This window comes from Pseudonaja textilis, chromosome 15 (genome assembly GCF_049901715.1).
Source record: "Pseudonaja textilis isolate UNSWEBS1 chromosome 15, rPseTex1.2, whole genome shotgun sequence".
Classification (NCBI taxonomy): Eukaryota; Metazoa; Chordata; class Lepidosauria; order Squamata; family Elapidae; genus Pseudonaja; species Pseudonaja textilis.
The window spans coordinates 6,718,166-6,775,066 of NC_142004.1; the positions used below are offsets into that span (position 1 = coordinate 6,718,166).

General features: G+C 42.7%; 2 protein-coding genes across 2 annotated transcripts; one reads left to right on the top strand and one right to left on the bottom strand.

Moving 5' to 3' along the window:
* Window positions 1-765: 765 nt before the first annotated feature.
* Window positions 766-3,200, bottom strand: CLDN5 (claudin 5). Its single transcript, XM_026716248.2, has one exon. It carries the CDS (start codon window positions 2,893-2,895, stop codon window positions 2,224-2,226), a length of 672 nt encoding a protein of 223 aa, XP_026572033.1. The 5' UTR covers window positions 2,896-3,200; the 3' UTR covers window positions 766-2,223.
* An 11,219-nt stretch (window positions 3,201-14,419) lies between these two features.
* LOC113446481 (septin-2) lies at window positions 14,420-53,823 on the top strand. The gene is made up of 13 exons (XM_026716167.2): window positions 14,420-14,552; window positions 23,713-23,766; window positions 25,557-25,656; window positions 27,146-27,232; window positions 28,298-28,421; window positions 31,755-31,889; window positions 32,592-32,709; window positions 35,771-35,872; window positions 37,541-37,686; window positions 38,603-38,686; window positions 41,129-41,186; window positions 45,380-45,471; window positions 52,824-53,823. The coding sequence occupies exons 2-12, from the start codon at window positions 23,740-23,742 to the stop codon at window positions 45,446-45,448; spliced, it is 1,050 nt and encodes a 349-aa protein (XP_026571952.1). The 5' UTR covers window positions 14,420-14,552; window positions 23,713-23,739; the 3' UTR covers window positions 45,449-45,471; window positions 52,824-53,823.
* The last annotated feature ends 3,078 nt before the right edge of the window (window positions 53,824-56,901 follow it).

The following is a 56,901-nucleotide window of genomic DNA, read 5'->3' on the forward strand; positions in this document are numbered from 1 at the left end:
TCCACGGGGAAGCCAGATTCACTTAACGACCGTGTGACTAGTCAACGGCAGTGGTTCACTTAACCACCAAGGCAAGGAAGGTCGTAAAGGGCAAAATTCACTTCGCAAATGTCTCATTTAACAACTGAAATGTTGGGCTCCATTGTGGAAGTACGTCAAAGACTACCAGCAATCTTTAAGGTGCTCGGATGTGATAATATTTTGCTGTAATAGGCTGTCTAATTAAAAGAAGGGAACTGCAAGACCCAGAGAGGAATAGAGAGCAGAAATGCACAAGAACAATTATTTCTGCAAAGGAAGAACTAATATGTTTCCCGTAGTTATTCAAAGCTAAATGTTAATCCTACGCTTTTTCCTCACTGGTTTGAGCTTATGGCTTTGTGCAACCATGCAAACTTGGAAACCAAACCAATACTTTTAGCTCCAGGCTGGAAACATCTGGAAAGAGACATTGGTGGGTTAAGAAAATATCTCCCACTCCCCTCACTATCTGGCAATTCACAGCTGTGTCTTTAGCCAATCTCTTCTTCCCCAGTTAATCATGCTAAATGTCTTAGTCTTTACAGTGATGGAAGGCTTTTAAAAAGAATAAATTAAGTCATTTAAAAAAAAGTTCAGCAAATAACATTGAAAATACATACTTCAAAAACAGGAAGAGACTTGAGGAAAAAATATTGTTCACTTTTTCTTTTTCTTTTTTGCTATCTGAACAAGTCATGTTCTTTACGGATAACCACACTAAACACATAAAAAAGAGGCATGTCATCATTTCATATACTGTATATTATAAATATGCAGTTATATAGAATATATACCAAGATCTTTGATTTGAGAACACTGTTGATGAAGAGGAATTTCCTTAAGTTACAGTGTGAAACAATAATAATAATAATTAAAAAAAATACAGTACCAGAATGATCCCTGCTCTGAATCCACCAAAGGGAACTAAAAAATGATGGTTTTACAAAGGGAAAGAGAAGTGAGGCAAATTCTGAATCAAAAACTTTGACAAACAGAACGTTCTCTGCTGGGTTTTAAAATCCCGCTGTGGATTTTTATTTGGCGCATAAAAAATAAAAAGTCAATACTGACACGGTTATTTGGAAACAAAACATCCAGTCCAAATTTCATCAGGTTATCTATCCCATAAATTAAGGATGATAATTACATCATTTCAAAACAAGGCAGTGCATTGGAACACAGACAGATGGCAAACCCCTTAAACTTTGAAATTGACCTGGTGAAGACCAACCAAAAAGACAGATATTTTTTTTCTTTCTTTCTTGGAATAAAACCTGCTTCAGAGGAGAAACCGTAAAAGAAACGGCCGTCTAATGACGGCCACGAAGTAAGAAATTGCTATTTAAAATAGGCAGCTCTGAATGCCAAGTCATTTCTAATTTTGTTCAAGGGTTGTTTCACCCGGTGAGAGAAGAGAAGGAGAGAAGGAAGAAAATAACAATAAAAGTCGCGATAGGGAAAGAAGAGGAGTTTAGAAACAGAAGAGAACATCCCCACCCCGATAAAATCCCATAAAAAAACTGGGGCGGGCTGACGACTCCCTGAAGAAGTACCCACCTCTCACACCTTCACATTACTCAAAAAACACAACTCCCTCTGATCATCTCGGCAGAATACACCCCAAACTGAAAAAAAAAAAACCCAACATCACATCTACTATTTACAAGATAAGTATCCCCCCCTTTCCCCCTCCATCCCAGACAAGCAACGTCCTCTGATTTTTGGATCCCCCCCAACCCCTGAAAAAAAATACTTAGGAATAATCTAAAAACTAACTTTTACAAAGGGAGAGGTGGAATAATACCCCAGGAGCTTCCCAGCTGAAGAGAGCCAAGCAAGGGACTCCGCAGGGACTCAATGAGGGCTAGTACAATTCGAAGTCCACGCGAAGAAGAATTGTCAAGGCCAAAGGGACAGTCTTGGGTGGGAATTTTCCTTGGTCGTTGTTGCTGTTGTTGTTCCCCCAGATAGTTTCCAACCCACCCACCCCCCCAAAGTCACAAAAGCGAGGAAGAAGGTCTTTCATCCGAGGACCAACCATTCCCTCTCCTCCAACTCTTCTCCCGGCTGCGACTTCGGACGTTTCCCCAGCCGTCCCCTCGGCCCCGGGACGGGTGGATGGTGGTCTTTAAAAATATATATATATATAATAATAACCCTTAAAGCGGACCGATCCCTGGCGCTGCCGGGGGCCGCCTGTCCTCAGACGTAGTTCTTCTTGTCGTACTCTCCTCCTCCTCCTCCGTTGGAGACCGGGGCGGCGGAGCGTCGTGGGGCCGAATACTTGACCGGGAAGCTGCCGCTCTCGTCCTTCCAAGCCGAGGCCCCGCAGATGAGCGCGCCGCCCAGCAGGAGAAGCGTGGCGGCCGCCCAGCCCAGGTAGAGCGCGGCGCCCATCTCTCGCTTCTTGGACGGCTCCACGTTGGGGTCGTAGAAGTTGCTGATGATGGTGTTGGCGAACCAGGAGGGAGGCACCAGCACCAGCAAGCCGCAGACGAGGAAGAGGGCGCCTCCGATGCCCGCGATCCAGTCCTTGACTTTAGCCCCGCGCAAGCAGGTGGTGCACTGAGCTCCGGCCACCGTCACCAGCAAAGCCACCAGTCCCAGCACCGCCCCGATGACCATCAGAGTCCGGCCGGCTTGGATCTGCGGGCTGAGCGCCAGGATGGAGTCGAAGACTTTGCACTGCATCTGCCCCGTGCTTTGCACCACGCAGGCCATCCAGAGGCCTTCCCAGGTGGTCTGCGCCACCACCAGGTGACCCTCGATGAACGCCGAGACTTGCCACATGGGCAGGGCGGCCACCAGGATCGCCCCTGCCCAGCCCAGCACGGACAGGGTCAAGCCCAGCAGCTGGACCCCCGTAGACGCCATCCAGGTCCAAGAAACGCCTTTCGGTGCGTAGCGCTGCGTGTATGTGTGTGTGTGTGCGCGTGTGTGTTTGTTTGCCTTGCACTCTCGCCTGGCTGGCTGGCTGGCTTGCTTTCTCGCTTGTCGATCTCCCCTTTCGGAGCAGCGCCTTGCAACCTTTTCTCCGCCCGTCGGGGAATCTCCGCTTCACACGTTCTCCGGTCTTGGCTGATGCTCAAGGATGCCCGGCTCGCCTTTATATAGGCGCGATGCGCCGCACGGTTGGGCGCGCTCTGCCCTCCCCGTCGAAGGGAAGGAGAGAGAGAGAGAGAGACGCCCCCCCCCCCTTTCTCTTTCTTCACCCAGCCAATAGGAAAAAAGGAACGGCTTGCCCGCAGCCAATCGGGAGGCTCGGAGACAGAAAAAGTAGCATTACAGTCTCCAAAAAAAAGGAGGTGGGGGGAATATCAAAGGATAAGGCGGATGACTCAGGATGTGGGCGCTGGCGGGGTGTGGGGGGAAAACGGGAGAAAGTGTCTTTGCGGGGGGGGGGGGAGGTTCTCCGGTCTGACACACCGCTGGCCCTTCTTCCCCTTTGTGAGGCCGGGAGACGATGGAGAAGGCGAGCGGTACTTCCCAGATTTGCAAAAAGAAAAAGCACCGGGGTGGGCAGGCGAGACCAATGCCTTCGTGTGCGACGTGGGTCAGGCAGGGCGGACGGGGAAGGATCCGCGTCTTGCAAAACCCCGTCTCTTTCTGCCCTTGATGCCCCTTATGAAAGAGAGTCAGACAGACAGAGGGAGGGAGGGGGACAGACGGACAGACAGAGCGAGAGAAAGAGAGAGAGAGAGACGGAGAAAGAGAGAGATGGAGAAAGAGAGAGAGAGAGAGAGAGAGAGAGAAAGAAAGAATAAGAAACAAATTCAGAGAGAGGGAGAGAGAGAGGTATGGAGGGACACAGAGACAGCCAGAGGGAGAGAGAAAGAGAGGCGGAGAAAGAGAGCAAGAGATGGAGAAAGAGAGAGAGAGAAAAAGAACGAGAGACAAATTCAGAGAGAGATGGAGACAGAGAGAAGGAGAAAGAGGGAGACAAAGAATGAGAGACAAATTCAGAGAGAGAGAGAGAGAGAGAGAGAGAGAGAGAGAGAGAGAGGTATGGAGAGAGACAGAGACAGCCAGAGAGAGAGAGAAAGAGAGGCGGAGAAAGAGAGAAAGAGATGGAGAAAGAGAGAAGGAGAAAGAGAGAGAGAAAGACAAAGAATGGGAGACAAATTCAGAGATGGGGGGGGAGAGATGGATAAAGAGAGACAGAGACACCCAGAGAGAAAGAGAGAGAGAGACTGAGAAAGAGAGAGAGATGGAGAAAGAGAAGGAGAAAGAGAGAGAGAAAGAACGATGGAGGAAGAGACAGACAGAAAGAGAGAGACAGAAAGGAAGGAAGGAAGGAAGGAAGGAAGGAAGGAAGGAAGGAAGGAAGGAAGGAAGGAAGGAAGAGTCAAAATCAGCTGATTCTATTTTTATTTTTACAATATTATTTTCCAGTGGTGGTTTTTTAAGTGGGAATTTTTGCTACCAAAAGGAAAGGAAAAAAAAAATCTCTAGCCAACCGGTGGTTTGCCGCATTTCATTGAAATTTCCACAGCTTTGCTTTGCGCTACCCGCTCAATAATCAGGACACATTTATTTCTCTAAAAGAAGCACAAGGTTGCTACCATCTGCATAAGCTTTGCCTTCAAAGGGTTACTAGTATTTCTTGTGGTTAGGCCACAGTTTTGAGTGGGTTTTTTTTATTTTATGGATTGTACTTTTATTGCTCAAGGATGGAAATCAAGGTCTGTCTCAGAGGTGGGCATTCAGCAGGTTCTAACCAGTTCTGGAGAACCAGTAGCAGAAATTTTGAGTAGTCCGGAGAACCAGCAAATGAGATTTTGCAGTGTCCTTCCCCTGCCACGCCCACCGAGCCACGCCCACAGAACCGGCAGCAAAAAATTTTTTGAATCCCATCACTGGTTTGTCTCTAGCATGGGCCTAGATAAATGGTACTTATATGATAAAAGGGTGGGGAAAAACCCCTTTATACAGTCCTCAACTTACAAGAGTTCATTTAACGGCCGTTCAAAGTTAACCAGCTTTGAAAAAAGGCTACTTGGGACCGTTTCTCACACTTACAACCATTGCGGCATCCCCAATGGTCACATGAACAAAATTCAGGCGCTTGGCGACTGACTCATATTTATGACGGTTGCCATGGAGTCCCCTTTTTGCGACCTTCGGACAAGCCAAGTCCATGGGGAAGCCGGATTCGTTTTAACAACCATGTTACTAACATAGCAACTGCAGTGATTGATTCACTTCACAGCTGTGGCAAGAAGGGGGGGGTTCATAAAATGGGGCAAATCCACTTAACAACTGCCTCACTTAGCAACAGAAATGTTGGGCGTAAGTCGAGGACTACTATTTCAAATGATTTGTTTTGTGTGTGTGTGTGTGTGTGTGTGTGTGTGTGTGTGTGGTTGGAAAGCACCCACTTTCAGAGATGTTTCTTTCAGTTCTGTTTCTTTCCAACTAGGCTTTTGAAGGACGCTTGCTCCTTCCATTTCTGGGAATTAATGTTATTACTATTATTGTTTTTTTAAAAAATAAAAATAAATGATTTATAAGCTTTACAACTCAGCCGGCTCCAAGATTCATATGAAGTTTTGGATTCATATGATTTCAACCTTTCCCAGCGTGCAATTTGTGGAATTAAAGTACAAAAAGGCAGATTTCAGATTAATCTAATTAACGTTAGGGAAAAACTGCTTAAGATTGAGAGAAACTGGGCAGTGGAAAGAGGGAGGTGGGTTTCTTGGCTGGATGTTTTTAAGGGAAAAATATATTTTGGGGATATTTTTTTTTTTTTTTGAGTAGCAGGAATGATTTGACAGCTTCAGTGAAAGATTTTACTCTTCCAACTTTATGATTTAAGGATTCTGAGCCATTATTTATTAAATCAATTGATGTTTGGATAATCCGACATGCCTCTTTAGAGTTCAGTCCAGTTTTGAAAAATCTAGTGTTTATCTGTTGACTTTTTCTACGTTGCCTGCTATCCTCTTCCTTTAGCTGTTTATAATAAAACACACCCACATATACACACACATGCACCCAAAACCAGAAGTACGAAACACAACAACCAAATAGCGGAGAATAGCTTGAATTGTGGAGTCCTTGATAACTGGTTTCTTGGAATGAAATGTCTGCCAGAAAACACCAAGCACCAAGGACTCCACACAATAATGCAGAACAATTTAAACCAACAATTAAACACTTCTTTTCAAGAGTTGTGTTTTGCAAGTTGCCCCAAACTTTAGAATCTAGGTGGGTAAGATTGAAATGGGGAAAAAAAAAAAAAACCACCAAAGACTTTCAAAGTGAGTCAAATCTCTCCAGATCTCAGATAGGGTAGAATTTTTTTTAAAAAAACACCATTTATGCAGACAATCTTGTTGTTGTTGTATTTTTGTTCAAAAGACATCGAGTACAATTGTCGATGTACTTTTACTTCCCCTCCTTTTAACCATGACTCGCTTTCCAACTATAGATCTGACTCAAAATAGAGAAGATAAAAGGATATATATTTTTTTTGAGGAGGAGATGGAATGGACCAATTGCTGGGAATATTAGATTCTCTCGGGGAACATTAAAAGATAGTCAAAATAATGTATTGTAGTAATATTTGCCCAATTTGGAGAAGGGGGGGAAGAATTTTACTGATGGCTGCGCCAGAATCCACTTTCTTTCCATTAGCTTGTTCACAAAGGGATGTAGTAAATATTTATGACCCAGCAACTTGCCATCTTGTTAAATTAAGTTTGCAAGGGGGAGCTTAGGCTACCTCACAGAACAAGCAGCAACTGTTTTGAGAACACCTAATTCCTTTTGGCAAGGAAGGATTGGAATGGGAAATCGGAAGGGAGGCCAATCTTGAAAATCTTGAAAAGTCTTGTTTTTTTTTTTTCTGTTTGTTAGGATAAAGCATCTCTCTCTCTCTCTCTCTCTCTCTCTCGATATATTGGTTTGTTTCAGGACATGTCTGCTCTCAATAAATCTAAATTTCTTGCATCTAAGCCGCTTTAAACCCGCTTGAGGCTCAGGAAAGGAATTTTTGCTTACTAATAATACAATTGCTGGTACAAATACATTCCACTGAGTCTGTCGGTTATATTCCTCAGATTTTTTTTTTTTTAAAGCAGCATCTTTGAACTAAGGAGTGGTCTTAAGTGTCCCTTATTCCTTGATCCCAAATTGTTATTTCTATTTTCTATTATTATTATTATTATTATTATTATTATTATTATTAATTTTTATTGCACATTTTCCAACATTTACACCACATTTTCAATCTTTACAGCGGTTCAGTATCGGTATCACTCATAGTTACATATGAGTATTTTCATTTTCCTTCCTTTCCTCTTATATTCTATTCTTATAATAATATTCTTACATCTATATTTTGCTTTTTCACAAATATCTACATATACTGCATATAATTCCTATCGCTCTTAAGTAACCTTTATCTGTAGTCTTTACATCTATTCTCTAACCACTCATACCATGTGTCCCAAATCATGTCATATTCTGTTTCTCCCTTATCTTTTAATTCCATCGTTAGTCTGTCCATCTCTGCACATTCAAGCACCTTTTTTTATCATCATCCCTTCTGTGGGAATGTTGTCCGGTTTCCAATTTTGTGCAAAGATGAACCTAGCCGCCGTTATTATGTGGAGTATGATATATTGAGTTTTCTTACTTCACTTGCCTTTTATTATGCCTAGTAAAAATAATTCGGGTTTCAGCTCAGTTCTTTGTTTCGTCATTTCCTCAAGCCATTTCTTTACTTTAGTCCAATATTTCCTAGTTTCTGTGCACGTCCACCACATGTGAAAGAATGTTCCTTGTTTATGCTTGCATCTCCAGCGTTCCGCCGATCGGTTTGGATACATTTTCGCTAATCTTGTTGGAGGCACATTTTCATTCCCCACAAGTCTCCGTGGAGATTCTCAATCATCCAGGTCAGGGGTCACCAACCTTTTGGACCTCAGGGACCACCAAACTCATAATTTTAAATCCCATGGACCAGAGACCCTGGGAAGATCCCCCCGAAAAAGCCTGCAGGAAAATTCCCCACCCCGTCTTCCTACCGATCAATCATTCTTTATTTGGGATTGCAGGATACTGTCTCCAGGTTGTGGGGTGGGGGTAGAGAGAGACTTTTGGCTTCATGCAAGGAAAGCAGCAGAAGCAGCAAAAGTCTTTCTTCCTCTCCCCCAAACTCCACCAGAAATGAGCGTTTTATGACGGTTGCAGTGTCCCCGGGATCCCGGGATCTCCTTTTGCGACCTTCTCACAAGCAAAGTCAAGGCGGAAGCCAGATTCACTTAACAACCGTGTTACTAGGTTAATAATGGCAGTGATTCACTTAACAATGGTCACAAGAATGGTCGTAAAATGGGGCAAAACTCAGCTTAACAACTGTCTCACTTACCAATGGAAATATTGGGCTCAGCTGCGGTTGTAAGTCAAGGACTACTTGCACCGCAAGAAGGCAGTGACAAACCACTTCAGTACAGTTGCCAAGAAAACTACAGGGATGTCCAGGTAGTCCTCGCCTTACAACTACAATTGAACCCAACATTTCTGTTGTTAAGTGAGACATTTGTTAAGTGTCCCATTGTACTACCTTTCTGGCCTCCGTTGTTAAATGAATCCCTGCCGTTGATATGTTAGTAACCCGGTTGTTAAGTGAATCTGGGCTTCCTCATTGATTTTGGTTATCAGAAGGTCGCATGCAACCGTCATAAATATGAGCCAGTTCCCAAGCATCTGAATTTTGATCACATGATGCTGAAATGGTCATAAGTGTGAAAAATGGTCCTACATCCCATTTTTTCCAGTGCCATTATAACTTTGAATGGTCACTAAATGGACTGTTGTAAGTCGAGGATGGCCTGTAAGCCAAGGAAAGGACCATCCTTTAAATCAGCACAATTTAACCCTGAATTTTAAGGCTAAACAGATCAACAGCGGGACTCTACATTGATGCATGTCATTTATTTTGCATCCAATATTTTTGTTTTGTATCCAGTACTCTTGTGCTTGGCATCGAACCGTTTTGTGGCCAACGTTTTGCCTTTGCAGCCAATATCTTTTGTTATCGAAGGCTTCCGTTTGGAATCAAACACTTCCCTTTTGCAATAATTGCCTTGATAGCTTCAAAATCAAACAAGCAATTAAATGGGCCTGGTTTTTGAAACCCAGTCCAGCATCTGAATTTCTATCCCACGACCACGGGGATGCTGCAATCAATGGTCATAAATGTGAAAAACGGTCCCAAGTCACTTTTTTTTTTGTCAAGTGCCATTGTAACTTTGAAATGTGACTAACAGTTGTAAGTCAAGGACTACCTGCAGTTGAGAGGAACTTAATTTTTTTAAAAAGGCAATGCAACCCAAGACTTGATGAGTGAATCAGTTTGGATGACAACCTGAACTGTGTCCCAGAAGGCATGATCTAAGGAAGCCAAACCTGATCATCATATCTTTTGATGTGCAATTCAAAGCCTGGGCCTCCTGATTTCTGCTGCCAGTTCATGTAATGTGCTCAGCTGGTCATGCCTAAAAAGGAAACGCTCCAGAAGGATGTTCAATCCAACCACAAAACTTCATCATTTGTGCACAGAGGGAAGTGACGCAGTGCACACCAATGGGTACATGTGAGCAATGATAAGCAACTGTGTAGAAACAGGATCATAAGGTTGATTTGGCCATCGGAAGTTCCACCTCCAGGTTTTTCTCGGTTCGAAACATCTGCAAATATGGGCGTCTCCTCTTATTATTCTTCCGTTCGTGTATCCCATTGAAGAACACAGCTAGCCCAAAAAGACAGAAGGACTTATTAAGACCAAAAACACCAGCTGGGTAGGGGAAAAAGAAACCCATAATGCACAGACATATAATGAGAAGCTGACTGCAAAAATATTGCAGAAAGATAATATTGTTTTCAGATGTCCATATGGCCAGCAGGATTTGAAACTCCGCTTAAGGGAAATGTTGCATTTTCTACGAATTGAAAAAAAAAGTAGAAAATGTATTTTGTAGAAAGAAGTCTCAAATAACTCACCCTTAAATATTAAATGTGAGAAAATGAGAAATTGTTAAGTGTGGTTATTAAGCAATGATGGTCACAAGCAACTGATATCTAGCATGGACAGTCATATATGTCAGGAAGAACTGATGATTTTATACAATATAGGTAGTCGTAGAGTAGAGTAGAGTAGGAGTAGGAGTAGGAGTAGGAAGGGACCTTGGAGGTCTTCTAGTCCAGCTCAGGCAGAAGACCCTATACCATTTCAGACAAATGGCTGTCCAGTCTCTTCTTTAAAAACTCCAGGGATGGAAGCACCCACAATTTCTGAAGGCAAGTCCTTCCACTGGTTAATTGTTCTCACTGTTAAGAAGTTCCTCCTGAATTCCAGGTTGCTTCTCTGCTTGATTAGCTTCCATCCATTGCTTCTGCTTTCTGGTGCTTTGGAAAATAAATTGACCCCCCTAGCCCAACCCAAATGAGCCACGGTGGTGCAGTGGTCAGAGTGCAGTACTGCAGGCTACTTCTGCTGACTGCCGGCTGCCTGCAATTTTGCAGGTCGAATCTCACCAGGCTCAAGATTGACTCAGCCTTCCATCCTTCCGAGGTAGGTAAAATGAGAACCCCGATTGTTGGGGGCAAGAGGCTGACTCTGTAAAACCGCTTAGAGAGGGCTGTAAAATCACTATAAAGTGCTATTTCTATTACGATAGAGAAGGTTGCAAATGATGATCACATGACCTTGGGATGCTACAACCTTTTCAAATGCATACTGACTGCCAAGTCCTTGAATTTTAATTATGTGACCACGGGGATGCTACTGTGATGCTTGCAAATGTAAGGACTGGTTATACACCGCTTTATTCAGTGCCATTGTAACCATCATTAAATGAATGGTTGTAAGTTAAGGACTACCTGTATATTGTAGCCTTTCTCAAACCAACTTCTCATCCCTATTAAGCTTGAATATAAAACTGAATATATTTGATTAACATGATACAAATAATTGACAAAACTATAAACCATCAGCAGAATCAGTCAATACTCGAAGTTATAGATCAGATTAAAATATAATTCTATAGGTAAGAAAACCCAGATGTCTTATTTATTGATCTTATTTATTTCTTATTATTATGTCCACCTAGATGTGACCACTAGCACAGAAATGAGCATGACACCACAAAATCCTCAATTGCTCAATGTTGTTCCACTAAAAATAGACATCGGTTATACAAAATACTTCCTTTTACCATGTTGTTTCCTAAATTCATAACTTGTGAAATATTGTGCAAAAGGTTCAATCCCCCTAGTCGGTAGAACATGTGAAGAATCCTTTTAAAGGCTCTGGTTCATTATGAAAGAGAAGCAGGAAGTTTCTCCTTAATCCGAGGTTGCTTCTCTCCTTGATTAGTTTCCATCCATTACTTCTTGTTCAGCCCTCTGGTGCTTTGGAAAATAAGTTGACCACCCTCTTCTTTGGGGCAGCCTCTCGACTGGGTGACTGTAGACCAATCATCAGGTGATTGTGAATTCTAGTTCTGTCTTAGGCATGAAAGTTGGCTGGGTGACTTTGTACCAGTCATTCTTTCTCAGCCCAACAATGTCACAGGGTTGTTGTTGTGGGGAAGCTATAGGAACAGGACGTTGTGTTGTACAGGTTTGCCGCCTTAAGTTACTTGTAAAACTAACAAAGGAAGGTTATAAATATAAATAAGTAAGTAAGTAAAATAAGGGATGCGAAGGTGTAGACTTAGCTACTGGCCCATTGCCATCTCTCTGGGTGGAGATAGAATTTAACTCAACGGGACTTCCCACCGACGAAAATTCAGCTCGTGTTGCTAGTTCAGAGAAGCAGTTTAAAAACGTCTATAAGTAGCATATTAATTTTTCAGAATACTGTAAACATCCCATGACCTTCAGCACCACTTATCTAAACACTATTGTACCAAGAATCTGGGGACAGAGATCAAAAGACAATAGTCTACGCAGACACTTTTGCAAAAATTAGATTAGAACTTATCTGCATGCAGCCATGCCGGTCCAGCCTATTTTTTGGTTTTGTTTTGTTTTCTTCCTCTCTTTCTCCAGTTTGCCTAATTTCCCAAGGGAAAAGATGAACTTGAGAAAACCTGAAGGATTTCCATCCTTAGAGAGGCTCTGTCGCCCAGGGCTGGGGTATGAAAGTGAGCCGAGGTGCTCCTCTCTGCCAGAAAACCAGGTTTTATTCTAATTAGGTTGCTCCATACGGGATTCGTGATGGTGAGGGGAATCTTTCCAGTCGGTCCTCGGGGCAGGGCCACAAAAAACTTCCATTGCTAGGCAAGATAGTTGCTTAGTAAGGGTTTGCCCCATTTTACAACTTCCCCCGCCATAGTTGACGAAAGTTGAACCACGGCTGGGTTAAATTAGTAACCTGGTTGTTAAGTGAATCTGGATTCTCTGTTGACTTTGCTCGTCAGAAGGTCCCATAATGGGATCAGGTGGGCTGCTGGGGGTTCGCAGGGGGGAGCCCCTAGCTAAGATTCTGTGCAGTTTGGAGAAACCCCCCAAATCCCACTCCTGGCTGGCCCCGCCCATCCTGCCCCTCCCCTCCCAGGAGTCCCCACCTGGCCCGTTTTGGGTGCAGGTAAGTGCGCCCAGGCTCAGGGAGGATGAAAAACGGGCCTCCCAGAAGTTCAGGGAGGCAAGAAATGGGCCCATTTTCCAGCTTTTGGAGAGAAAACGGGGAGGCCATTTTCACCCTCCCAGAGGCTCGAGGAAAGCCCCCGGAGCCCAGGGAGGGCAAAAACGCCCCCTCTTCCCGCTGTGGTGCAGGAGGCCGACTAGGCCACGCCCACCATGGCCACACCCACCCAGCCACCAGGGCAGAGAACCAACCCCTTGATAAAAATTGGAAGCCCACCCCTGACCGCAACCCTCATATTTCCTGGGTTTTTTTGTCCTTGAAAATTTTTTGTTTCTTATCCAAGAAGCTTCTTCGGGAAAAGCAAAAACAGTCACTCCTAGCGGGACCTTGGAGTCCGAGAGAAAAGAAGGACTAGGGGGGACATGATAACGGTAGTCCAGCATTTGAGGGGGTGGCCCCAAAGAAGAGGGGCTCAGCTTATTTTCCAAAGCACCAGAAAGCAAGACAAGAAGCAATGGATGGAAACTTAACCAAGGAAAGAAGCAACCTGGCATTAAGGAGCCATTTCCTAACAGTGAAGACAATGAACCCGTGGAACAGCTTGCCACCAGAAGTTGTGGGTGCTTCACCGCTGGAGGTTTTTAAGAAGAGACTGGACAGCCATTTGTCTGGAATGGTATTGGGTCTCCTGCTTGAGGTGGACTAGAAGACCTTCAAGATCCCTTCCAGCTCTATTCTGATTGATTGATTGATTGAACTTCTCTTCACTGCATGCTCTTTAAACTGCACAATTCCATGCAACTACAGCAGAGGTGGATATTCAGCAGGTTCTGGCCTGTTCTGGAGAACCAGAAGTAGCAGAAATTTTGAGTCGTTCTGGAGAACCGGCCAATCCCGCCTCTGACCGGCCCCGTCAACCCCACCTATTCTCTGCCTCCCATTGAGTCCCAGATGATTAGCTGGGTCTCCTTTGGTTGCCTTGCCCAGGAGAACAGAGCTGGAAAGCAGGGTAGTGGGATGGGGAGGGAGTGGAAATTTTGCAGTATCCTTCCCCTGCCACACCCACCAAGCCACGCCCACAGCTGATGGCTGGGTCTCCTTTGGTTGCCGTGCCCAGGAGAACAGAGCTGGAAAGCAGGTTAGTGGGGTGGGGAGGGAAGGGGGATTTTGCAGTAACCTTCCTCTGACACACCCACCAAGCCACGCCACACCCACAGAACAAGTAATAAAATTTTTTGAATCCCACCACTGAACTATAACTACTTTGAGATTTACAGCATCACTTCTGGCCCCGCTGAGATTGGGGATTATAAGCATCCTCACCCATAGATTTGAAAGGGCATCTAGTTAGGAAGCTTAAGCTTGGGTATCAACCTCAAAAAGGCTCTATTCACACAACACTTCGAATGCCGGTTATTCTGGCAACTTTCCCTTTTTTGGTGAATTTTACGGGGCGATGTTTTACGTGAACCCAGAAAAGGGCTGAATCCAGCAACTGCATTCCTATGCAAACATTGCACTGGCAAAATTAAGAGGAAAATTAAGTGGCATTGCACTTAAGAGGTCCTTAAATCTGAGAGGACACCAAACTCTGCCAATGCCCCTTCTCGATTCATCCAAATGACATCCTCCTGATTTGCAAAAGCGAGCAAAGGCATCGCCTTCCCAGAGTAAAGATGTCCCCGGTGGCTTCGTTAAGGGAAAAGGACCACAGACAGAACGCCGTTCTAGGCCTTGCTTTTCTATGACCTTTTCTCCCCGAATAGGTTTCATTCATTTCAAAGCCCGGCTGGGATCATAGAGAGGAGAACGCTAGAAGAGCCCGCGGGGGAGGTGGGATAGAAGCGGGGTTGGGAGAGCGAATTCTTCGCCTCCTTCCGCATTTCTGGGCCCAGCTGCAGACGGAGCGACGGCTCGGGACAAGGGCAAGGTAAGGGGATGCTCGCCCCGGCTTTCTCGCTTTTCCCCAGGATGGATAAGGGGCGGATTTGCCGTCAATGCACCAGTGCCTGGCAGGAGCAAAGTTGCCCGGGCTGCAAAATCAATGGATGCGTGTGTGTGTGTGTGCCTACGAGGGTGGGTGTGCACGCCTGTGTGAGTGTGAGAAGCAGATGTTAAGAGGGTGGGCGTGCAAGAATGCAAAGGGGGAAGGTTGCACAAGGTGTCCTCTGTTGCTTTGAGCATCTTTTCAGAATGCTATCGACTTACCGTCTTTGCCAAAGAGAGGAATTCTTAATTAATTTTATTTATTTATTTATTGGTTGGTTGGTTGGTTCGTTTGTTTATTTATTTAAAATTAGGAATGCCCAAAGGTGCTTTTTTTTCAAGAGGCAACTGGACGGTCTGTTTTTTCTTGAAAGCGCTTTTGTTTCTCATCCAAGAAGCTTCTTCAGTGCTGGATGGAATTAATTTGGTAGTTGGATTAGAAAATCTGATTTGGTGAATTAATCTGTTTGTTTTAGAGGAATCACTGAATCCTGCTATCTACTTATACTCACTATTGCTCTGTTTAGGTAATTGTAGCCTTCAAGTGACATCGGCTCATATTGACTTCGTTTTTAAGCTAGTGTAAGCCAACATTATGAGGAATTCTGCCTTAATAGTATATACTATATAGATGGTATAGGGCCTCCTATTTGAACAGGGGGTTGGACTAGAAGACCTCCAAAGTGCCTTCCAACTCTTTTATTCTGTTAATGTCCACAAGTTGCATGGCTGCCCCAATACCAGAAACGTCTAAAGTTAAACCATAAAGCACCTTTGTAAGTTTCCAAATAAACCACAAACAAACAAGCTTGAAACAAGCCATAGTTTTGATTCTGACCTCTTACAGGGGAGCCAGTTTAAAGTTCCTGATTCTTATATCTCAATAAAGAGGGATGTGAAAATATTTACAGACCCCTCACATCCCGGACATAAACTGTTTCAACTTCTACCCTCAAAACGATGCAATAGAGCACTGCACACCAGAACAACTAGACACAAGGACAATTTTCTCCCGAACGCCATCACTCTGCTAAACAAATAATTCCCTCTACACTGTCCAACTATTTATAAAGTCTGCACTACTATTACTGTTAATCTTGTCATCAGTCCTTATCACCCATCCCCTCCCACTTGTGACTGTAGGACTGTAAGTTTGTCGCTTGTATCCTTACGATTATATTGACTGTTTCCTGGTATGATTTGATCGCTTCTTGTACCCTATGACTATCATTAAGTGTTGTACCTTATGGTTTTTGACTCTTGACGAATGTATCTTTTCTTTTTATGTACACTGAGAGCATTTGTACCAAGACAAATTCCTTGTGTGTCCAATCACACTTGGCCAATAAAGAATTCTATTCTGTTCTAATTTGCTGAACTAATGCCATTTGATGTGAAAAACCAAATAAAGGCACTTAAGGATGGGCCTGTCAGAGTACTGGATTACCTCTACCATGGAAACACAAATTACTGATAACCAAAATGCTTTTGATGTATGGCTGTCCAGCTAGCTATTCTGAATTCTTGAACCTTCTTATTCTCCTCTCTCCTTCACTTTTCCTCACCAGCTCCCAATCTCTGCTCCCTTTTGCAATTCCAAAGGCATTTAAGGAATGCCACATCCATTCAGAACTTCCTCCTTCAATCCCCACCCACTTCTAAGCTTTGGGATATGCAGCCTTTAAAGGTTTTTTTCAGCTCTTTGCCAAAGAAGTGAATCTTTGACTTTTGCAGAGGTTCTTGCCGCTATTTGAGAAATAATTTAAAATCAAAAGGCCCCCATTTGGCCGAGGCCTGCCTCTCTCTCTCTCTCTTTTTTTTAAAAAAAAAAACCCGCTGTGAACTTGAACACTTTATATAATATTTCATTTTGCTGCGGTCAGAGAGGGAAATCCTCAGATACCAGCTGGTATATTTATTTATTATTATTATTTTTTTGGTGTCCTGGAGTTACAAAGGAAATGAGTTGGCTTCCTTCCTGCAAGAGGCCACCATTTCATACTGGGATTCTGGCATGACGGCATCTCGGTTGAGCTGTATAAGACAGGCTGCCCTTGGTCTTTGACCGTTCTGTTTTTTTACTCTCCAAACACTCCAAGGGCTGTTCTGCCGAAGTCCGGAAGCCTCTTGGTACAAGACTTACAGTTCAGGAGTCATCTTTGAAGAACGGCAGTGACTAGTCGAGTTACATAAGGCAAAATAGGTCCTTTTCCAATTGTCACGAGACAAGCTATAAACAAACCATGAGCTAATACGTGTGAACCCGAGGGTTGGGCTGCTGGGGGTTCGCAGGGGGCGGGGTCAGGAGAGCCCCCAGCTAAGATTCTGTGCAGTTTGGAGAAACCCCCCCAAATCCCACTTCCGGCTGGCCCCGCCCATCCTGCCCCTCCCCTCCCAGGAGTCCCCACCTGGCCTGTTTTGGGTGCAGGTAGGTGTGCCCAGGCTCAGGGAGGGTGAAAAACGAGCCTCCCGGAAGTTTGGCGAGGCTGGAAATGGGCCCATTTTCCAGCTTCCGGAGAGAAAACGGGGAGGCCATTTTCACCCTCCCGGAGGCTCGAGGAAAACCCCCAGAGCCCAGGGAGGGCAAAAACGCCCCCTCTTCCCGCTGTGGTGCAGGAGGCCGACTAAGCCACGCCCACCATGGCCACGCCCACCCAGCCACCAGGGCAGAGAACCAACCCTTGCTAAAAATTGGAAGCCCACCCCTGACCGCAACCCTCATATTTCCTGGGGTTTTCTGTCCTTGAAAATTTTTTGTTTCTCATCCAAGAAGCTTCTTCAGGAAAAGCAAAAACAGTCACTCCTAGCGGGACCTTGGAGTCCGAGAGAAAAGAAGGACTAGGGGGGACATGATAACGGTAGTCCAGCATTGGAGGGGGTGGCCCCAAAGAAGAGGGGCTCAGCTTATTTTCCAAAGCACCAGAAAGCAAGACAAGAAGCAATGGATGGAAACTTAACCAAGGAAAGAAGCAACCTGGCATTAAGGAGCCATTTCCTAACAGTGAGGACAATGAACCCATGGAACAGCCTGCCACCAGAAGTTGTGGGTGCTTCACCACTGGAGGAAAGTCTCCGGAGTCCAGGGAAAAAACAACCTCCTCCGCTGCGGTGCAGGAGGCCGATTAGGCCACGGCTACCATAGCCACACCCACCCAGCCGCCGGGACAGAGGCCCCCTTGCTAAAATTTTCGAAGCCCACCCCTGCTGAACCCGTGTCTTCCATATCATCCATGCCACTTGATTTTGTTCCATGTATTTCATTTATCTCAGGGGTCCCCAGTCTACAGGCTGCGGTCCGGTACTGGGCCTTGAACCGTTCAGAACCGAGCCACAGAAGTGGTGGCTGAGCACAGGCATACATGCACGCATCCCCACTTGTGTGAACGGCAACTGTGTGTGTGTGTGTGTGTGTGTGTGTGCGCGCACTCATGGGCCATTTGCACGAGCAATGGGCCCACGTGGCGTGGAACCATCCCGTCTCCCTTGTCGGGTTGCAAAACCGAAAGGTTGGGGAACTCTAAATAATAAAGATAAAGTAAATAATAAACTAGCTCACTCAATAAACTAAATAATAAAGATAAACTAAACAATAAAGATAAAGTAAATAATAAACCAAATCAACCAAATAAATAAATAAACTAAACAATAAAGATAAATTAAATAATAAAATAAATACATAAAATAAATAAACTAAATAGTAAAACTCTAAATAATAGAGATAAACTCTAGAATAGTTTATAGTAAAACTCTAAATAATAGAGATAAACTCTAGAATTCATGCGCTATTTTTTATTGCTTTAGAAAAGGCTGGTGATTATTATTTGGCATAAATAAAAAGCTGAGACTATAACATTATTATGTTCCCATAACTTACGTCATTGTTTTGTTTCTTTTTTAAAAAAATTCCTTTCCCTCCTTCCCTCGCTTATGTCCTCTATTTCCTTTCTTTTCCCATTTTCCCATTGTCTTTATTTCTATTTTATATTAATAAACACAGAGAGAGAGAGAGAGACAGAAAGACAGGCATACGACCACAGTTGAGCCCAAAATTTTTTGTTGTAAAGTGAGACATTTGTGAAGTGACTTATGCCCCACTTTACGACCCTTTTCGCCACCGTTGATAAGTGAATCATTGCGGTTGATAAGTTAGTCACACGGTTGTTAAGTGAATCGACTTTGCTTGTCAGACGGTCGCAAAAGGGGATGACATGACCTTGGGACACAACTACCATCGTAAGTGTCTAAATTTTGATCACACGATCACGGGGATGCAGCAAAGGTAGTAATTCTGAAAAGAAGGTCCTAAGTCACTTTTTTCCAGTGCCTTCGTAACTTTGATCAGTCACTAAATGAACTAACGTAAGCCGAGGACTAATTGTAACTTCAAGTAGCTACCGAACGAATGGTTGAGAACTGTCTGTAATTTGGCTTTAAAAGTTTTAAACCCTTTGGTCATTGGAGGGTGAAGAATTTTAGCCGAGTAAGCTTGACCTAATGGATTCCTTCCCATTCTTAATAAATATGACTTAAGTATCAGAGTTAAAAACAAACAAACCCTGTAAATTTCTTGCCGGTCTTTTTGGATCAAAAGATTTCCTTAATTAAATTACAAATATTTTATTACAACTCACAGTGATGTGTGTCAGGAACTTTTGAAGGCAAAGGGCTTCGGGTTGGCTACCATTCAGGGCTTAAGCAAATCTGATTTAACTATCCAGCTGACCTCCGAGAAAAAATATCTGGGAATAAATCCAAAGACTACTGAAAGCTGTGTTTGTTCAGCTGCGGTGCTTTGCTGCGTGTGTGTTTGTATGTGGGTGGTGGTCAGGGATAAGCGACAATTGAAAATGTGTTGCCGCTAAAATAATTGTCTTAATCGATCCAAAGATGCTGGAATGGGCTTGACAAATAAGCCCCATTTAATTGCTTGTTTGGGAGGAAACTTATTTCAAAGCATTTATTACAAAAGAGAAATAGTTGATACAACGAATGGAAGCCTTGGATACAAAAGTATTGGCTGCAAAGCCGAAATGTTGGATACAGCAACGTTTGATACAAAGCGTTCGATGCAAAACCAAAATATTTATGATGATTGCAGCATCCCTGGGGGGGGGGTCACATGATCAAAAGGTTGGTCACGTGATCAGGACCCATGGCAACTGACGGTGGCACTGCCTGGTGTCATGTGATCATCATCATCTTCTCAACTGGCTTCCTGAGGGAAGACCGATTCCCTTGATGTGATTCGCTTAACAACTGTGGCAAAAGAGGTTGTAAAAGGGGGCAAAACTCCCAACTGCCTTGCTTAGCAACGGAAATGTTGGGGCCCCGTCGTGGTTGTAAGCCTAGGACTACCCGTATGATGGGGCTTATTTCCAAGTGAAATTGACCTGCACTTCAGTCTTTTTCCTTGTCACAAGCAGCTAATTACAGAAAACTTCAGTGGACATACCGGTATACAAGCATCGCTCAAAGGGACACTTGTGTGTTTAGAGTTGGGACCGTGGAGGTCTTCTAGTCCAACCCCCTGCTTAGGCAGGAAACCCTAGACAATTTCAGTCAAATGGGTTGTCCAATCTCTTCTTAAAAGTTTCCAGTGTTGGAGAACTCACAACTGATAGAGCAAGTCATCCCACTGGTTAATTGTTCTAACTGTCAAGAAATTTCTTCTTGGATATAGGTTTCTGGAGAGCAGAGTAGAGTAGAATTAGAATAGAGTAGAGTTAGAATAGAGTAGAATTAGAATAGGTAGAGTAGCATAGAGTAGAGAAAATAGAACAGAACAGAGAATAGAGTAGAATAGAATTAGAAGTGAAGTAGAATAGAATAGAATAGAATAGAATAGAATAGAATAGAATAGAATAGAATAGAATAGAATAGGAGTTGGGAGGGACCTTGACCTTGGAGGTCATCTAGCCCAACCCCCTCTGCCCAAGCAGGAAACCTTACACCATTTCTGACAAACAGCAATCCAATCTCTTCTTGAAAGCTTCCAGTGACGAAGCTCCCACATCTTCCAAAAGGCAATTGCTATTCCATGGGTTGATTGTTCTCACTGTCAGAAAATTCCTTCTTATTTCCAGGTTGAATCTCTCCTTGATCAGTTTCCATCCATTGTTCCTTGTCTGGCCTTTGGGTGCCTTGGAAAACAGCTTGACCCCTTCCTCCCCTCTGTGGCAGCCCCTCAAATATTGGTAGGCTGCTCTCCCGTCTCCCCTGGTCCTTCTCTTCAGTAGACTAGCCAGGTCCAATTCCTGCAACCATTCATCATGTGTTTTAGTCTCCAGGCCAATGATAATCTTAGATAGATTCAGATTAACTGAGTTGGAAGGGACCTTGTAGGTCATCTAGTCCAACCCCCCCATCCAAGCAAGAGATCCTATACCATTTCTGATAGATTGCAGTCCAGTCTCTTCTTGAAAGCCTCCAGGGATGAAGCTCCCACAACTTCCAAAGGCAACTTGCGTTCCATGGGTTGACTGTTCTCCCTGTCAGAAAATTTCTCCTTGCTTCCAAGTTGTATCTCCTCTTGATCAGTTGTCACTGTTGATGGTGTGCGCGCTGCTTGGCAATAGGGGAAGCTGGAAAAAATGTGCAAAGCACACGCCACGTATCCATTTTCCTGGAGTGCCAGCATTTCCCTGACCTCTCGGGCCTTCCCCATCCCCCACTCTACAGCTTCGGGTTGCATCCTGCCTCCTTGGAACAGGAAAGCATCTGTGTTGAGCCTCGCAGGTGTCTTTCTATAGGTCACTTCCTCCCTTTCAGGCTGTGTGACCAAAAAAAAAAAAATCCCACAGCGTTGCAATGTCTTGTGCTTTTCCTCTTCAGCGGCTGTAGGTAGTCTAAATAAACAATCCATTTCATATAGAAAAGATGCCCAGGCACGTCCTTAATGCACGTCCACGCATAAACAGTCGACAGCTCACATCCCAAATTAGCATTTGGATACGAGTGCTGTTCCTTTTGTTTGAAAGAGGCGCTTCAATATAGACTAGAATAGCAAGAGTTGGAAGGGACTTTGGAGGTCTTCTAGTCCGACCCCCTGCCTAGGCAGGAAACCCTACACCACTTCAGACAAATGGTTATCCAATCTCTTCTTAAAAACTTCCAGTGTTGGAGCATTCGCAACTTCTAGAGGCAACTTCTGTTCCACTGGTTAATTGTTTTAACTAACGGTCAGGAAATTCCTCCTTAAGTTCTACGTTGCTTCTCTCCTTGGTTAGTTTCCACCCGTTGCTTCTTGTCCTGCCTGCAGGTGCTTTGGAGAATAGCTTGACCCCCTCTTCTTTTTCATGCCTATAATTTGAATTTTTGCAACCCGGAATTCAAAACATGGCAGGTAACTTCACAAGTTACGACTGGCTGCTTAGCGGCCATTCGAAGTTCTGACAGACCTCCCCGTGACTATTTAGAATGTGGATTTGAAGTTCTCACAGTTGGATGTATTTTGCTACAAACTGCCATTGTGGTTTCTGGCAAAAACATACCCATTGTGGACAATGGATGTTCTTAACCGTCTCAGTATGGAACAATTACAGCGTTGATTTAATAAATACCCATTTTTGTTTAACGACTGCCATGAAAAAGGTTGGAAAATCAGGCACCATCACATGGTGACCTGTTTAATGATTAGCACAACGTAACAACCGTAATTCCGGGCTGAATTATGTTAGCAATTTGGCAGGCAGGCAGAAATTCAGTGTACGTCGTGGTGTTTCTTTCTTCCTTCTGAGCAAGGAAGGTCGGGATAGATCCACACCTCAAGCTAAACCACAAACCACGATCTACAAGGTTTTTTAATTTTTTTTAATGATTTTATTGAACAAACACAAACCAAAACCAAAAAAATACATTAAAAACATCGAACATGGTACAATCCTCCTAATCCCCATATTTGTCTTAGATTGCTAACTCACATATAAAAATAATACAAATTTACTTTCTATATATTATTTATATATACACACACACACACTCTTAATCATTTCTTGTTGTTTTGATCTTTCCTCTTTTCTAACCAACCATAAAACTTGTCCCATGTTTTATAATAATCCGATTCGTCCTTATTTTTTAATTCCTTTGTCCATTTGTCCATTTCTGCGCACATCCAAATTTTTCTAATTATTTCTGATTCCTTTGGAGTTTCTTTACCTTCCCATCGTTGTGCATAAACCGTAATTATATGAATTATTAAATATATATTATCCTCACCATATTTCCCCACATTAATCCCTAACAGAAAAAACTCCCGCCTATATTCTATTTTGTACGATCTACAAGTTTTAGTGGTCACGTCTAGCCATAAAGGTAGGCTACAGATTCTTAAAAAACAACCCACATTGTGGCATAATACGTATTTATATGACCTCCCCGTCGGAAAGGCTTGTTAATTGCATTGCTATGCTATAGTCGTTTTAGGAAAAAACTGGACAACCTTCTGTCTGAAATGGTATAGGTCTCCTGCTTGAGCAGCGGGTTGGACTAGAAGATCTCCAAGGCCCCTTCCAGCTCTATTCTGATTGATACATCCAATCTGGAAAGTAGGATGAAAGGTTTTAAAACAAGCTGGAATATGTCAGTGAAACTTGTTATCCTTGCTTTGCTCCTTAAAAATTTGAACCATCAATTTTTAATCAATAAGAAACCAATCTGAATTGTTTTCTCTTGGTTTACTCTTGTGATTGTCTCTTTTATGGCTCATAAAACAGAATTGTATGATTCTGTGCATATGAATCTGCCCAAATGGATTAAATAATTCTCTTTATGTAGCTAGCCTCTGTGGTGTGCCAAAGTGTGTTCAATTTGTACTTCATTGTTACTAAACACAAATATGACTCACTCACTGGAATACACCCTCTTGGGCAGGCTAGGATGAAAAACTTAAAACTATTTGTCATTTAATAATGTGTTTCCATATGACTCACCCCTAAATACGTTGCCTTCTTTTTTGATACCTCACTTTTATTTGAGTTCAGTAAAATACACATTCAGTGTACATGAATATGTTTGTCTCTCTGGATTCCATCATCATAAAATGGAAAGATGAATTAATAGGATTCATATTTAGTGTCTAAATGTTCTGTATTTTTTTCTCTCTCTAGGCTGTAGAAATTTGGTGGTGCAGGAACATGTCCCAGTCAGCTGAAAAAGTAAAGGTGAGTTAGAACTTGGGACGTAGCCCATCAAAACAATTCTTAGCTTTCAGTGTTTTATTTTGGGTTTTAGGGTTTAAAGGCTGTGTTTTTTTCAATCACTTTGGGGCAGGAAGTAGGGAAAAGAACAGCTGGAATAAATTTTAGAGAATTATTGTTGTTTAAATAAATAACCCACTTGAAGTCATCCAGCTTTATTTGTTCTACTCTGCTTATATTCTGTTCAGTGGACTGAAGTAAAAATATATAGAAAATTTCTCCATAAATTGCTGAATCCAAAACAGTGGGTAACAACTGGAGGTCAAGATGAGATAGGAATTTAGTGTAAAATCGACTGAACATCCTAGTTTTCCCCTCTTCTACAGCACAACACTTTCATCATAATTTTTCAGTGTGAGTTTCCAAGCAAAAGGATAGTTAACAAAAGATTTTTCTTGGCTTTCTCCACTGTTCTCTGGCAATGAACGAGTAAAAGAGCGGTATGCTTTGGATGATGGTTGTTGTGCAGCCAATCCAGTTTTGGGTTGAGCAGAAAGCTTCCTGCAGGGTGAAATTAAATGCTTTTCCAAATTCTCAAGAAGCAATAAGACAGGAAGTAGAACTAACCCCTACTTCCTTGCAATGAGAGTCCACAGAGGCCCTGTGTAATTCTTACATTGTCTCCTAAACCATGTTCCTCATCCTTTCCCATTTGCATATCAGGCAGGAAAGGGAAACAGGTATCACATTACTTCTGTTGTAACTCGGTCTGGAGCGTTTCTCAAACCTTGGCGCCTTTAAGAGGTGTGGACTTCAACTCCCAAAATCCCCCAGCCAGCATAGCCACACATGAAGTCCACACCTCTTAAAGTGGCCTTAAAGTGGTTGAGGATCACTGGTCTAAAGCAGAGGTCTTCCAACTTGACAGCTTTAAGACTTGTGGACTTCAACTCCCAGAATTCTTCCTGCAGTCATGTTAGCTTAGGAATTCTGGGAGTTGAAGTCCACAAGTCTTAAAGCTGTCAAGTTTAACGACCCCTGGTCTAAAGGCTTGGCTGAGCTTACTCTCCTTAATTGTCCCTGTATGTGAAAATATCTGTAAAAATATCGACAGACCCTCTTCACATCCTGGACATAAATTGTTTCAACTTCTACCCTCAAAACGATGCTATAGGGCAAGGGTCTTCAAACTTGGCAAATTTTAAGACTTGTGGACTTCAACTCCCAGAATTCCCGAGCTAACATGACAGGAGGAGGAATTCTGGGAGTTGAAGTCTACAAGTCTTAAAGCTGTCAAGTTTAAAGACCCCTGCTGTAGGGTATTGCATGCAGAACAACTAGACACAAGGAGTTTTCCCCGCATGCCATGACTCTGTTAAACAACTAATTCCCATAACACTGTCAAACTATTTACTAAGATTGTATTACTGTTATTCTTCTCATCATTACCTATCTCCTTTTCTACTTATGGCTATAACTTTGTTGCTTGTATCTTTACAATTTTTATTGTTCTCTTTAGTTTCCTAGTACGATTTATGTTGATTCGATCACTAAGTGTTGTGTCTTATGATTTATGATGAATGTATGTTTATGATGACTATGATCATGGTTTATCACTCATAGCTTTTATGTACAATGAGAGCTTATGCACCAAAGACAAATTTGTTGTATGTCCAATCACACTTGGTCTGTTCTACTCTGTTCTGTTCCACTTTTAAGAAGCTGCTCTCCAGCTTGTAACTTTCCAATGTCGGCACATTTTCATGAATTCTGTCTCCCAATTTGCTGCTTTCGTTCTTGGTTTCTCATTCCAGTTTTCTGACTCTGCTGGCTATGTGGGGTTTGCCAATCTCCCCAACCAAGTCCACCGGAAGTCGGTCAAGAAAGGGTTTGAATTCACCCTCATGGTTGTCGGTAGGTGGATTTAATTTTTTCCATACCATGCACGTTTTGAAAATAAAACTGTGGCAGTTTAAACTATCGAATGCAGGTAGTCCTTAGCTTAACTCCCTCTCGCTTGTTCTACCTTTTCCCTGCTCTGCCCAGCTGGACTTAGCTCAACTGTTCTATACCAAAGCTGCTTGCTGCTGTGAAACTGAAACTCCTCTGCTTGTGTTTTGCATTTGGAACAGGTTTCTTTTCAGGTGGGGAGGGGGAGTAGAACTCCTTAGCATCAGAGCGTGTTAATAATAATACTATACGAAATACTAATGCTCTGGTGGTCATTTCAAAAAACCCATTCTCAGTGAGCCCCTAGAAGCCAAGTGGAACGTACGTGCCAAATGTCAAGTTTGTAAACTTGACGGTTCTGGAGATTTTGTGATGATGTGTCAGTGGTAATTCTGGGTCAGAGGAGAAGATGGTGTCGTTCTCTTCTGTTTGGGCTGTTCTCCGGCAAGCTTATTCTCAACAGCGTCTGCTTTTCAGGTAGCGCAAAAAGCTTGTTATAAATATGGCTGTATCTGAGTCAATTTGACAAGAAGGTCCAAAGGAGGCGTTCAGCTTCTGTGCCGAAGAGGGACTTGCTGCATTTGCTCATTCCTTCCTGTTTTAGAGAAATGACTCAAATCTTTCGGGTCAAAAGCAGCGCGTCGAAACGGCAACGTGACAAAAAGAAGCCACGGAGTTTACAGTCCAGTTTTGGCACAGGATTTAGGAAGGAGGGGGGTTTAGAAAAGGGATTTCAGTGGTATGATTCTGACATCACTCTTCCACAGGTTCCATCTACTTTAGGCTGCCATATATATATTTTTTTCCCCATGATGCTTTGAATGGATAAAAGCGGCATTACGTGATTGAAATCATTGTGGCGCAAGGAAGTCCTTGATTTGCAACAGTTCATTTAGCGACCAAAGCTACAACGGCGTTGGGAAAAAAAAAAGTGACTTATGAACGTTTTTCATACTTAACAACTGTTGTGATATCTCCCACGGTCCCATGATCAAAATTGAGATGCTTGGCACCTGACTCAGACTTACGACGGTTGCAGCGTCCCGGGGGTTACGTGACAAGCAATTTCTGAAAAGCAAAAGTCAACGAGGAATCCAGATTTGCTTAACTTTCGCTTTCTTGCTGTGGCAAGAAAGGTCGCTAAATGGGGCAAAACATATTTTACAAATGCCTCGCTTAGCAGTGGAAATTTTGGGCTCAATTGTGGTCGTAAATTGAAGACTACCTGTATTTCCTAGGAATCGGTTGACCAAGTTTAAAATTTGAACAAGGAATGGTAGGCACAGACCTGCTTTTCTAGGTTATTTTTAAAAGACTTTTATAAGACCTTTCGATAATGCTGTCTTGTTCCCCACCCCCAGAAAGGAAATTTGATGATTTGACAAATCTGCCGTTTAACGTGGAAGGGTAGAAAGATTATCCCAGGGATTATATATATTCCTCTTCTTTACAGGAGAATCCGGTTTGGGCAAATCCACTTTAATTAATAGTTTGTTCCTGACGGATTTGTATCCTGAACGTTACATCCCTGGAGCTGGAGGTAATTTGTGTTTTTTTTTTGTTTTTTTGCTTGTTTGTTTTTCTTTTCTAATTCGGCGTTTCTCAATCTCAGCAATTTTGAAGATGTCTCGACTTCATTTCCCAGAAGTATGCGGCTGGGAAATTCTGGGAATTGAAGGCCTCACTTCTTAAAATTGCCAAGATTGAGAAACACAATTTTAATAGAATAGAGTAGAATAGAATAGAAATGGAACAGAGAATAGGATAGAGAATAGAAAATAGAACAGAACATAGAATACGAATAGAATAGAATAGAATAGAATAGAATAGAATAGAATAGAATAGAATAGAATAGAATAGAATAGAATTCTTTATTGGCCAAGAGTGATTGGACACACTAGAATAGAATAGCATAGCATAGCATAGCATAGAATAGAGAATAAAAAATAAAGAAGAGAAGAGAATGAGGAGGAGGAAAAGGAGAAGGAAAGATGGAAGAAGAATAGAATAAAGAATAGAAAATAGAACAGAAGATAGAAAAGAAATAGGAATAGAATAGAATAGAATAGAATAGAATAGAATAGAATAGAATAAAAAATAAAGAAGAGAATGAGGAGGAGGAAAAGGAGAAGGAAAGATGGAAGAAGAATAGAATAAAGAATAGAAAATAGAACAGAAGAAAAGAAATAGGAATAGAATAGAATAGAATAGAATAACAGAGTTGGAAGGGACCTTGGAGGTCTTCTAGTCCAACCCATTCTAAACGATTTCATATGATTCCAGTTTCACCTTCCTTCCTTTAAGCTGAAAGGGCCAACGCTCAACCTTGCGGAGGTCCCAAGTCCCTTTTGGTAGCCTTTCCACCCAGGTTTCCCAACCTTGGCCTCTTCTAGGTGTGGGGCCCTTTTAAATCACCCCAGAATTGTAACTTAAGTACTACGCAGAACTATGGCGTTCTTGGGTTTTAAATATCTACGGAGATTCTCCGTCATCCAGGTCACGGTTGTCCCAGAGGTGCTTTTTCTCAAAAGGCAGCTGGACTTTGGGGGTTAAACATTTCCTCTCTCTCTCTCTCTCTCTCTCTTCCCCCCCTCCCCCCCGATAGAAAAGATCGAAAGGACGGTTCAGATCGAAGCTTCGACCGTCGAAATTGAAGAGCGAGGGGTCAAGCTGCGGTTGACGGTCGTGGACACTCCGGGCTATGGAGATGCCATTAACAGCCAAAACTGGTAAGTGTCACACCGGTTTCAAAGAAAAATACAAATAATAATTATAATAATAATTGACCAATCTCTGGAACTCCTTGTGCCATTCTCCACTCTGTCTCCAATGACGTCGCCTTCTCGTTGCCAGTAAATCTCGCTTGACCCTTTCCTTTGAATCGCTGAGTGGCTGGAGCTGGGCCATTGTGTTGTCAGAAGAATTTCCTGTTGATTGTATTCTGCTGCTTGTGTTTATTCTTTGGAAAGATTCCTTGAAGTTCTGCAGATCTGAATTCTGCTTTTCTTTTTTTCTTTTTTTTGGGGGTCTGGGAGAGAGACGCTAAACTTTGGGTGGGAACAACAAGGCATCCTAAGGCCCGTTGTTATGCCGTGAGGGTTGAACTTGCAACAGAGAATTCAAAGTCTTGTAGAAACAATAATTTTGTTAAAAAACAACAACAACCCTGTCTGCTGGAGTCTTCCTTTTTCTCCCCAATCGATAGGAAGGCGATGTTTCTTTTCTATTTATTTATTTATTGCTTGTGTGGAGTGACCATTCAAAGTTACAATGGCACTGAAAAAAAGTGACTTATGACCCTTTTTCACACTTACGACTGTTGCAGCATCCCCACAGTCACGAGAGGGCAGGCGAGGAGAAGCGCGCCTCAAATGTGAGCGATATTGAGTTGGCCACGCCCAGCCAATAACATAAGCACCAAGCCACGTCCACCCAGTCACGTGACCACCAAGCCACGCCCACCCCCTAAGCTACGCCCACAGAACCGGTTGTTAAAAAATTTGAATCCCGCCCTTGTTTGTAAGCGATTTGACAAATCAAATAAATAAATAATGAATAAAATAAATAAATAAATAAATAAAAGTGTGTTTTTTTTCCTTGTAGCATTGAGGACGGTGCAGGAACCAATCTGGGTCGGTCACCAGCATCAAAAGTTTCGTCTTTCCAGGTTTCGGACTCGTGCTGGAGCCTCGTCCTTAGGGAACAAACTTCTCTCCCGCCGGGATGTGTTGCGAGGATGAGCTCCATCATGAACCCCAAAGTTTGGAAAAATGAAACCTCTTGCTCCCGGCGATCGACCCAGATTGGATCCTGCGACATTATCCTGGGATACGTATATAGGTAGTCCTCGACTTACTACTGCAATTGAGCCGCAGATCTTATGTTGTTAAGTGAGACAATGGTTAGGTTAATTGTGCTCCATTTTACAACCTCCCTCGCTGTAGTCGTTAAGTGAATCACTGCAGTTGTTAGAAATACGGTTGTTTGGTGAATCTAGCTTCCCCATTGATTTTGGTTATCAGAAGGTCACAAAAGGACAGGGCAGCCGTCATAAATATGAGTCAGTTGCCAAGCATCTGAAGGTTAATCCCATGACCATGGGGACGCTACAACGGTTGAAAGTGTGAAAAAATTGTCCCTTTTTTCAGTGCCGTTTGAACCGTCACTAAACAAACTGTTGTAACTCAAGGACAGTGTCAACCCTGAAGTGAGCCTGGCTGAGGTCACCTTGGAGGCTTCAGGGTTGCCACACAGCAGTGGAAGGGGGGGAAATAGCTAGGTGGGGCTCTGTAGCCAAAACGATAAAAGTTTTCCTGTGGGAACCAAGGACATTCTCACAAGCGGCTGGCCAGAGGAGGAGCCAGTAACCCAGCAACCAGCCAGCACCTGGATTGGACAGCCGTGACCAATGACTTGTAGAAGGAAAGGGAAAACTTTTACTTATTAGGCAAAAGCCACGGGAAACCTCAGAGTTGGCTTTCACCGGTTTGTGCCCATATGATGTATCCAATAAGCTTTTTCTTTGAGGAACTAGAGTTTTGTTTTTTTATGGGCGCATAGCTTGGAACGCTAGCAGACAGGCTGCGTTTGCCATCATTCGTTCAGGATGAATTACCCATTCATAAAAACCTCTCTTGCAAAGCGGCTTTGAGCATGAATGATGTGTCCAAACTTCCTTTGGCTATGAAAACTTGATCTATCTCCCTGATGTTAGATGCGTGCCGGTTTTTTTTTTCCCAACTAAAAAAAGAAAGTCAGCTCCCTTTTGCTGTTGTAACGTGGACAACAGGATATATGACCTCCTCTCATGAAGGCTGGTGTCTCATTTAAAAGCAGGTGCTTCCTCAGCCACAGAGCCAGGTACCCTTAAGAGGAACAATGGGAGATTCCTTGAAAATTACCTTCCCCCGAATTTCAGAGCACAAGAGAAGCTTACGGGGAAAAAAAGGGTCATTTGTGTGTCAGTTTCTTTTGTATCTATATTTTATTTTATTCAAAACATTAAAATAAAAAACTCCAAAAAAGGGAGGAAAGAAGAGAAAGCAAAAAAGCTAGGTAAAGCTACACAAAAAAAATGTGCATTTAAAAATACCCAAAACAATATATACATAAATGATCCCCCCTTGAATACTGATAAATATATTTTGAAGATAATAACTCCTCTTCGCCTTGTAAAGGAGGCACCCATTTCTACAATACTATTTACCCAACCTGCTTAGCCTGGCCTCTATCTCCTTCTCCTTCTCTTCCTCCTCCTCCTCCTCCTTCCCCCTCCTCCTCTATATACAGTATATTATATATATTAAAAAATGAAATATCACTCAGGCATCACCACAAAAATCTCCAGAACCGTAAAGCCTACAAACTTGAAATTTGGCACGTGTGTTCCTCTTGGCTTCTAGGTGCTCGCTAAGAAAGGATTTTTCGAAATGACCATCGGAGCATTAGTATTGGTATATTATTATTATTATTAACATGCTCTGATGCTAAGGAGTTCTACTTCCCCTCCCCACCTGAAAAGAAATCTCTTCCAAATGCAAAGTACAAGCAGAGGAGTTTCAGTTTTAGTTTCACAGCACCAAGCAGCTTTAGTCCACAACAGTTGAGCTAAGCCACACCCAGGCTCCTTGCTGTCTCCTTGTTCACAGCAAATACTGTTTCAGTTTCCATGTTTCAGTTTCCAAACAGCCCTCAACTCTTTCACACACTGACAGGATGCTGGTAGGCAGAAGCACAATTTCCCCCCCCTTATTTTCCTCCCCAAAATCTAAGCCCGATCATATAGCTTTGTAACGAAGCACGGGCATAGAGCTAGTCTACTATACGGAAACATAAGTTAACTGTTAAAACCAGCAGCCAAATTAAACTTCAAAGCTCATTGTTAACAGTCTGTGGTTGTATTTCACTCACAGAAAGTCCACAATGGCTTGTGATTACCCTAAGTCACCACAATCACCTTCTGGGTCAGCTTTGAGAGGTAGTTCAGACTAGAAGCACACCCAAAGTACTGGCATTGTAAAAATTCTGTCTTCCCTCTCTCTCTCTCTCTCTTCTTGACCCAGTTTCAAAACCATCATCCATTATATCGACAATCAGTTTGAAAGATACCTTCACGATGAGAGTGGTTTGAATAGACGCCATATTGTAGACAACCGAGTCCATTGCTGCTTTTATTTCATTTCCCCTTTTGGACATGGGTAAGTATTAAGGTTTTTGTTTTTTTGTTTTAATATCCCAGGATAAAAAGTCTCATGCCTAAGCCTCACTGAATAAACTTTCTGCAAGGGCCTTTAGTTGAATAGCCAATTTAATTAAAATCATCTTCAGATATATTTTTCATCTTGGTTTCGCCTCCGTTTCAGAAGGGTACCTCTTAAAATTGTCGCCAAGCAGGAAAAACCATTCCTTAATACAAGAAATTAAACCACTTTATATAGCCCAGGCTTAAAGCATGCAAAGTTTTGTACAAAACGGAACTTTTCTGAGTTCTTCAAGAAATGGTGTTTGTGAAAGAGTTTTAAATTTCGCAGGATCCTTTTCCGTTGAAGTATTAGTTGAGATGTAGTTTCCTCAATGTTAAAATAAGCTTTGAATCTGAGGGGAGATTTTCATGGCTGTTGGGTAGAGTAACCAGAAGAATTAGAACTATTTTTTTTTTCTGAACTTGGCGCAAAGTGTTGGCTTTTCGATTTCTTTTAAACAAGATGAAACTTGTTTTGAGACCCTGTGTAGTTTTAATCGGTTTTCCAGTTCAAGGTGATAGGAAACTTTGCTACCAATGAGCGGCAAAGGCAAAGCAAAGGCATCACCAAAAAGAGGGATGGATGTTAGGTGAAAGCAGCCAGTGCATTGTTTGTTGTCGTTGTATAACTTTTTCTTTTTAATTCATTATTTTCCAGACTGAAGCCTTTGGATGTGGAATTCATGAAGGCAATTCATGGAAAAGTGAATATTGTTCCTGTCATAGCGAAGGCAGATACTTTAACTTTGAAGGAAAGGGAACGGCTGAAGAGAAGGGTAATGCATCCGTTTTTCTGGGGAATTCTGGGAGTTGAAGCCCACCCATCTTAAAACAGGCTGGTTGGGGAATTCTGGGAGTTGAAGTCTGCACAATGTTGCTAAGGTTGATGAAAAACATTGAATTAAGTCTTCTTTTTTACATTTAAAGAAATGGAGAGTTTTAAAACTCTTTCTCTGAGCATCTTGCCCTCCAGAAAACCACAGTTGCTTAGTTGGTTTCCCCTCCTTTTGCCTCGGCGTTACCAGCTTGTAAATCTTCTGTGCTTATTTTTGCATTAAATGTTCACAGATAGTTTAACAAAAGCCCTGGCCCTATATAGAGCAATAAAAGGGCAAATAAACATCCAGCCCATTGTTTGAATTTTGGTCCATTTGAATCAGACTTTAAAAATAATATTCCCTTACAATACTGGCTTTATAAGGCAGAATGTTTCATGTTGATCCAAAACTTTGAAATTTCAGCTACTGTATATTTTTCTTCCTGCAAACATCTCTTTAGTGCAAATTCTCTAATCAAAGCAGGGGATCAAAATTCGCCTTTCTTGGCACAGCTTCGAAGGTTTTGGGGTTGGTTTTTTTTTTTTAGATGTTTCTGCCATTTGGCAATCCATCTAAAGTAAGGATTAAGGTGTTTTTTTAAAAAAATATTGAATAAGCAGAAACCTGAATGGTGGGTCTTTCTGTTAAGGAAGCCCATCCTGAAGGAATTCCTGTTTTGACTTAGTGGAATTGAATCTTCTTTTTCTTCCTTTTTCTTAAAAAATAAAATAAAAATCTGAGCCTCTCAAGCGGGAACCAGTGCGTGCCCGATTCACAAGCCAGACAGCGGCGATTTCTCGAGGAAGTTCACAAAAAGAACGCGCGAAGGGAAAGTTTGCATTTTGACTTCTTTTTCTTCTTTTTCCCTGGGAAGCTAATCTTTAAGAGGCACGGAGCCTCTAGGGACCCATTAACTGATGTCTGAAGAAACAAAATGCAGTTTTATTGTTGGGGAGTATGAAATGCAGTTTGTTTTCCTTGCAATTTCTTCCTTTCTTTCTTTCTTTTTTCCTTTCAGGAAAGCGCTTGGCTGAACAGCTGTGATCTATTATTCAGGCACCCTTGCTGGTTTTCCCGCCATTGTTTCGGTTTTACAGCTTATCACCAAGATCTCTGCCCAGAGAAATTGGGCTTTCTTAATTCCCCATCATTGACAAACAGCAAACCAGCCAATGTTGGCCAGTCCGCTCATGTTAGGCTGTTCCTGGGAGGGTCTTTTGCAACCTATTATTAAAACTACTGTGTGCCATTGCTAATTCTTGAAATCCCGCCTTTGGAAAATAGCCTGCCAGATTTGCAAAATTCGTGTCCGTTTGTGTTTGGATGGATTAGGCCTGGACATTCTGTTCTTTATGATTATTATTATTTTGCCAAGAGTTATATTTTCCTCTAAGAGAATCCGCAGAGCTTGAGTGGAGAGACAGTGATCCTATTTGGAGTGGGGATATGTCTCGTTACAAAACCTGGCAAATGAATCTGGACACCCTACGGTGATGGGAAATTAAGAAGGACTTGTGGTTTGGCTTTAACTAAAAATTGTGTTTTAAATAAATTGTTCTGAGAACCATGGTTTAAGTAAACCAGGAAAGGTGCACAGGGGTCTATCCAACTAGAGAAATGCACTCAAATACTGGAGGCTTTCAAGAAGAGACTGGACTGCCAAATGTCAGAAATAGTGTAGAGTCTCCTGCTTGGGCACGGGGTTGGACTAGATGACCCACAAGGTCCCTTCCAACTCTGTTAATCTAAAGTTCCTTGCTTAATGAGATAATAAGCTTAGATAGCATTGATGAACCAAAACTGTATACCAATTTTTTTTTAATAGTTCGGATGTTGTTTGTAACGGTGCTAATTGTGTATTTTGATCTTGCTTCTGGAACTGAACTGCTAAAGAGCCTTAAAAGTTCTTGAAGTTGAGGGGGTTAAAAAGCCAGTTTTAAGCTGCCAGCAAAGCCCATTTTAACAGGTAAACCCTTTTTGTTTTAGAAAAATATGAACAAAATGGTGATTAGGAAAAGGGGACAAATAGGCCCCGAACAAGGCATCTCTAAACAAACCGGGACTTTGTTTCTTTTTATTTTCTTATAACAATATTAAACATGCCAGTTAAAGAGATCAAAACCCATACCAGCTGGGGAAAAAAAATAAAAGAATACCAAGGAGAGAGAGCGCAGAAAAGAAAACACAGAAAAGAAAAATAGGAAACAAAATATATATTAAAGAAGAAAAAGAAACCCACCATAGAGAAATGATTTTTTGCTTTCCATCACAACTAAACCATTTAAAGTTTAGCCATTGTGCAAATACAGTTAGAGGCTGCGGACACTTTGTCTAGAATGGAAAATGTTGGCTCTCATTTCTTTCTTTCTTATTTTCTTTCTTTCTTTTTCCTTCCTTCTTTCCTTTTCTTTTCTTTCCTTTTCTATCTCTTTTTCTTTCTTTCCTTTCCCTTCCTTTCTTCCTTCCTTTCCTTCCTTTCCTTTCTTTCCTTCCTTCCTTCCTTCCTTTTTCCTTCCTTCCTTTCCTTTTCTTCCTTCTTTCCTTCCTTCCTTCCTTTCTTTCTTTCCTTCCTTCCTTCTTTCTTCCCCTCCTTCCTTTCCTTCTTTCTTCCTTTCTTTCCTTCCTTCCTTTCCTTCCTTCTTTCTTTCCTTCCTTTCCTTTCCTTCCTTCCTTCCTTCCTTCCTTCCTTCCTTCCTTCCTTCCTTCCTTCCTTCCTTTCCTTTCCTTTCCTTTCCTTCCTTCCTTCCTTCCTTCCTTCCTTCCTTCTTCCTTTCCTTTCCTTTCCTTTCCTTTCCTTTCCTTCCTTCCTTCCTTCCTTCCTTCCTTCCTTCCTTCCTTCCTTCCTTCCTTCCTTCCTTCCTTCCTTCCTTTTTCCTTTCCTTTCCTTTCCTTTCCTTTCCTTTCCTTTCCTTTCCTTTCCTTTCCTTTCCTTTCCTTCCTTCCTTCCTTCCTTCCTTCCTTTCCTTCTTTTTCCTTCCTTCCTTCCTTTCCTTCTTTCTTTCTTTTTTGACATTGGCAGGTGTTAGATGAAATATCCGAGCATGGCATCCGGATTTACCAGCTGCCTGATGCCGATTCCGACGAGGACGAAGAGTTCAAAGAACAGACAAGGGTCCTGAAGGTAAACTGATGCAACTGTGTCATTATAGATAGTCCTCAACTTACGATCCAAAGAGGAGGACCAGTCGTAAGTCCCAAAGGTGCTTTTTTTAAAACAAAAAACAAAAAGGCAACTGGGCTGTGTTTCTTCAAAGGCCTTGAAAACCGGAAAATCCAGTTGCCTCTTGAAAAAAAAGGAGCTTTGGGGCAACCGTGACCTGGATGACTGAGAATCTTCATAGACACCAGTCGTAAGTCCTCCCACCATGATAACATAGAAAGGGAGCGGTGCGGTGGCCTAGAGGTGCAGCTCCCGCCTCACAATCAGGAGGCTGTGAGTTCGATCCTAGGTAGAGGCAGATATTTCTCTTTCCGGGCACAATGAGAATATATCTGCTGAATAAAACTCCGCACTGGCAATAGGAAGGATATCCGGCCAGTAAATACTCTGCTACCTCTGTTCAGTTGCCCAGGCTCCAACCTTGCAAAGGATGATGGGAGTTGTTAAAAGAAAGAAGATTCTGGTAACGGAGAAAGGTTGCTAAAACTAATTAATTGTTCAGTGTTACACCCTTTGATTCTTTCTGGATAAAAACCTGCATCTTAAGAACGTTAGTTCCCAGGTGCTTTTCGCCCAAAGGGTGCATTGCTGAAGGCGGAGCAAATTTTTTTGCTGTTTGTGGGGTCAAATCGTGGGCTTCTGGAAGTACGAGTTGTGGGTTTTTCACATGCAGGAAAAAGGGCTTCTAAATCTGCCAGCTTTCACCCTGTGTATTTATGTATGTATGCATATCATTTAGTTGTTAAGTTTATTTGCGGCTTATCTCGCCCTGGGCCTACTCTATATGGCTTACAATATAGACAGTCCTTGACGTACGCTGACAATGGAGCCTGGCATTTTTGTGACTAAGCAAGGCAGTGGTTAAATGATTTTTGCCTCATTTTATGACCTTTCTTGCCCCACCGGGACACTGCAACCGTCGTAAATATGAGCCGGTTGCCGAGCCTCTGAATTTTGATCACGTGACCACAAGGAATGCTGCGACGGTCGTAAGCATAAAAAAACGGTCCTAAGTGGGTTTTTTTCAATGCCATTGAAACTTTGAACGGTCCCTGAGCAAATGTTCGTAATGTCGACTAAAAATACTTCTTTGGTCTTTTTAGTTGCCAGCAGAAAGGGAGTGGGAGAAAGCAGTGCATTCCTTAAATGCTTCAGATAATTGCTAGGCAGCCGAAGCTGTTGGTGCGCAAGATTATTACTGGAGAGCATGATTGATGACTCTTGACTATGGATGTGTCCCAGTGGAGAATATACATCCAGGGGTGTGGGGGGGAAGACCAGGGTCAAAGGTGAAATGAATGATGTGTCTTAGAGTTGGGTGCACCCAGGTAACGCCGACACGGTCACTCCTAATAAATCAAAAATGTTTACTCTGAGAGATGCAGCTAGAGACTTATGATTTGAATAGGGGTGGATTGTCGGAGCCCTGACACGTAAGTTGAGGACTACCTGTGATACAAAGGAAGAAAAGGAAAGGAATGTAAGCAGAACAGAAGTAAAGCAACTGGACAATAAAATAAAGACCAAGGAGCACAGCAAGAAGAATAACATCAACGGGATAACTGATGGTCTCTCAGCTTTCCAATATGGCGCCTGACGTGGGATTCTTCCTCCTCTTGACTCCTCCAGGCCAGCGTTCCTTTCGCTGTGATCGGGTCCAACCAGCTGATCGAAGTGAAGGGGAAAAAGATCCGAGGTCGCCTCTACCCCTGGGGGGTGGTGGAAGTGGAGAACCCCGAACACAACGACTTCCTCAAGTTGCGCACGATGCTGGTGTAAGTGGCGTGCCTTCTTTGGCACGCACCGTGGATTGTGTCAGCTAGCGAAATCCCACGGGTGTCACTGAGACGAGAGAGAGAGAAAGAGGGAAAGGGATCAATAGGGACGGTCGGATGGATGTATAGATACGGATGGATGGGCTGACAGGCTGACAGACAGGGATGGCAGGTCAGATAGATAAAATACGTAAGAGATGAGATACTAGATGGATGGGCGGATGGATGACAGAGATGGATGATAAGCTAGAGAGAGAGGGATGTATAGATATGCATGTATTATAGGTAGGTAGATGATGGATGGATGCATGGATGGATAGAGAGAGAGAGAGATGAGAGAGATAGATAGATAGATAGATAGATAGATAGATAGATAGATAGATAGATAGATAGATAAAAAGATAGAGATAGATAGATAAAAAGATAGAGATAGATAGATAGATAGATAGATAGATAGATAGATAGATAGATAGGCAGGCAGATATGGAGAAATATGAAGAAATAGATATGATAAATAAGGATGGAGGGATGGATGGGTAGGTAGATATAAATATAGATATGGATTGTAGATATAGATGGGTAGAAAGAAAGGAAAAGAAAGAAAAAGAAAGAAATGGATATTCTGATAAATATGAATAGATAGATACGGATGGATGGATACAGAGAGACAGACAGAGTGAGAAATTCCTGGCTGTTTATTCCTAATCCCACTTTGCGTCTTTGGAAAACAAAATAAATTCCAGTCCAAGCGTTCCCTCTACTGGACAATTTTCATGCTACACTTTGAAGATTTTGTCCTGTTTGTTGCTAACCGCGTTGTCCGGTCTGCAGAAAAGCTTTTTAAAGAAGCCATATGGAAGACATACCATTGATTAATGTCTATTCTGACCAGCCCCTGTTGTGTTTCTTGTCTCAGGACACACATGCAAGATCTCCAAGAAGTAACCCAGGATTTGCATTACGAAAACTTCCGGTCGGAGAGATTAAAAAGGACTGGCAAGTAAGTTCTTTCTTTGCGTCTCGTTGCTTTCCTACGTTTGGCTGCAACTTCCAATTTCCCTTGTAAAGTTTCCCAACTAGGCAACCTGCAAAAAAAGGCCATCAATTTCCTTTGAAATGACCCCTTGGGAGGCTTGATTAACAGAAACTAGCTATAGATTCAAGTGACACAACGGCCTAGTGGTGTTCTGACCCAAACCCTTTTCCAATAAAACAAACACGAACCAAAGGGAACATAAGCCTTTTAATGATTCTTACGAATCCCCGGTTAAAAAGGCTGCTGCAAACTAATTAACTTTGATAAGCACAAACCTTGCCAAAACTGTGTGAGGCTGCCAAGAATCACAGATAAGAAATATTTTACAACACAAGAGTCTTCAAATACCAACTTAAGATATAGCAATGTCCACGAGGCTGAGTTTCAAAATGTCTTTGCTTCCTGCAAAGAACGTTCACTTCACAGCTGGCTTTTATCTTCTTGAAGGAGGGGCCATTACCTTGCAGCCTTACTCCCGAGTCGCCCATGCTGCAGCAGCTGCTCTTTCCTGCAAGCAATCCTGCGCGCACACGCACTTGGCACAGGCTCCTCAGGAACCTCATCGCTGCGGCCAGCCCCCACAATCTCTGAAGGCAGCAGTTCACTCCCTAATGGTCCCCGGCCCCTCACCTGAGTCTGTGGGCGTGGCTTGTGGTGGCCATGCAGGGGAAGGATATACTGTAAAATCCCCCTTCCCTCCCCACCCCACTAGCCTGCTTTCCAGCTCCGTTCTCCTGTGCAGGGCAACCAAAGGAGACGCAGCCGATCAGCTGGGACTCTGGAGACGGACAATAGATGGGGTTGGCGGGGCGGCATTGGCCGGTTCTCCAAACGACTCAAAATTTCCGCTACTGGTTCTCCAGAACTGGTCAGAACCAGCTGAATACCACCTCTGATGCTGATCCTCTGACCGTGGTCTAAGGCAGGGGTGTCAAACTGGATTTCTCCGAGGGCCGGCTCGGCATTGTAGTTCTCCGCGGGCCAGGCCGGTGGGGTGGGGGGGAGGAGATGAGGAGGATGGGACGGACGCCTCCTGCAGCACTTTGCCAGCCAAAATGGGGTGTGAGGGGATGTGTGTCACGTGAGGCTCTCCAGCACCCCATTTTGGCCTCCAGAGTGCTGCAGGAGGCTGTCCAGACTGAAAACGGGTTGGAGGGGGCCTCACACAGCCCCCACCACCACGCCCATTTTGGCTTCCAGAGGCACCGCGGGCCGGTCTCATGTTATTTCCAGGCTCGCCCCGTGGGCTGGATTTAAACACCCCGCAGGCCAGATTTGACCCGTGGGGCTTGAGTTTGACATCCCGGGTCTAAGGCTAAGAAAGGGAGATGAGCACTGCCCCCTAGAGGCAGAAATGACTGGACAGGTAAACGCGTTATCTTTTATTTATAGATTCGGCAAAAATAAGGATATTGGGATGGCAGGTGCTCCCCAGAGACCGCGAATCCAGCTAGGAGGGATGCGTGAAATACCATTTAATAAGAGATTGTCCCTATGTGTGAGAACAAAGACCACGACTTGTAAATTCAGAAAGCTGTCATAGAGCAGGCTATTTTCAGAGGTGTAGATGCTTCAGCGTTTTGACAGTCCAGCCCCAATGAATCTCCTGACACTTTAAAAACTGACAAATGTATCCTTGCATAACCTTTTTCTTTTTTCGGCTTATTCAGGATAGGTCTTCAAGACACCACCAAGATTCTAAAATCAGACTGTTTATCCAGCTCATTCTCTCTCCTCCTCCTCTCATATATTTAATTTTACCACCTTGCTTTACAAAGAATTCTGGGGGAAAAAATCTATACCTACGGGCTCTTTTCTAATTTGATCTTACCTGATCAGTATGTGGATGGTGGTTCTTTGATATTTTTTTATTTTGTTTGCATTGCACCTTACTAGTGCCAAACTCCTTTGTTTTCTCTTTTGACACATGTGGAGCATGTACAGAAATATATATTTTAATTACAGGACTGAGCCTGTAGGTGTGAGTGTAGTTCTTGCCTTTGTGCATTAAAAGATACACATGAAAGAGAGAATAGAATAGAAATTAGAATAGAATGGAATGGAATAATTTTATTGTCACTTGTACAGTAATCGGCATACATTAAAAGGAAATTTCATTCCATATGGCTCTTCACCTCCAACTACATAAACATGACTAAATAAATAAATACAAAGTTATGCAAATACCCACATATATTATGTAATACAGCAAAACAACACAGTCTAATGTTGGATGTATACACGTACATGGCGAGAAAAGCGAATCTCGAGTTTTCAATAGTTCTCTTTCCCTGCCAGGTTTTACTAGGAAAAAAAGTCTATGGTACAGGGAGTCTTCAGTTTGGTGCAACTGAGATAATTCTTGTTCTTTGCCTTTAATTCTGTGGTCCATCTTATATTTCACAGGCCTGCGGAAGAAGAAGTCATGGACAAAGATAGGATCCTTCAGCAGAAGGAGGCCGAGGTAAGGACTTAGAAGCCAAGCCGGGGGTATCTGTTGAGTTCAAATTTAATGAGTGTTAACCAACAACAACAGTCTTTTGAAGGACGCACCTTTAACCATGGTTAAAGAGCCAAGCCAAAGAAACCGTCAAGAGGCAGCAGATGCCCTCCAAAACTAGTGATTGAGGTTGTTCTATACCGTATCCCCTTTTATTTATTTACTTATTGGGAATTTTATTTAAGAATTGCAGAGTTCTTCAAGGCTTTTAACAATCCTCTTTTGAAAACCCAGTAGGGGAAAAAGATTACCCAGATCGCTTTCTTGGTTTCTCGTTTGTATTTGCTTTTTTACATTTGAGAACCTGAGCCAGTTTCTTTTGTAGAACCAGCGAAACATCCTTTTCTAAGTCATTCTCGTGGCCTGTCTGACATATATCCATTTTCAGTACCGTCCCTATTTTGTCAAATAAAATTTGTTCCATGTCCTCAATAACATCTTCTCTAGACATAATCTATCCCCAGAAGCAGACCTCTCTACTGAGGTTGTTGATACTGTGGTTTCTTTTTTCTGATTCCATCCTTCCAAAACCACCTTCGGTATTTTTAGTGTCATAACCATCTTGCAAGCCAAGTTTATCTTACCTAAGAAACTGCCTGTCCTCTAAAGCCGTATTTATACTGCTCGAGGAAGATGGAGAGGCAGACACAGGAAATGGGTTTACATTCCTTGGACTTTGTTGGGAGCACAAACATCAATTTCCCTTTTAACGTTTTTACATTCTGAGCAATAAGAGCGCTTGGAAATCTTTTTACAAATCTGGAAAGTTTATATAACCCTCTGAGCGTGTGTGTGTGTGTGTGTGTGTGTGAGAGAGAGAGAGAGAGAGAGAGAGAGACAGACAGAGAGACAGACAGACACAAACCTTGCAGGAGTTCCAGATTCATCAGGATCAAGAGATCAACTCCTGCTCAGTAGTTATTCTGGATTTTATCATCAAAGGATAAAAAACCTTGACTTTCAAATAACCATTAATCTTTTCCATGCTTTGTTCCTGGTCTCTTTCTTCCCGGCCTTCGTTTAGTGTCGTGTCTGCTGGGTTTTTGCTTCCTGAACTGCCTTTAAATATCTCCCTCTTCTTCCAAATATAAAACCTGGCTGCCTATTCAAAAACAAAAGGAATTTTGAAACAGGAAGGTTCTTCAGAAACAAAAGGCATGTTTTGAGTCTCTCAGATCTCAAAAGTCCACCGTTTTTTTTTAATCCGATCACCAAAATGTTAAAAAAGATGCATTCTCCTCCTTTAATTCCACATCCTCCCACAGCTTTCTCGGTTCAAATAGTTCCGATCGGAAAATTCGTTGGGCTGGAAAAAAACACAAGGCGAAAAAAGTAATTTTGCACGTTAGCACCGAGCTTATGCCGATATTGGCTAGAGATAGCCTTTGACTTACGACCACAATGGACCTGAAAAATGTCCGTTTCTAAGCGAGACATTTGTTAAGTGAGTTTTGCCCCATTGTACGACTTCCCTTGCCACTGTTGTTAAGCAAATCACTGCAGTTGTTCGTTTAGCAACACAGTTGTTAAGTGAGTCAGGATTCTCCACTGATTTTGCCTGTTGCAAGAGGGGAATCGCATGACTCTGCGAACACCATCGTAAATAGGAACCAGTTGCCAAGTGTCTGAATTTTGATCATGTGACCATGGCAATGCTGCAACAGGGTGAAAAACGGTCTTAAGTCACCTTTTTTTCAGTGCCATAACTTCGACCGATCACTGAATGAATTGTTGTAAGTCAAAAAACATCTGTAATTTGGTTCCTTATAGTGACATCTCAAATGGTTTGGTTTTTGTTGCGTTTTGTTTGAGGATGGAGATTTAAAAAACAAAAATTTAAAAGCAGAACTATGCAAGAGGAGGAGGAGGAGGAGGAGGAGGAGGAGGAGGAGGTGGAGGAGGAGGAGGAGGAGGAGGAGAAGAAGAAGAAGAAGAAGAAGAAGAAGAAGAAGAAGAAGAAGAAGAAGAAGAAGAAGAAGAAGTTGTTGTTGTTGGAAGGGACCTTGGAGGTCTTCTAGTCCAACCCCCTGCCTAGGCAGGAAACCCTACACCACTTCAGACAAATGGTTATCCATTTTTTTTCTTAAAAACTTCCAGTGTTGGAGCATTTACAGCTTCTGGAGACAAGTTGTTCCACTGATTAATTGTTCTCACTGTCACGAAATTTCTCCTTAGTTCTAGATTGCTTCTCTCCTTGATTAGTTTCCACCCATCACTTCTTGTCCTGCCTTCAGGTGCTTTGGAGAATAGCTTGACTCCCTCTTCTTTGTGGTAACCCCTGAGATATCAAAAGACTGCTATCTAACACTGCTAGATAGTGGTGATAATAATGAATAATCCAGGAAGTAGGAACAAGAATAGAGACATTTAATATGCACTGAATTTACTATTCGTGCTTGGATATAGCAATATCCCTTAGACTTATATACCACTTCACAGTGTTTTACGGCTCTCTCTAAGCAGTTTATAGAGTCAGCATATTGTTCCCAACAATTTGGACCCTCATTTTACAGACTTCAGAAGGATGTCTAATCTGATGAAAAAAAGGACTAGGGGCAGGGGTGGGATTCTATCACTTTGCACCTATTCTCTAGAACCGGTTGTTAACATTCGAAGCAGTTCGGAGAACCGGTTGTTGGAAGAAATTACTGGCCTAATCCTGTAAGGAAGGCAGGAAGGAAACATTCTGGTGTTGCTTATAGAAACTGCCTCTCCATTAATCCTTTTTACATTCTTGGCAGGACTAGACTTCCTGTCTCAGGAACTTCTCTGGAGTTTTTTTCCCCTCCTTTGCTGGTACTTTGCTTGTGTGGAGTGACCATTCAAAGTTACAATGGCACTGGAAAAAGTGACATGACCATTTTTCACACTTACGACTGATGAAGCATCCCCAAAGTCACGAGAGGCCAGGCGAGGAGTTGCATGCCTCGACGTGAGTGATGTTGAGTTGGCCATTTATGAAGCCGCTAGCAAGTAGATTTTTTTTTTAAAAAATGTTTTTATAGTAACACAGACATGCTCTTGGCCGAATTCTTCATCCCCCTTCCTGCCGCGGTTATTTTTATTAAAAAATTCTTCTTAGTCTTTTCTCGTTCAGTTTACCGTAAATGCCAGAATGGACGGGAAAACAGAAAACAAATTGCTGTCCATAAATAGCTTGGAGCGAGCAGTGGGTCATGCTTGAAGAATGTGGCTTCTGCAATACCCAAAGGGGTCCCACGGGAGAAAAGGATTCCCACGGGAGAATTGAAGAAAATAATAATTGCAAGCAGCTTGTGTGTTTTGGCCATATGCCTCCAGATTAGTGGCTAGTTAAAACATACCTTAAATACCAAGTACCCCGTTAACAGCATCGTGGGAATGTCTTCCCGTTATTGGTGGTTTTCTGAATGGAAATTCTTGGGTTCTCCACTCTGTAGAATGCAGAGGTTGTTTTTTTTTAATACAGGTAATCCTCTAGGATCATAATGGAGCCAGGTATTTTGGTTGTAAGTCATTGCAGATGTAAGTTGAGTCACCACATGACAAATTCGATGTTGCAACCGTTTTGATAATAGTCATGAAGCAAGTCACCATTGTGATAAACACTGTAAACTGCTTAGAGAGGGCCGTAAAGCACTGTGAAGCAGTGTATAGGTCTAAGGGCTATTGCTATAAAGCGAATCATATGGTCGTAAGTTGGTTTTATCTCATTTTGGCAGTTTTTGGCCAAAAAACATTGCAAAACATGATCAAGTGACCACAGGGCTGTGGAGGTGATGTGGCAGTTGTAACTTTGAGGACCAGTCGTAAGTAACATTTTTCAAGTCATTTTGTAACAGCCGTTTAAGTCAAGGACTACAATGCATTAAGATCGTTTGCATTGCATCACATACCCTACTTCCTGGTGGTGCAGTGGTTAGACTGCAACACTGTAGGCTGACTCTGCCACTCCGCCAGCAGTTCGATCCTGACTGGCTCAAGGTTGACACAGCCTCCCATCCTTCCGAGGTGGGTAAAATGAGGAGCCAGATTGTCAGGGGCAAGAGGCTGACTCTGTAAAACGCTTAAGAGAGGGCTGGAAAGCATTGTGAAGCGGTATATAAGTCTTAAGTGCTACTGCTATTGCTAACTGGACACCGCATTTTCTCTCTTTTTTTCTCTCTCCCCACACCCAGTTGCGTCGTATGCAGGAGATGATCGCCCAAATGCAAGCCCAGATGAGGATGAAACCTGCAGACGAGTAAGGAGGCATCCTCAGACTTTGACAGTAAGTACGGTTTTAACATCCCTGAGCTTCAGGAATAAACAGGGGCATATTTTCTTGGGAGTTGACGCAGAGCTGAACAGAGCTCAGGTTCTCACCCCTTGAAGGCATGGAGAACAACTGCTGGAGGCTGCAGGTGGCCTAACAACCCCCTGATGAGCAGGAATCAAAGGTCTCATCATCCCTTCACACAGCAGTCCACGAATCTGCTGGGAATCAGAATAAAAATACCCGATGGTACGCAAAGATGCCAAGGCTCTAGAAAGAGCGCAAGAGAAGAGCTACAATAATTGATGGAGGGTGAAAATATAATGCGAAAATACTAGAATGCACGGAGATGGATGGATCAGCATCGAAAATGCCGACAAGGAAGAATCGGAATATTTTTTTTAGCCTGGGATTTGTTTTACCAGTGATTAGATAAAAGGGTTAGAAATTAGAAGATAAAAGATTATTGCTATGCACAAGTAAGTGATGAAAAATTACAACATATACGTAAACCTTATTATATACTTCATTCATCAAACATGAAACTCAAAGGACATTTCTTGCGTTTTCTTTAAAAGGTGGAAATGAAAAAAACACAAGACTTGTAGGATGTTGGATGCGGTTTAAATGGTCCGTTTTAAGCACCGGCTGTGCTTTGCTGGCCTGTTAAAATGTACAACCTTAAGCAATGTGGCTTGTGTGCCTTAAGGCTTTGCAACAGTTTCCACAGTGAACGAAGTTTATTTATTTATTTCTTCTGTTTCTTTTTGCTTTTCTTGTTTGAAGTAAATACGAACCCAAACTATTTATGTGGTTGGGAGAATGTAACTTCAATGTCAAAGCCTTTCCCACAACTTGGAAAGTTATTGTAACAGTTGAAGTTAAAAGCTTAGATTTTCTTCCGATGATTTTACTCCAGTCAATATGGGATTCATGAGCAGAGGATCAAGAGTCCCTGGAACTAGTCACTGGGTTTATACATTTCTCTTAACCGTGTCGCTTTTTAACATAGTTTGCTGACTTAGCCTCCACAATGGTCAATGACCCCAACAGGCTGACTGGAACCTAGAAACATCTCTTGTCATATCTGTTTTTTATTTTTTTTCCATTAAGATCATATATAAATATGATATAAAACATGAATGAAATAGATAGAGGGGGAAATGGGAAAGGAAAAGAAAGAAAGAGAAAAGAAAGAAAGAAAGAAAGAAAGAAAGAAAGAAAGAAAGAAAGAAAGAAAGAAAGAAAGAAAGAAAGAAAGAAAGAAAGAAGTTAGGAAGAAAAGAAAGAAAGAAAGAAAGAAAGAAAGAAAGAAAGAAAGAAAGAAAGAAAGAAAGAAAGAAAGAAAGAAAGAAAGAAGAAAAAGAAAGAAAGAGAAAAGAAAGGAAGGAAGGGAAAAGAGAGAAAGACAGACAAAGAGAAAGGAAGGAAGGAAGGAAGGAAGGAAGGAAAGAAAGAAAGAAAGAAAGAAAGAAAGAAAGAAAGAACAGGAAGTAAGGAAAGAAAGAAAGAAAGAAAGAAAGAAAGAAAGAAAGAAAGAAAGAGAAAAGAAAAGGAAAGAGAAAGAAAGAAAGAAAAAGAAAGAAGAAAAGGAAGGAAGGAAGGAAAGACAGAAAGAAAAAGAGAAGAAGTATAAGATACAAGAAAGAAAGAATTGACTTCTAACTTTTTTCAGCGCAGTAGAATAAAAAATAAAATTATAGCCTCCGCTTTTTTACTTTTACATACTTGATAAATCCTAGCCTTTCTATAACCACAAAGTAATCTAATCAGCAAATCCCAGAGTCAAGAGTTCATTTTTTTTCCTCTGCCTTTGGACACAAAGTCTAGAAATACTTTCCAAACTAAATATATCCTGTAACATGCACTGTTATGTCCAAAGATAATAGGTGAACCTTCACACCGAATAACCAGGCTGGAGGAGACTTTTGGCTTTCGATTGGGAGACTTTTAGCTTCAAAACCAAACTGGGAACAGGTTTTTTTCCCCCGCTTTCTCCACACCCTGGAAGAATAGTAAATTAAAATTTGGGAAAACAAACTCCTCCCACTTACAGCTCTACCCAGGAAGCTGTTGGCGATTGGCTGGCCGTCTATTTCAAACCAACATTGGGCGGAAGCGTCCTGAAGAAGCCATTTAATCTTCATTTGCCTCCAGAAGAAGCCTGTTTTCTAACAGAAAAAAAAAATAAAACCTCTTTTCCAAAAACAGACTTTTAGAAACCGGCTTCATGTAACAGTTCCCAGTCTAGACACAGCAACGAGCCAAAATTCTGTGGGATTCCACATTTTTGGGGAATGAGATATCCCGGTGCACATGGCCTGGGTTTTTTTTTTCTTTCTTGTCTTTTTCTTCCCGGCTCGGCTACTCCTGCAAAAAAAAGAAAAAAAAACCAAGGAAGAAAAGCAAGTTGTACATTTGCTTCTTAAAACTTCAAAACTGGAGCGGTCAGAATGGAAAGTTTTCCTGGGAAAGGAAGTGTCATAACTAAACTTGGCTTGAGTCAGAGTCAAAGAGCCCTGGTTGCAGCCAAGAGGGGTATCTATCTATCTACTGCTGGGAGAGCGAGGGAATTTTGTTGGCTACCAAAATTGAAATAATAATATTTTTTTTAAAAAAGCAGGAGCTTTCAATTATACAACTGAACTGACTGCGTCGATTCTTACTTTTGATTCTAGAACGATCTCTGCTTTATTACAAAGCTACATGGATGAATCTTGCAGGTTTGAAAACTCAGGGGGTCCTCAACTTACGACTCCAATTTCTGTTGCTAAGCGCGATGGTTGTTAAGTGAGTTTCCCCTCCCCTTTTTAGGACCTTTCTTGCCACCGTTGTGAAGCGAATCTCTGCAGCTGTTGGGTTAGTCACACATTGTTAAGCGAATCTGGCTTTCCCCCCCCCGCCCCCGACTTCGCTTGTCAGAAGGTCGCAAAAGGGGATCACGTGACACCCCCCCCAGGACACTACGACCGTCATAAGTATGAATCTGTTGCCAAGCAATCTGAATTTGGATCATGTAACGGTGGGGATACTGCCAGGGTTGTACGTGGGGAAAACGGTCATAAGTCGCTTTTTTCAGTGCTGCTGCAACTTTGAAAGGTCGCTAAAATGTTGTAAGTCGAGGACTACCTGTAGTTTCCCCCCCCCCCCCATCTCTTTTACAACCTGAGAAACTAGGGAGGGGTCCCTTCTGAGCCATTCATTGTCTAGCTGCTCGATAAGCGGTTCCTTATCTGGCCGTTCCCTTGGCGGCGGCGCTTTCCCCTTGTCTCCCAAGGTCTTTCTCACATACCATTATAGCCGCCTCCTTTACAGCCTGAGAAACGAGGGAGGGTCCCTTCCTTCTTGAGTCTCTTTCTCCACCCATTAGGAAATTGAAGGCTATGCTGTCCTTAGGCGGCATCTCTTTCCTCTGACTCCCAAGGTCTTTCCCACATACCATTATAGCAACGGTGGTATTTTACCGGTTCAGCCCAGTTTGGCTGAACCGGTTGCTCTGACCCCTTCAACTTCAGCTGCCATCTGAGGCACAGCTGCAGTTAAAAAAGCAGAAAAAGAGGCCTTTCTGAAAGGCTGCTTCTCTGCACACAGCGTGCTGATGACGATTTACAGGAAGCACATTGTAAATCACTGAACCTCGTAAATGACCGAACTGGTTGTTAACCCTGTCGGATCCCACCCCTGGGAGGGTCCTTTCTGAGTCTCTTTCCCCACCCATTTATGCAGCTGTGAGCTATGCCGGCTCTTATCTAACTGCTCCGTAGGCAGCCTCTCTTCTTTCCTTTTCTACTCCAACTCCCAAGGTCTTTCTCACATACCATTATAGCCACCTCCTTTACAGCCCAAGAAACTAGGGAGGGTTCCTTCTGTGTCTCTTTCCCCACCCATTATGCAGCCGTGGGCTATGCCATCTCCTATCCGACCGCTCCCTAGGCAGCTTCTCTTCTTTCATTTTTCTTCCCCAACTCCCAAGGTCTTTCTCACATATCATTACAGCCCTCTCTTTTACATCCCAAGAAACTAGGGAAGGTCTCTTCTAAGTCTCTTTTCCCGCCCATTATGTAGCCATGGGCTACGCCATCTCTTATCTGACTGGTTCCTTGTCAGTTTGTCTCCCAAGATTATTCCTAACCATGCCATTACATAGCCTTGGAAGTTCTTGCAGGAATTAAATGGGAGGAGGTATATTAATCTGGCCGCGGGGAGAAGAACAGACTAGAAACGGCAACCCAAAAACAACTTTATGCCTAATTTGTCTGTGAGAGCAGATTTTTTTGTAGAGGAGTCTCACATTCTTCCGCACCCTTTTGCTTAAGATTGCAAAAATCTGACCCAAGGTTTGTCTCCCGATGGATCATAGCTTCTGAATCTACCAGGACTGCAGAAATAGTTCCTAAATGATGGGATGTCATTTTTGTTTTTCTTTCTGGAAAGAGGAACGCATGCCATAAATCCTGATTTTTCTCCCCCCCTGGGGTGGGGGTGGGGGGGAGGGAACTCAAAAAGGAAAAGAGAATTTAAAGGGGCCAAGTCCTTTAAATTCCCTTTATCTTCAGTTTGTTACAGGTAACATCTGGAGCAGCTCTGAGCATGAGCAATCATTTTTAAATCCCGCCAGATGCTAATCACGCATTTATTTCACTTAGGATTAAATCACGGAAGGACATTTCAAACAAGGAAAAAGGAGACGGGGAGGAAGCCTCCTTTGACATAATTTTCCTCCGTTATCTTAAATTGCGTTTTTTTTTTTTTGCTAACGCCCCGTTCAAAGCCTGGTTCCTGCCAAGCACATTTTTTTTTTTTTTTGGCAAAAGTTTGAAAAATAACCCTCGGCTCCTTTGCGATAACAGATATGTGGGGTTTTAAAAAAAAGACGAATAGGTCTGGCATCGCCATAGCAACCAGATTTGAGTCATGGTCTGATGCCAGAGGGAGGTGATGAGGGACTTCATCTGGGGGAGAAGGTTGCAGAAGGACCCCAGGTCTTTCAGGTCGGAATGTGAAACTTAGCCAGGAGCTTAGACCTTCTTCGGGGGAACCATCACGTTGAAGTTTCCAGTAACTATGGTTAATGGAGGTTTAGTGAATTGCCCTATTGTTTGAGTGGATCCTGTCTCCTTGTGAGTCATGTTGGCTTGTCACTTTGTCTGTGTGAGCTGAGATCCCTTCTCTTTTCCCTTTTTTCCTTTTCTTACTTTTCCTTTCCCTTCGCTCTTCCTTTCTTTTCCTTTTTCTTCCTTTCTCTCTTCCTTTCCTTTCCTTTCTCTTCCCTCTTTCTTTCCTTTCCTTTCTCTCTTCCTTTCCCTTCTCTCTTCCCTCCTCTCCTTTTTCTTTCTTTCTCTCTTCCTTTCTTCTCTTCCTTCTTTCTTTCCTTTCTCTTCCCTTTTTTCCTTTCCTTTTTCTCTTCCTTTCCTTTCCCTTCCCTCTTCCTCTCCTTTCCTTTTTCTTTCTTTCTCTCTTCCTTTCCTTTCTCTTCCTTCTTTCTTTCCTTTCTCTTCCCTTTTTCCTTTCCTTTTTCTCTTCCTTTCCTTTCCCTTCCCTCTTCCTCTCCTTTCCTTTTTCTTTTCTCTCTCTCTTCCTTTCCTTTCTCTTCCTTCTTTCTTTCTTTTCTCTCTTCCTTTCCATTCCTTCTTTCTTTCCTTTCCTTTCTCTCTTCCTTTCCTTTCCCTTCCTTTCCTTTCTCTTCCTTTCTTTCCTTTCCTTTCTCTCTTCCTTTCCTTCCCCTTCCCTCTTCCTTTCCCTCTTCCTTTCCTTTCCCTACCCCCTTCCTTTCCTTTCCTGTTTCCTTTCCTTTCTCTCTTCCTTTCCTTTTCCTTCCCTTCCTTTCCCCTTTTCTCTCCTCCCCCTCCTTTCTTTTCATTTCTCCTTTCTTTTCTCCCCTCCCCTCTCCCCTTTCTTTTCATTTTTCTTTCCTTTTGACCTCCCCTCTCCTAACTCTGACCCAAAGCGGAGAAGATCATTCACCTGAATTAGACCCAAGATACCTTTTGCTAGGGGAGCCTTCCCTCCCTCGCGGCCTCGTCTGTGGGATAAGTTTCCTGCCTCTGCAAGAAGCGCAAAAATAGATCGGGTGGAACCTCTGCACGTCACTGCTGGATTTTGAGTAGGCCTACGGCGTCTCCTGCCTGAGCAAGGGGGTTGGATGAGAACAGGGGTCGCCAACCAGGGAGTCGGGGACCACCAGTGGTCCATGAGAAAATTTTGATGGTCTGCAGAGAAATGTCACCCCCAAAGCAATTAATCCAGGCTGCGCGGAAACACAAGGCTTGCGTCACTTGCATTGCGAACCACACGAGGTAGTGAGAGGAGGGGGGAAACGGGCAGAGGGGGGGGGAAATTGCCCCACTTGCCGCACGCACCTGGCCTGGCCACCGGGCTGCTTCTTTCTGCTTCTCTCTTCTTCCTTTGGCTGCACGCAAGGAAAGCAGCCAAAGTCTTTCTTTCTCTCCCCCAAACTCCGCCAGAAATGAGTCTTTGGGACCCTGCAAGGCCTCCTGCTCCAAGAGGCTGCGCCTGTGCGACCAGTCTCACAAAGACTCGTTTCTGGCAGAGTTTGGGGGAGAGAAAGAAAGATTTCTGCTGCTTCTGCTGCTTTCCTTGCAGGAAGCCAAACGTTTGCACTTCCTGTCTCAGTTCAAGCAGACTTTCTGAACTCTAAATTCCTCCCCGTCTCTTCCTTCACTCGGCCACTTCCAGTTTTTCTGATCTGGCTGGAAACTCCAAAATTACACACTTTATAAATGGACACTGACAAAAACGCACACAAGACCACAGTAGCTGTCTCTCTCTCTCTCTCTCTCTCTCTCTCTCTCTCATGCCCTCGGTTGAACCGGACTTGCATATGTGCCTGAAGGCAGGCAAACTGTGATACTGGTAAAATCCCCTGCCGTGCACGAAGGCACAACTTAATTTAAAAGCACAGGAATGGTTAGTGTGCCAAAAAAAGAGGGAGATTTACTCCACCAAGTATTTAAAGAGAAGACACGACAACAGCGGTGGCTAAACTTTTGGGGCTCCTGTGCTGAAAATTGCATGCGTGCATGTGCTCACTCTCGTTCTGCCAGCACCCAGATGGCAATGTGCACGGGGCCCCCATGCTCTCTGTGCAGGCGTGCACGTTTCCCCCGCCGCCGCTTTACCTGCACTGGGCATGCGAGTGCCTCCAAGCTGATTTTCGGCCCGTTTTGAGGCGGCCTCCCAGAGGCTCAAGGGAAGCCTCTGCAGCCTTTGCAGGCTGAAAAATGGGGCCATTTAGTCACTTCCAGTATTTCCAGAAATGCAGGTCACTAAACGAACAGGTCATAAGTTGAGGATCACCTGTACACCAGCCGTTCTTCTAAACTCTTGCCTTGTGCTCTTCCTTGCAGCGGGGGACTCGGTGGCTCTTAAAGACTCAGGGGTCATGAACTGAAATTGAATTTCAATGATGACACTAATGGATTTGGAGAGGTTCATGCTTGGACGCCGGAACCAGGATATGACGCAGTGCAGCTAAGAACCCTTGGAAGTTCACATTGGAAAAAAAATTGAACCCACCTGTCCACGTATAAGTATAACCATTGTTTATATCTCCTTTCATGTCTTGCTATGCATGAAATGTAGCATCACGATATGGTACAATATTATTTTTCTCCCTCCTTTTGCATCCTTCGATGTGTCTCTTGCATTGTTTAAAATCCCCAGTGAACATGGCACGTTGCATCTGCTGAGCTTTAGAAGCAGGACTTAATTCCATTGTTCTCTTCTGCCCAGGTGGCTCTGGATACATTTCTACCCTTCTCTCTCTCTCTCTCTCTCTCTCTCTCTCTCTCTCTCTCTCTTTTCTTTCTTTTTTTCTTCATTAAGCAAATCCGTGCATCTTTACTATAAACATGCCCTGTCGGAATTATATTTTAGTTTAAGACTTGCCGAATTCTTCTGAGCCTTGTGAGTTGTAGATACATTTATTTGCCACCTAGCTAGGTGCATTTATAGCATTCTTCTCTCTGCTTTGTAAAAGAAAATGTTTGTAGGTCACATGGGATCAAATTCTTCCTTTCTGGTGCTCCCTTAAAAAAAAAAAAATACGGTACAGAACATATAACTTGCCAAGCACGTGAAAAACTTGGAGACTTTCACCCACAATGCCTTAAAAATCATGGGTAGAACATTACATGCCCATCTTTTCTAAAAGAAATTTCTAAATTTCTTTCTAAAAAAATCAGTCATGGGTTGTTGGGGTTTTTTGGTTGTCACCGTGTTTTCTATCCAATTTAAGCTCTGTTCAGTTGAGAGAACAATGATATAAATCCTCAAAGGTTTTTATAGGCATCATGACACTAATTTTCTGGACCGTTTTTGTAATAAATGGAATCAACCTGACAAAAATGTGTGGGTTTTCCTGTCTGGTTTTTTTTTCGGGGGAGTGTTTGGGCGAGAGAGAACCTATGGGTGAAATCTCTAGAGCTTTGAACAACGATGGGAAGATAAGTAGTTAGCAGTGTCTTTTCTTGAAATCCGATGTATTTTGGAAAAGAAATCAAACAGGGCTGGAGTAGGCCAGGCAGGGATACAGGTAATCTTCAACTTACGAACACAATTGAGATCAGAATAACAGAATTGGAAGGACCCTTAGAGATCATCCAGTCTAACCCCCTATTCAAGCAAATTCGATGGGAGAAAAAATAAGGCATAAAATCAGATGTGGTCACGACTTACCACCAAATGTCCGACTCAATTATGGTCGTAAGTTACCTGGATTTTTTAAGGCTGGCTGGGCACATCTGGAATATCGGGAGCGAACAGATGCTCTTAGAAAAGTGATGCACAAATGGCTTGTTCAGATGTCACGGTGACGGACATAGAAAATCATCCAGTATTCCTGTTTGAGCTGGAAATAATAGCGGTAACTTTTACTTTTTACTTTATTGTCATTGCACCTCGTACAACGAAATTGAATGCCATCTTCAGCGTACATTATACATAAAAAACAAAACACCCCTCCTTCACATTCTATACAACTGAATTGAAAACCCCTGATATAGCATTAATATTGCACCATGCAGTAGCATTCAGTGTAGTTACTGCTCTGGGATATAGAAGCTGTTTAACAAATGGCACATGGATTTATGTGGTGCCTCTTTTAAAGCATGAGATCCAAATATCTTTTTTTTAACAATAATTTTAATTGTTCTTTTTCACCTTTTACACACCTCTTAATTTTAACAATACCATGTCATTATTATACAAATTATTATACAAACCAATCTCATGTAAATATCTATATATACCTTTATATACATTCATATACATTTATCTATAATTTTCTTATCTCCTTTATCCTTATTTCTATTGTTTAACCATTTATACCAATTACCCCAAATTTCGTAATATTCCGACTCTTCTTTATCTTTTAATTTTAATGTCAATTTATCAATTTCAGCACAATCTAGAATTTTTTGAATGACTAATTCCTCCGAGGGCATGTTATTTTGTTTCCAACATTGTGCATGTGCTATCCTTGTTGCTGTCAAAATATATAATAAAATATATTTAATCTTTTTCCTATATTTCCCTTTAATAATTCCCAACAGAAACAACTCCGATTTAAATTCTATTTGATCTTCCACTATTTCTTGTATGCAACTCCATATTTTGGTTCAGTATTTTTGGGCTTCTGGGCATGACCACCACATATGATAGAAGGTACCTTCGGACCCAAATATCTTAAAGCATGGGACCCAAAGACATTATACTTACAAATCAATTCAGTAAAATTCCCTTACTCCCATTGTATTAACGCTCAAACATTCAGTTCAACAAGGCATTTAAATAAATGCCCAAGGATAGGTCTGTTCGTCTAGACAACCATCATAATGAGAGGTGTTACCCTGCAGCTGTCAGCTAAATAAAGAATAGGTGGAATAACACAACCTTATAGTAACCTACTAATCAAATTAAAAACTCCATCACCCAGTCTACTTCTACCCTCCCCAGTGTGCCCTTTTTAATGGATATTTTTATGGACATTGATTCCTACAAAGCTTTGGGTTGTAATTATATATATAAAATAAGGTCAGGTCTTATTTGTTTTTTGAGCCCTGAAAAAATGGCTAGGGTGTCTTTTTGGGGGTGTCTTAATTCCCCCCCCCCTTGCATCTTTGGGTGGGCAGGCGGCGACGGCTTGGATGTTGACCTCAGCGTTGGTGGGGCACTTTGTATCGGGGTCAACGCAGGCAGCATCATATCCAGGTGTGCAACAAAAGTACTTCCTAATGGCAAGCCCCCCCACCATTCCCCCCCCATTTCGCATGTTTTAATATAGGCCTTAATTTGTGGGGAGGGGCTTAATTTCATTTCATGCCTATAAAACATGCTGGGACTTTGTATTGGGGGAGGCCGTATTGTTGGAGAAACAGGGTGTATCTCTCTATCTATCTATCTATCTATCTATCTATCTATCTATCTACACCCTGTTTCTCTCTCTATATATATATGCGAAATGCCACTCACGCATCATCACAAAATCTCCAGAACCGTAAAGCCTACAAACTTGAAATTTGGCGTGTATGTTCCTCTTGGCTTCTAGATGCTCACTTTTCAAAATGACCATCAGAGCTATTAGTATTTTGTTATATTATTATTATTATTAACATGCCCTGATGCTAAGGAGTTCTACTCCCCCTCCCCACCAGAAAAGAAATCTCTTCCAAATGCAAAACACAAGCAGAGGAGAGGAGTTTCAGTTTCCGAGCACCAAGCAGCTTTAGTACAGAACAGTTGAGCTAAGCCACGCCCAGGCTCCTTGCTGTCTCTTTGCTCACACAGCGAATACTAGTTCAGTTTCCAAACAGCCCTCAACTCTCACACGCGGACAGGACACTAGCCAAATGAATACCGATGGATGCTGGCAGGCAGAGGCACAATTTTTCCCCCTTATTTTCCTCCCCAAAAACTAAGCCCAATCACATAGTTTCGTAGCGAAGCACGGGTATCGAGCTAGTTGTCCGTAATGGTTATTTCTTAAAGGGGGCTTGATGGACCTCCAAGGGAGAGGATACCTTGGGGGGGTGTGGGAGACAGGGACCTCGCCTTGTATTATGCCAGTTTCCTGGCACTCATATAGCCACATGTGCCAGAGAGCAATTGCCAGCAGGCAGGACCTGGCCAAGGTTTACTTGCTTCCAGCACACCGGCGGAAGTTTTAACAAGGAGAGAATATTTCTAGCTCAGGGTTCCCTTGGTGCTCTCTGAGCATGCTGAAGTTTCATGACCCAACTAGGTAACATCATCAGTGCTCGGGAGAGTAAGGTGTGCAGAGGAGGAGAAGCGAGGAGGAGGACTGTGGGGTCCTCGGTCCTCTCCGAGCCCGGTGGTTTTCTCGCAGACCTTTCATGACCCAACTCGGTAACAACATCAGTGCTAAAACAATGCACAGTCCCAGGGAATTTTAGGCGTGGGAAAAAC

Coding starts and splice junctions, on each gene's coding strand:
- CLDN5 (XM_026716248.2), bottom strand. CDS start 2,895: ATGGCGTCTACGGGGGTCCAGCTGCTGGGCTTGACCCTGTCCGTGCTG.
- LOC113446481 (XM_026716167.2), top strand. CDS start 23,740: ATGTCCCAGTCAGCTGAAAAAGTAAAG. Junction 27,233..28,297: donor TTACATCCCTGGAGCTGGAG/GTAATTTGTGTT, acceptor CCCCCCCGATAG/AAAAGATCGAAAGGACGGTT. Junction 31,890..32,591: donor ATTTCCCCTTTTGGACATGG/GTAAGTATTAAG, acceptor ATTATTTTCCAG/ACTGAAGCCTTTGGATGTGG.